Source organism: Lemur catta, chromosome 4, assembly GCF_020740605.2.
Source record: "Lemur catta isolate mLemCat1 chromosome 4, mLemCat1.pri, whole genome shotgun sequence".
NCBI lineage: Eukaryota > Metazoa > Chordata > Mammalia > Primates > Lemuridae > Lemur > Lemur catta.
Window position 1 is genome coordinate 69,668,279 of NC_059131.1, and position 72,089 is coordinate 69,740,367.

The window sequence follows — 72,089 nt, forward strand, 5'->3', positions numbered from 1 at the left end:
ATGGCACAACAAAAATATTCCTAAATTCCAGAAAAACAGCAGGCTTTGCACTCTCCTGCAAAAAACATGAAAAAACAAAACTGCAAGAATAAGAATATCTGGCCAAATGACCAGTATGCTACAACTTTCATAGGGAACTCAGAGTTCTTGGTATTGCCTGATGGAAAAGGCCCTGATAAAAGGTCTGAGATGGGAATATTGAAAGAGCACTCTCTTGCCTAAAATAAATCCAGCGGTACATGATCCCTCCAGGGCAAAGTCTACAACATAGAAATGTGCCTCTGCACTGCCTGGGTTTTCTGTCCTCCTCCAAAATGTGATTTCCTTGTTTGCTCTATAACCATTAGGGCTGTCAGATCATGGCCTGCAGAGCATCAGGTACTAAGTCAAAAAGAAGCTTCAAGAGCACCAACGTTCATTCATGACCTTGCATGTGTCACCCCCCAGAAACCGTGAGTCGGCCAAATGCAATCACAGCAGCACTTACTTGTGGCTTCCCAAGAGGTCACGGAGCATCACATGTCTTCTGCTCTCTCCCAGTACTTCTCATAATTTAAAAATGCTGGAAGCTGTGGAAGGCTGCCCCGCCCTCTGCATCATTCAAAAGAAAACTGGGAAGCAGAGGCTACTCTCGGTTTTGCACACAAACATTCATCAGCAATTTTTAAAAGTTAGATCGATGTACTTTCATTTAATTCCTTGGGGCTTTTCTATTTGAATCTAGCATATTCTTGAAGTCTGAAAGATGGATAGAAAAGATGCAAGCCACTTAAGCCTACAAACAGGGCACAAACCCACCTAATAAACAGCTTTGAAGAGAGGATGATTTCAGATGCTGTGAATTATTGTATCAGAGGAATGCATGCAGAAGAAAACATGCACTGAAATAGGCATTATCAGGGCAATGTAAACCCAAACGCTTTAATGAATAAGACAATATCTCATTCTTCCCCCTTTCCTGACATGCCTAGAAAAGAGCAAGAATTTCATACGTGAACTTGGAACACGTTGCAGAATTTCCGTGTGTATTTGAAATTCAAATGTACACAAGATTCATGCATTTTAATTTCCAGTTGTTCTCAGGACTCCTAAATAAAGCATTTCCCTTGTGTAGGCGATCCCTGGGTCCCATGAAGGGACAGAGTGTGGGTCTCTTTGCCAGGGTCAGGAAGGCTGTCCTTCCAGGAAGGCTGCAGGGACCCTGGGAACCGCACCAGCCCGGCTCACAAGTATGAAGAGAATGTCGGGAGAGGAAGTGGTGGCTGTGAGTCAGCATGAGTCATCTCGTTCCAATGAGAATGAAGGCTGAGGTGTGCGCCTTTTTTTTTTTTTTTCTGTCTTAATCGTGTGGACATCACTGGGAATGGAGGGAAATAAGTGACTGTATGGTCACTGCTTTTTTAAAGTTTCAAACTGACATTCCAGGCCAGCCGTGCCTGGGCCAATGCCCGTCTTCAGAGCTTCACGGCACAGTTCCCGGGAAGGTGGCGCCACCAGCTTCTCCCTGGTGAGTATGTTTCTGTCATTTTTATGATCATTTCTGCAGTTTGCCTCGGAGTCCGGGCTATGGGCAAGGCTGTTGTGCCCTGGAGTGGACACTGCATTTCGTTCAGACTTGGAAAAGCTGTAGTTTTAGAAAAGTGGCTCCCTCTGCCCCCACCCCCATGGTGACTGCATTTGAGCCTGGCTGTCGGAGGAGTTTCTCAGGCGTTAGTTGTGAGAATGCAGATGCTGGTGGTGCACTGTGCTGTCTTGGGAGAGGTAGCGTTGCTGCTAGGCTGGAAAATAGGCTGCTGGAGACTCCTCTCAAGAAGCCAAAGTGAAATTCAGAGATGGAAGTGGGTGCACTTGTGCTGCCCCAGGGGTGCTGAGGTTGGGTCGGCTTCCGCTTCTCAGAGGTGGAGGAAAGGCAGCCCCTGAGCCATTTCTGGCCGCGTGGTCCCAGCTGCCCAGTTTCAGTGCAAGAAATACAATAGAGAGGCAGCATTTTTTGGCTCCCTTCTCTGAAAGCTCATGAATGATTCTGGGAGCTTATTTTATGTCCTTTCCTTTTCCTTAATGCTGAAAGTCACATTCTGCGATAGAATCTGAAAGAAAATAAAACTACTGGGGACTGGGGCTGGGGGGCTGGGGAGGGTTGAGGATGGGGCCACGGAGCCCTTGAGGCCTGACTTTGATCTTGATAGGTATTTCTCGAGCTGTTACTATTCTGATGAATAGTTTTACTGTCAAGTAAAATACAGGAAACATTTTTTTTTAAATGTCGTTCTAGTTACTGTAAATGAAACGGTTAAAATGTCATAAATACCTTATGATAAACATTTTTCAAATTTGCTTAAAAAGCAGCACATCAGTGGGCAGGGCATGACAGGGAGCTTTTTCAGTATAGTCATTTGAGTGTGTGGGCTTCCTGGGTTAATAATGAGTCAGCACCCAATTTCTAAAATTGGAGCCTCTAAGAGAACTTCAGTCTAGCTCCGAGCACAGCACAGTGGCTGACTGGCCCCCTAGAAAGGTTTGGCTGTTTGAACTTTGGTGAAGATCAACTTTGGATGCCTGCCCTGGGTAGGTAACCGACTCCCAGTTTAGGTCCCAACTGCCCCAGGCGGCGGCTAGGAGTCCCCTGTGCTAAGGGTCTGTCTCCACGTCAGGAACAATGCATTTGGCATCCATCCTTTGGCTGATGCTGGTGACTTTTGGGTTCTGCCTTTAGGGAACAGGTTGAGCATGCAGTCTGTTAAATGAAAAATCCAGCGCTCATTAAGGGCCGGAGGGCCGAAGCTGCGTTTAGTGTCCTATGATGTTCTGCTTACACGTCACCCTTGCTGGGGGATTGGGCGGGAGTGTCAGTCGTGGCATGAACTTCAAAGTTGGCATTCTGCGTGTGACGTGTAGCGTGGGAAGATTAAGTGAGCTTAAAATCAGAAAGCAAGATTCCAAGGAAGAGAACCTCCCCGGAACCTTACTCCTCTTATAAATAAAATGTGATACATGCTGAGAAAAGTTTTAATAAATGAAATAGCTCGGGTGCCGCCTGGTGCAGCCCTGATTGCATCCCTCCCCCATTAGCTCTGTGTGGCCTCCCAGGGTTGTTTTCTGTGTTTAGATAACTCTGGGTGGGGTTCACGTTCTCCGGATCACAGGCCCTGACACACCCTGATGCCACAGAGCTTGGATAGCGCGATTAGAGGGGAGGCTTAGCAGCCAGGCTGACTGCCCCAAATCCTGCGGCTCAGCTTCTCGAAGCCTCGGGCTTCCAGATCATGACACCACCTGCCTCAGCGGGCTGCGGCGAGGACCCAGTGCCTGGAACAGGGTCTGATGTAGAAGGGACCCCACCAATACTAGCTCTGTTGGCTTCTAGTATTTATCTGGTCTCTGCAGGCATCGGGGGCTTGCGGCCCTTGAGTTAGCTCCAGGGCTTTTTCAAGAAAGTTCCTATAGCTCCGATGCAGGCTGCGGTTGTTCCAAGGCTAAGAATCACAGCGTCAAGACAGATGCCAGGCATTTCCAAGGTGGGAGACAAGCCTGTTTGTCTCTCTTGGTGAGTAATTTTTGTAAGTGCTCAGAGAAATGCCCCCTTCGTGGACAAGCGCCTGTAACAGGCACACGCCCCTAGACAGTGCATCAGAGGGCTGTGGACGCTAACTCTCTTGTCCCCACTTCGGAGAAGGCGCCGGTCCTGCACGTGAGCTTATCACTGGGCCCCGTGCCTCTCCTTTCAATCCTCCTGTGAGTGCCGTCGGGAAATGGTTTTGGGGGTGCTGATTTCTATCCTAGACGTTGAGTGTGTTCTTCATGCAGGACTCGGGCAGTTGTGTGGATGCTGGGAGTCGAGTCACTTCTTACCCATGAGAAACAAGCCTGTGGTGCACTGATATTATCATTTTTGTAATCAGGAGAAAGAGTCATTTTAAAAGGCCAGAAATCAGGCCATGTACACACCTGGAAATAGAGCATTGATTAACACGTGATTTGCTGCTGTGTCATGTTTTCCCAATCCCAGAAGGGGCTGCTCCTCGATGAGGAAGCAGGCAGGGGGGAAAGAGGGAAGCAATCTATGGTGAAAGGACATCTATTGCAAAAGAAAATGCTGACGGTTTGGTGACATTGGGGAGTTGGCCAGTGTCCTGTTGTCATGGTGCCCTCGGCCTAGGGACCGGGCTGTGGCTTGCTGGCCCTGGCTGCCACTCTGCACCCCTCCTCAGCACCCGGACCTGGGCTCTCACTACCTCCTGCCCAGACGTTTCCACAGTACGTGTCCCGTGTCCCCACCACCGGTTGCCACGTGGTGAGCTCACGCCTGTGTTGGGCAAGTTACTTAACTTCTTGGTGTCCCACCTTCCTCATTGTGAAGTCAGGATAATAATTGCACCAGTCTTGGGAGTTCTTAGGTAGATTTTATGATTAGTACTCAAGTTACGAGGAGACACAGTAACGATTAAGTACACATTCATTTATTCAGAAATACGACCAGACACCTGGATCCCTCTGCCCCGAGGGCATCCATAAAGAGTTGACTCTCATACCCCCGAAGTGAGACCCCTCCTGCATCATCAGTTACACGGCATGTCTGCATTCATAGGAAATTTATTTATTAGGTAAATGGGCGATCCGCCTGGGTTCTCTCCAGGAAATCCTGGGGTTCTAGATGTCATCATCATCATAGGCATCATGATCATTGTCCTCAACATCATCACAATTGGAACAACTCTGGTTTCATCCAGCCTCAACCATATGGTAGTAACTTTGTGTGCATTTCCTGTAACCTCCACCCGCCTCTCCCCCCTCCACATACCCATCCTGGAAGCTTGGAAGGATGACAGGTTGCTCGACTCACTCAAGGGTCCAGGATTCCTTAGCAATCCTGGCACAGTTCCAAAGAATGCATCGATGGCAGGAGAGCCCCTGCGCTCACTCAGGGCAGGAGAATCAGGACAAGCAGGAGATCAAGAGGGTTCTGCGTGTAATCCAACCAGACTGAGGCCACGGGCCAGAAAGCTCAGGACTGCTGGTCTCAGACCTGCCCCGATGTGGAAGCAGCTGGATTCTGCACTCACGCTTCCTGTCTCAAGCCAGCTACAGTCAACTTCGAGTCATCGAGATTCCGGTTGTTTGAAAATCATCACAGTATAGGGAGATGACTCATATTGAAAAAAAATTAAATAAGATACACTTAAAACTTAAACCAAGGTGAACATAACATGGCCTTTACTTGCCAATTCTAAAGAAAATTCACGATTGTGCAGTGCCTCAGAAACCAGATCCACACACCATTCTGCTAGGTCCAAGAAAAGTACCACTGTGTCCTTTTGATCACTCTGCCTTCTCAGGGATTGACCCGTCAAAGTGAAGCATCAGATACTTTATATGTCTCCGTTGTGAGCGTTTGTTTAAGCTTTGGATGCTGAGAATTGTCTGCACTATGTTTGTCAATTGCAGATGGTGCTAGTTTGTGAGGAGTTGTCCTGCAACTGCCCCTGGTGCCATAATCCAGAGGACTCCTCTGGCCACAGTGCTGTGTGCTGCGCAGTGCTGTGCTTGGCCCCGGGCTGCGGGGCAGGGACTGGGCTCTCTGCAGATTCTGGAAGGTTCTGTTTAAATCACAGAGCTCAAGTGAGGAAAAGCCAACAACAGATCAGAAGGAAGTTGGGCCCCCAGGAAGGAGGAGTGGGAAGGATGGTTGGCTGGTCTCAAAAGATTCCTTCTGATTAAAAAAAATAGATGTTATTGCATTTTGTGTAATATAACCCTCAGAAAAGCTAAGGGTGATGGCAGATCTTATCCATCGTGGTTTTCCTGCTCATCTCTTGCTTTCAGGAGTGATGCCCTGCAAGTGAGGGCTTCTGCTACGGGGGCTTTTAGCCTTTCTCTCCATCCTGTCGTTTTTCAAATTTAAAAATCTTGGAAATTTTGATGATGGCAGAAAATGTATTAACTTAGCTGTTCTCACTGGATAAATCATGTACAGGGTGTAAGACGGATGTATGAGTTTCTATCAATTCAGCTATTAATAGATAAAAGGAAATAGCAGTGGTTCCAAAAAGAGTAGGCTTACTTTCTCTCATCCAGAAAAGGAATTCTCTTCCCTTATCCGTCCTGTTCTCAGACAGGAAGCAGGTTGTCCAGGGCAAGGGTCAATAAGCAGCCGGTTTATTCATCTGCCTGCTCTGCCTTCCTTAGCACTGGCTTCCTTCCTCCAAGTTGTTTTTATGGTTTTAAGAAGGATGCTGGAGCTCCAGCCATCACCTCTGCATTCCAGACAGGAGGAAGGAGGAAAGTGGGAGGAGGAACAAAAAGTTAAACTCTTTTGCAGACCTTTCCTAGAATCCCCAGCTGACCCTTTCAGCCAACATCTTTCACTGGCCACCCTGTCTATAAAGTTGCTAGAGGAGGAAGATGGAGGAGTGAGGCAAGTCCCTGATATGATGCAGAGCAAGGAAAAGCACAGGAGGGGACTTAGGTCCAAGGCAGAATAGCAGCAACACCCTCCCCCTAAAACCCATCACCCCTTCATGAGTCCTTTTGGCCTTGATTGTGCCAGGAGATAGCAGGGGAATGTGACAGTTTCAGTTTCTCTGGCTTTTGATCAGATTGAATTATGTGAATAGACTCCATGTCCTTGGAGCTGAACCTTTTCTAAATATTCTAAGCAAAGAGTCATTTTGCTCTTTGCTGGAAGGTAGCCTAGATTTTGAAGTCAGGTCTGGGCAGTTTCCTCACTGCACCGTTGGGACTGGAAGGGTATGGTCCTGACTCTGGAAAAACTGGCAGAGGGGCAAGGGGTGAGTCATGAACCCAGACATAGCTGAGATTCCTGGTGTGTCCTCCCCGGTGGGGGAAGGGCACTTATGATGGAGTGGGGGAACTTATGACAGCCTTATGTAATTGGGCGTATATCTGTTTCACCAGAAAGACAAAATTAGGAGGGAGCTTGTCTGCCAGTTCACCCCCACATCCTTGGGGCCAAAGAGCCAGCTTGTTGGTTCAAAGCTTGGCTCCTCTGTTTGCCAGCAGTGTGACCTTGGACACTGTCCTTAATTCCTCTGTGTTCCAAGTGCTTCCTTTGAGCAAAATGGATGATGATGGTAGAATCTGCCACATGTGGTTCTGCAAGGAATGAGTGAGGTCACATGTGCAAAGGATTCTGAACAGTGCCTGGCCCCAAGTAAACACTCAATTAACAGAACAGTGTTTGGATTGTCCCTATTATTTTATTGGGTAAGTGAGAAATAGTCGCTAAATGCTTGAATGAAAAAAGAATCTCATTTGATTATAATACAAAAATCAAACAAGCGATTTCTGCCCTTTGGAATATCCTCCTCCAAATTGTTCAAAGTCCTTGAAGCCACAATCTCTTTGGTACCCTTCCTGATGCTTCTGGTGAGAGCCCTGTGGTTATTTCACAAAAGAGACCCTGGTCACAGAGGAGCTAAGTGGTTTGTCCCTGGGTCCACTCACAGGACAGAGAATGCTGTAAAATATGAATCGAGTTGTCTTCAGTACTCTGTGGTAGAGACCGCTAGTTATCCATTCTCTTCTGCTTCCTGTGTTGTCAACAACAAACCCTGTATTGTCAGGGACAGCAATATGCCCCATTAAAAAAATGGTATTTCCTTGGCTCCTTTACAGATAGGTTGGCCAATGAAAGCTGAAGGGGTTAGTTGGGGATTGTAGGAAAACTCTTTATAGGAGCCTAAAATCTAACAGGCTTAACCTTATACCCCCCCACCCCATTTCCCTCCTTCTTCCTGTCTGGAATGCAGAGGTGATGACTGGAGCTCTAGCAGCCTTCTTGAAGCCATAAGACAACTTAGAGGAAGGAAGAAAATGGTAGGATGGTAGAACAGGCAGACAGTCACAGGCCTTTAGTAATCAGGTAATTTTCCTGACTATTTTGGGAGTGGGTTTACCCTGTGTGATGCAGAAGGGAGGTGGGAAAGATATCACTGCTAAAATTCAATCTGTAGGTCAACTAGGAGTGTATGTCAGGGCATCAGGGTCCCCTCTGTGTGGAGCTGCCATTCAGGTCTCTGGTATAGAGGACAAAAGCTCATGACCTTGTGTTGACTCCCAGGGACCCCAGATGCTTTGATCTTCATGGACAGCTTTCTCATGAAAAAGACATAGTATCATTGCCTTGGCAGAAAGATAAATGTCACCCAGGCTGGACTCATTATGATGTATTCATTTTCATTTTTTCATGGTTTTCCTCTAATTTTAAAATAAATCAAAATTAACACATTTTCATGGGCCCCTGAAAGTGTCATGGGCCCCTGAAAGTGTCATGGGCCCCATGCTGTGTGCCCTCTGTGCCCAGGACAGAAGTAGGCCCGGGAAGGCAGAGAGCAGAAGGGCCTTGCCAAGGGGGATGTGGCTGGTCTCTCAGGAGTGGCTTCTGGACTGTGGACCCTCCACAGCCGCACACAGGGAACGTGACCCTAACGCTGGCCTCTGAGGGGGCGGGCGGGTTCGGCTTGCGAGTGTTGCTGCTGAGCTACGACATCCTCAGCACCCGCTGTAGCTGTGGGCCTGACGGGGTGGGTTTCAGAGCAGGCTCGTCTGCCCTGTCTCCATTCGTATGTGATCATCCCGCGTTCCCCTGCGATAATTTGCCATCCTCGCTCAATTTATTTGTTTGGTGGGTGTGGATTGCAGTCTACAATGTTAAGGTATCAAAAATGTGACATTCCTTTATTCTCTAATTCTCTAAATTATATTAATTCTGCTCCAATCTCACCTTGCCCTTACCGCACCCTCTCCACCTGGCTCTTGGAAAATTCAGATTCTGTCATTACTGGGCATCCTTGCTTGCCCCAAGGCTCTGGGTGTCATCAAACAGTCTTGGGCTTAGGTGGTACCAGGAAACCGGGGCTAGGTGCTCACCGTCTGAGGTGGCCGCTACCATTGCCACTTCGGCACCTGGAGACTCAATGTAGGGGGAGCCCCGGGAGCTGCTCCCAGCCTGCTCCAGCCAGGTGGGGACGGGACCTCCCGTGGTCTGTCCTCTGACCATAGGCCCTGCTGGAAATGAGTCCTTGCTCTCTCAGCCACGGCGTGAGCATGTAGCCCAGCAATGTCTGATGGCGTCACCCTCCACACGCCTTGTCCTGCCGGCTGCCGGCCGGACTTCCCCCAGCCTGGGCCAAGAAACAGCAGTGACAGAGAGAAGGCAGAAGCAGAAAACTCTCAGGGGACCTGAGGGGGTGTGGATCACACGGTGTCTCCCCGTGGCTTCCCAAATCCTGTAGGATAGCGCTGTCTAACAGAACCTTTGCAAGGATGGAATGTTCTAGATCTGTGCTGTCCAATGCAAGGGGCACACGCCACACATGGCTGCTGAGTAGGTAAAGTGTGTGGCTGCCATGACTAGGAACTGAATTGAGAATTTCACTTAATTTCTATTAATTTGAACTTCAATGTCCATAGCACACGTGGTGAGTAGCTACCAGGGTGCACAGCACAGATGTGAGCATGGATTCCTGATCTGGGTGGCTCTGAAAGACAGGCCGTCACCCTGGCAAGGTGCAAGGCCGGAATCAAGCCCCTGGGGTTCTGTGGGGCAGGTGGTGGCCCTCGGTGGGTCCTCAGAGGGGTCGGTGACCTCTCCGCAGTGGCGGCCCCTGGGTCCGGAGCCTTGGCCAGTCAGGTGGGCGTCCCTGGCCTCTGGCAGGAGTGGCCACTAGTGGAAACCTCAGTGTCCCCAACTCTGGGGGATAAAACCTCCAGTGGGCTCTCGGGGGCTTGCAAGCCCCGTGGAGGGGCCTGCCCAGGGGGTGCCCCGGCACCAAGGGCACCTCTGCCGGCTGTGCTGAGGGCTCCCCGGGGCCAGGGCCGCAGGCGAGGGTTGCACGCAGCCAGACCGTCCAGCCTGTGGCATTTGTGCGTGAATTTGCCTGCACGGGGATCCACCTCCTTGGTCTTGTTTGTGTAAAGTCACTCCAGGGACTTACTAGATTGGCACAAAGAAGCCTCAGGCTTGGTTCCTGTCCGGGTCCTGCAAATCCCCCAAGCTTGTCTTTTGACTCTTTTTGGTGGAGAAGCGTTAAGCCACGTTCAGGCGCAGCCGACGAGACACACACAGGCTGGGGGAGACGAGCAGATGGGGGCTCCAGGCCTGAGCCCCAGTGCTCATCCCTACCTGCCTCCTCCGTTTGCCTCTCCTCAGTGCACACTGCGTTCTTCTACCTGTGCGGGACTGTGGGCCCAGACTCGGGGCCGTCCCTCCCCAGGAACCACCCTCGAGTTCTGAGATTTTGCACCTGTCTCCCTGCCAGGCACAGCGCTGTTTGCTCTGGTTTGGTGAACCCTCTGTCCTCGGGAAGGCCGTGAGGCACAGTGACGAAGCCACCACCTGGGCTGAGCCTCAGCTCTGCCAGAGACCCACTGCACACCTACTGGCCTCAGTTTCCTAATCTGTAAAATAGGAGTACGGGAACAATTACCACAGAGGGTCATTCTGAGGATGAAAAGAGTCATTGCATGAAAAATTCTTAGGAAAGTGCCACATATAGTAGGATAGTAGGTATTCACTAGCATCAGCTATTCTTGCTGGAATTAGTGCCTTTTTGCTGTTTATTTCCGACCACAGGAGCCTTTTTCTGGGCCCCAGATCTGCATCCCGGCAATGATCTAGCTACTACAACTGTGGCACCCAAGGAATTCCATGATGAGGCTCTGAGTTTCATTTGCTTTTGCCCAGGGATGTCATTAGCTGTACAGTACTGGACATCTAGAGGAAACAGATACAATGTCCATGTGTTTAGCTCTTCATTCATCCATCCATTCAACAAATGTTTACTGGGACCTGCGGGGACAGGTGATGGGCAGATGTGGCTGTGAGAAGGGCTGTTAGCAGAGGGGCCTCCCACGTGTGGGTGGTCTGACGGCCACTCTGCTGGGAACACATCTGAGCAGAGAGAGAGAGGAGTGAGGTGTGTATATCTGTGTGTTCGTTTGTTTTCCCATGTGGATATGGCACCCAGTGTGGGGACATGAAGAGGGAACCAGCGAGGCTCTGGGGAAGTCAATAGCTGGCATGACATCCGTCCGGGCGGCAGAGTCCCCGGGCCGACCCCTAGCTTCCTCTTGCCAGCTGTGTGGCCGTGAGGGAGTCTCGGGTCCTATTCCACCTTCTGTAAGGCCTGGGTGAGGTGACCCACAATGGCCGATGCTCAGCAATCCAGCTTGGAGTCCTTGTCATCACTTACACACTCCTCACTTTGAATCAGGGATTCTGAGCGTGAAGGGCACGTCCCACCATGGAAGCTCCCCGCTAGGAGCCCCCACAGGGGCTGTCTGATCCCCACATAAGCCTTTCCCTCCCTCCAGAGACAGCCCAGCCTGTTGCTGCAAGTGCCCTTGGAAAAGACGGTCCATAACCCATCCCAAGCCTGGGTTCTCACATGTCCACATTTTGGACCTACCTCTGCCCCCTGAAGCCACTTAATCACAGCCACGATCAGCATGATGGTCATAACTCACACGTCCCCCAACACTCGTCCAGCACTTACTCTGTCTCAGAAACTGTTGAGTTAAGAGGCCTGTGGCACTGCACTAGAGACTGTCTTCAAGGCTGTCCGTGTTCCAACACTCTTGGGCACCCCACCGAATACGAATAGCTCCCCTTGCTGCACAAGTTTCACCGACGGGGGTGAAAGGGACTGTGCAACACATCACACAATCGAATGTGTGATAATGATCCCAGGGACAAAGGGAGCCGGTAGGGATGGCTTGACATCTGTGGGCCTTGTTCTGAAGGGCGCTTGTCCTCCTCCGCTGTTCTCTGTTCCCTCCATCCTCAAGCACAGGGAGCTTCTCGCAAGGCCAGCTAACTCTAGGGCAGCCGTTAACGAGACACTAGCGGCAGGTTACCTTCCACATCCAGAGCGTTTGAGTGCCTGGTTGTCAGGATTGTTGTTTCAGTTGTTTATACCTAGTCACATCCTCAGTTTGTGGGGTGGATGCATTTGGTTCCGTTCAGACAAGCCCTTCAAGCTGGCGCTGCTGAGCCAGGCCTGACATGCACATGGCTCATCTCACCCCCAAGCGCGGTGGCTTTGAAGTCCCCAGAAGCCTGCTCAGAGCCCTGCAGGCGGAGGGGAGAGGGGAGGCAGAGAGTGAGTGCAGACTGCCACCCAGCAGCAGCGGAGGCGACTGCACACCAGAGGTTTCCGGTAGGGAGATGACTCGTCCACAGCGACTGTCTCACCTGTCCAACATGTGCGTCATCTGCTGTGTTCACCGACTGGGTTCGTCATAGGGGACTCGGACAGAACAGGAGCAGCCACTGGAAGGGGGGACAAATGCTGCCCCCCAGTCTGCGCACGGCCTTTCCCGTAACGCAGCCCCTCTCATCTCAGCGCATCCTCTCCTCCGTAGTTTGTAATGTTTTTGCCAAAGCTGCTAGAATCTTCTAACTCTGCTTCCTACCATTCTCTGTGAAAATTAAAAGTCATTGGCAGGCAGTGGACATCTTACTGAAATAGAAATTGTTCTTCATATTTCAGAAAATAGAGAGTCTCAGAGTGACCTGAGAAAACTGATTCAAAAGGTCATTCCAATTTCTCAGTCCTCTACTGGTGGAAAAGTGGAACCTTTTATTCTCATGTTTGAGGTTTTAACATAGATCTCACCCAGAACTTAGGAGAGATCAGCCTCACTGCTTAGCCTGTATGTAGTGAATTAACTCAATTTTGAAAGGGCTTCCTGGCAGCAGCGAAAGGGGATGGAGGAGCTATATTTATGGGGCGCCTTCAATGGGCCAGGTGTATGTGTCTATTAGCTTGTTTAAACTCCATGTCCATTCCATGGGGGTTTGGCACTATTGACCCACGTTGCAGATGAGCAAATTGAGGCTCTTGAGGGTTTGAGGGTCCACAGCCTGAGGTAGAGCTGGAATTCCCAGCTCCACCCAAGGCAGCACAAATCTCCATTGGACTGCACACATGCAGCTCTGCTGGATCCTGTTTGCCAAGACCACATGCAGATCAGGATCCTGCAGCTAAGTTATTTCCAGGGGAAGACACCTTCCTTTGTAATCCCTGCCCAAGCAGTTCTCCCATGGCCTCAAGGAGTCCCCCCAGAAGCTCTGCAACGAGCCCTGCGGAGCACCCTCCTGCCAGGGCAGACACTGCCACCTACTCACCTGGCAAGGGGCTCTCCCGGCAGGTGCTGCCGACCTCCTTCAGCTGAAGCTTCTGAGCATCTCTTGAGATGAGCATCCAGAACGTCTCTTTTAACCTGCAAATGCGGTGAATGAGGGAAGGAAATATCCAGCTTTCATTTTTCTGAATAGGGTTCACAAATGAAGCTCTATAATGAGTTGTCCACTGAGAAGCACACGCCCACTCCAGTCTTCCATCCAGTTCCCCCATCACCCTTTTCTTGGCTTCTTATATATCCCTGCAGAGTTTCTTTGTGCAAATACAATGCAAGCAAAGAGGACCGGGTGTTTTTCTTTTATCCCTTATTTTTCACAAAAGCTATCATGATGATTTTTTAATATTAAACTTTTTTTTAATTTTAAACTTTTGTAATATTTTTAATGGGTGGATGGAGGGGGCAGGCCCTTGCACATGGGGGAGGCACCGTGTGTGGTCTCCTCTCCCCAGCGAAGCTCCAGGCTCAGCAGCGGTTCCTAGATGAGCTCCCGGGGAGCCGGGACTCTGTTCCCCAGGGTGACAGTCTGGCAGCCAGAAATGAGAGCAGGGACTTGGACACTGTGGGCTTCATAAGGGTAACCTTGACACCAAATTCTATTTACAAAACAGAGGGATGAAGAAACAGAGATTGGGTCTTCGAAAGAATTAATCTCAGAATTTTTTAATTTAATTTTTTTCAGTTTATATTTTTTCCAAAGACTCTTTAAAGTCAAGAATTTTTTAAAAGAAACCTAGTGAAAGCAAGTGCTCTCTCTGTGGCACCACAAGTAGTCGAGGCTGACTTTTTACAAAGACCCTCCTCTGGGCCAGGTTTTGTGTTAAGTATTTCACACACTCTAACTCCCTTAATAACCCTAAGTGATTATCCCCATTTCTTAGACGGGAAGCAGAACCTGAGGCCACCCAGCTGACAAGTGGGGGAGCCAGAGTTCCAGCCAAGGCAGTCACTAGGCCACCTGCTGCCTGCCCCAGCAGGGACAGAGCAGGCAGCACCCCCCCCCCAGGAGTGCATGGACAGCTGCCCCCACAGGAGCCGCCCTGGGGCCCAAGGGACTTCCTGGAGTTTACCCGCAGAGCACCGTGGGGTTAGTCTGAAAGCGCAGAGCCAGGAGGCCCAGGGTGGCTGGACATCTTTGGGAGGTGAGCTTCCTAGGGAGTGAGCTTCCTGGGGAGTGCCGTTTCGGCAGCAGGAGGATCTCGAGCTCCCGGCTTTCAGCAACCTTTAATTTGACTCTTTCTGAGCATAGCCATGGATGCTGGTGGAAAGAAAGCAAAGGCCTGCGCTTAGTGGGAAGACAGCTCGCTTTCAGAGGAACGCATTTGGGGGCAGAGGACTGGTAGAGGAAACGACAAAGAAAGTGAGTGGGAGTCCAGACGTGTGTGAATCATCCTCTAGGGCCCCTGGGTGTGTTATGGGTTAACTTGTGTCTCTCCAAATTCACATGTTGAGTCCTGGCCCCCAGCAGCTTAGAATGTGACCTTATTTGGAAATAGGGTCATTGCAGATGTAATTAGTTCAGATGAGGTCATACTAGAGTAGGGTGGGTCCCTAATCCAATATGACTGGCGTCCTTATAAAAAGGGGAAATTTAGTGACAGACACACACGCAGGGAGTGTGCCATGTGAAGCTTGGAGTTAAGCAGCCACAAGCCAAGGACCTACCAGAAGCTGGGAGAGAGGCTTGGAACAGATCCTTCCCTGAGGAGGGAACGTGGCCCTGCTGACACTTTGATCCCAGAACTGTAGCCTGCAGAACCGTGAGCCGATATATTCCTGTTGTTGAAGCCACATTATCTGTGCTGCTTTATCACGGCGGCCCTGGGAGACTAACACAGCGTGCATCCTTGCAGATGTCGAAGGAGGCTCCTTGGAGCAGGGCCCCGAGTCCCAGGTCAGCTCAGTGTGGATTAGCTACTCAAGAGACATCTGCTGGTAATGGATGATCGACCAACCTGTAAGCAGAAAATCATTTTTTATTTAAGCGAAGACAGTGTTCTCACTTTGTTTTAACTTTTCCTGAGTTGCAGAAAATTGGAGATTAAAAAACAAAATCTAGTCTTTACATTTGCTCAAAAAAAAAAAAAAGAAGAAGAAGAAAGGCTTGTTTCATCTTTCTATGTGATGTGATCCATGCTCTGGTGGGCTACAGAGTGTTCCTGTGCAGGGACTGTCTGGGACTCCCACGCCCAGGGCCGGTGGTTGAGCCATGGCCCCCGCGTGAGCAGGACAGCACAGTCTAACCTCACTCTGAGAACCTCGCCCGACAGGAGGACCTTTCACCCACATTGCCATTTTCCTGCTTCTTTTCTTCCCTCTGAAGTTCACACGCATCACTCCAAATTGCAATTTGCAGAGCCAGGACAGGGAAGCTCCCAAGTGGCTGCAAAGTCACATTTTTCTGCAGGAACTATTTGCTTTGCTTCCTAGTTATTGAATAAGGGTAACTGTGAACCTAGCAGAAGCATGGGTTCAACAAGCAGTTCAGAAAAACAGGAACCATCAATTCATGAGAAATTCAAGAAAAAAATAGTTTAAAGAACTGAGAAGTTGCCACATTATAGTGAAAGATGTCAGGTTTTGGAAATGACAAAAACGAGCAATTTTCACCTCGAAAACCCAGTGGAGTCAGTTACACAAGACATAACCGCACACAAACACGGCATTTCTTATAATATAGTAGCATTTACAGTCAAGAAGCTTCTTTCAGAGTATTTCATGGAAAGTTATTTTAGGAGCAAGGGTAGCCTTAAGCAATGAGTATTTGTCAAGAGAGTGAAACTTTGACTTCAAAGTCAGAGGCGGAGGAGAGAGGACTCAGATCTGGAGGCGACCTGCAGGGTGGGTGCCCACACACAGCGCCCCAGCTGCGTGCGTCCCGGGCCGCGCTGGGCGGGCCACGGGGGAGGTCCACGCCTCCCTGCCCATCTCAGAAACGTGACCACGCAGCTCGGACTCCGGCCAGGACACCCTGTGGCCGGACAGGGGATGCATCCACCACAGGGCCCCCAGGTCACCGCAGTTTGCTCTAAGTGGCAGCTTTTAAATTTTTAAACAATCCTCTAATTGTAAAATTGAGGGCATCATTTGAAGCAACCAGAAACCATGTAAAAAATACTTTGGAAATGACAAAAACGAGCAATTTTCACCTGCAGGATGTGAATGCCCTGTTACTTTAAGGGAACATCTGAAGAAAATATTCAGGCACCAGGCGAAAGACGGCTTGAGGACAGAGTTGCCCGCGAGCGTTGACAGCACTAGGACGGAGAAGCGGCTCTGCTGGCATCCGGGTGGCAGCGCCTGTCATGACGCCAGGTGCAGGGATTTGGAAGGAAAGACAAGGAAAATACTACCCACATTCCCATCGCTAGAGCTGCCTGCTGCTCCCCGTCAGGCAGGTTTCCTTGCAGGCCTCGCGCTCCCTGAACGTGTGATAACTGCATAAGTAATCTCGCACCTAATTAATCTCCTTTAACATTTAGAACAACATATTTGTTAGGATAACACAATAAGCATACAGAGTTACTCAGCATAATACTATGTAGGATGATTTCTGTAGCCACCTTACTTTGTAGTTGTGCCCTGCTGGTCTCTTTTCAGAAAAACTCTGCCTTTAAGGGGTGTCCCTAAAATGTGCGCTCTCTGCTGAAGAGTTTTATGTCAAAGACCCCATAAAATTTAAGCTATGCACTGTAAGAAAAAAGTAAGGGTTTAAACTCAGCATCCAGAAATAATAATCTGGAAAAATACATACATACACACATATATATCTGAGCTCGCAGATTGTTCTGGGGAGATTTGGTTTAAACGAAAAGGCCTACAGCCTACCAACTGCTCTTTTGCAAATTGCTGCTCAGATTCTTTGCCCACTTTTTCCCTCCTTCCTTCCCTCCCATTCTCCCTTCCTCCCTTCCTTTTCTCTTATTCTTCTGTAGGGGCTCTTCTACTATCCTGGACTCCAAACTTTGATATATATGATGCCATTATTTTCTCCTAGCCTGTCTTTTTACTTTCTTCACTGTGTCTTTTATATAACAGAAATATTTAATTTTTAAGCAATTCTGATTTTCCTTTTGATACCCAGGTTTTTATCTTGCTTAGAAAGTCTCTTCTTATCCTTAGAGTACAAAAATACCCTCACTTTTTTTCCTTCTGACACATTATTGTTTTATTTTTGAAGTTTAAAATATCAAATCCATTAGAATTTATTTTTGTTTATCATTTGAAATAAAGACGGGGGTCTAAATTTTCTCTAAATGGACAGCAAATTTTTTTTTTTTTTTTTTTTTTTTTGAGACAGAGTCTCGCTCTGTTGCCCGGGCTAGAGTGAGTGCCATGTCGTCAGCCTAGCTCACAGCAACCTCAGACTCCTGGGCTTAAGCGATCCTACTGCCTCAGTCTCCCGAGTAGCTGGGACTACAGGCATGCGCCACCATGCCCAGCTACTTTTTTTTTTCTATATATATTTTTAGTTGTCCAGATAATTTTTATTTCTATTTTTAGTAGAGACGGGGTCTTGCTCAGGCTGGTCTCAAACTCCTGACCTCGAGCGATCCACCCGCCTCGGCCTCCCAGAGTGCTAGGATTACAGGTGTGAGCCACCGTGCCTGGCCTGGACAGCAAATTTTTCCAGAGTATTTACTAAGTAGAGCACCTTTTCCTGCTGAAGTTATGATATTTTAAGGTTACAAGTTGTATGCGTTGGGGGAGGGGTGAAGTGGGCACGTTTCAGCTGGAATATGAGATGGAGTGGAGCTTCCACAGGACACCTCTGCCTTTCGGACTCCCTTGTGACCAAAAGGGTGGAAGGATGGACCCCATAGCTTTTAGACAATATGGAATAGAAACAGGAAGGGGTTGGGTGGATAGTGGGGCAAAGAGACAGTGAACACAGTGGAGGACATTGGAGCCAGAGCAGAGGAGGGAAGGTTTCAGGCACGAGCTCAGGAGAGTCTCAGCGTAAAAGGATCCAGGTGGCCGTCAGCTCAGGAAAGGCTGACGCCCAGTGCTGGACGCAGGCCAGGCCTGGCAGGGCCCCTGGGAGAAAATTTGACCTCAAGTGTGAAATGTGGACAAGCAACCCAAGTAGAAAATAGGCCTGATTTTCCTGGGGCCAAAAATAAACAGTCAATGAAAATAACCTCATCAGTAGGAATGGACATCACTGGTAAGCAGGAGACCGACCCCTCCCAGTGGGGAGATAAAGTCAAACCCAACAGTTAGAGGCCGTCAAATCTGCTGGACGCCGAGAGGATGGGAATCCGGGCAGGGCACTGGAAGGCCAGGCTTAGAGCCCCTCTCCAGGGAAGTCTTTCCAGGATGCTGTACTTCTGTCTTGCCACCTTGAGGACCTCAGAGCAAGACCATGAAGTCCCCAGCACTCTCCCTGTGGGCCCATGGCGGACACTGGCTGTGCCAGCCTCATGGGCCCATGCTCTATGCAGTGCCATAGGGTGCTCCCCACCCCGCAGAAGGGCCTGGCTTGGTTTAATGCTCTTCTGTCACCATCTTGAAATTCTTAATCGTTTTTGAGCAAGGGGCTACACATATCCATCTTGCACTAGGTCTCACGTGGATCTCAGTATTGGTGGGTCTTATCACCTTTCCTGCTGAGCCCAGAGGATGCTCCGGTCCTCCAGGGGAAGAATCCACATGGGAAGGCGGGGCCAGCACCAGATGACATGCAGTTGCCTTTCATAACTTGGACTCCCCACCACTGCTTTATATAACAGCAGATGCTGAAATGTGGCTTTAAAGCAATTTACAGAAATGAAGAGGCAGGGCTGGAATTTGCAATGAGATTATGCTCCCATGGAAGAGCCTCCAGCCCCAGGGCATGCTGTGCTGGGCTGTGTTTGAAGTGCTGGAAGCAACCACAGAGAAACTGGGCTGCCAGCAGGAGGTCTGGGTGCTCCACTGGACTGATGGCTCAGGCCTGAAATATGCACTCATCCCACCTGATTCCCAGAACTAAGAATCCAGGGGCCCTGAAGGACTAGCTATAGGAGAACTCTCTGTCCCAGGCTAGGACATGCTCCACAAGGTGGGCTTTGGGGCAACCTTTCCAATTTGCCTACCCACTGCTGGGATCCCTTAGGATTGAGAAATCAAGTTTTCTGTCCAGGATTCTTCTCTCACCACCCATGTCCTGCCACTTTAGGGTCCTCCCTGTATAGAGCCTGATCTCAGCATTTATAGACTGAGTGAGCACCTATTGGAGGTGTATTTCTGTTACCATGGGGACATTAGGCTCAGGCAGGCGATGCAAATGAGCACCCACTTAAGGGGGAAACTTGCTGTCCAGTTATAAAGAAAGCACCAGGGGGCCATGACGCCCACCCACATTCCCACCCAAACTTTCCTCAACCCACGGCTCCCAGATGAGTTCTGGATTGCATGGATCCAGCTCCAGCCAAGGTAAGCTCACTAAGGTCAGAGGTTGCAGAATCTGGTAGCTCAACCAACATGGTGGCTTATGAAATGGAACATGCAGCACACCCAGCTGTAGTTGCCCCATAGGAAGCAGAGACTTTGAGGAGACTTTGTTACAAATTCCTTTCTGCTGTGTTTATGTTTGTTCGACCTGTGGCTCCGTTGTTCATAACGTGGTGATGCAAGCAAAGACAGCACTGGGGAAGGTGAGGGGTGCCAGTGTGTGGCCGTAATACATGCTATGCCCCAAACGGTCTGCAGTCAAGTATAGAATGTGAAAACCCAGGATGATCTAAGAGAAACATTTTTTTGAATTGTAGACTTCTCAGAGCCTTGGGCCATGCATTGTAAATATCCAAATATGTGCTTTGAAGTATGCAAAATGGCATAGAATTTGCAGTATATGGCAAATGTAGATGATGGTGAAACCCTCCACTTTTTTTCCTTGGAGAATTTCACAGGACCACAGTTGTGTCCTAAAGAACACAATTTAGGACAAAACCAGAATCTGATAGAAGATTAGAAGGAATAAATTAATATGGGGAAAACATAAATGACATCTGGATTGAAATTTTTAAAAGTGGGAAAAGGATTCCCTCTAGGAGGAGTGGCATGGTCGGAGGCAGAGTGCAGTGGGCCTGGCACATCCAGGGCCCTCTAGCTCAGCAGGTGGCGGTGGAGGAGGAGTCGGGCGCCTCTGTGGACTGGCAGCCCCAACTACGAGGTCACCATGTGGGTCTTTCACCTGCAGGCAGTGTGTGTGTGTGTGTGTGTGTGTGTGTGTGTGTGTTGCTTAAAGGTTTTTGAGCAGGGGCCAGAATGATGAATGCACAGCTTTAGAATAATGGCTTTGTGGGAAGAACTGCAGTGAAGCCCCACTGAAGGCCTGTAGCCCTCTTAGAAGTCACCCTCAGCACAGGAACTCAGCCTGGCCTGGAAGCAATGGGACGGACATGTGAGAGCCACGATCAAGACGGACGTGGCAGGATGGAACTGGCTGAATTGTGAAACTCCAGGCCTCCCATGTCACACTGATATTTTGAGAACTCAGAACAGATGGCAACACCTGGGCCCCCGGCTGTGCAGATGGGCCAGGAGAACGTGACATGTGTGAGGGTGGGCACGGCGTGGAAGTAGTTTCTCTCGCCCAAGCATTGACTATAACAGAACTGGTGAAGCACCTTTAGAAGACTCCGCCTCCTTCCCCCAAGTGTAGTTGGCTGAGCAGCCACCAATGACATATGCAGACACCTGCATGCCAGGAGGGCTCTTGCGGACTGCTGCAGCACAGCCAGCTCCTCTGCCGGGCCGTCCACACGTAGACCGTGCAGGTGACTAGGGCCTGCAGCTCTGGCAGCCATGGGGACATGGGAGGCAATGCAGGCTCTTTCACTGTGATGGACAACTTGCCATTGCTGGTCAGTAGCTACAATCCCAGGTAGTATCAGATAATGTACAATTAATAAAGAATATTCCAACTGAATCTGCCTCTTTTAAAACAAGGAATTTGCTTGCTATTTAGAACCAGAGAAATCCATTGCTCCCTGGCATGTATGTCCTGGAATCTCACAGATTTGCACATTGAAGCTGTTAATAAAGAAATAAGTAGATAATTCAAACAAGCCCTGTGGTTTGGAAGTCACAGGTTTTGCTGCTTCATGTTCATGCACGAGACACAAAGCCTCTGAGGAAGATCACTTCATAGACCAGGGCTGTGTGCCTGGTCATCTCCCAAGGACAGTCAGGTAGTGTCTGCTCATCATATGGCCTCATTGCCTGCACACATTTATGTATGTTCACGTTTACACGTGGACATGCTCTCATGTGCCCTCGTGTGCAGATGTTTTGTGTGGGAAACTTCAACCCCTCTTCCATGAAGGCGTAGAACCTGAACAGACAAATGGAGCGTTCTTAGTACTTGGAAGGGCAGACATGATAGTCATTGTACATTATAAAGAACGCAAGACGAAGTGTACTTTGGAATATACTACTAGAAATATTTCTGCATTGTGATTGGAAAGTAATAAGATTCAGATGAAGTGAAAAAAAATCACAGAGCTGTAATTCAACACCGTAGGATAGGTACTGATGGGGATACCATGGTAAACCAGGAAGACATCCCAGGGGAAAGGACGTAGAGTCTGGGAGATGTGAGTCCGAAGCAGTGGGGCTATAAAGGAGGAAGGGAAAGTGCTGAAGAGAGCCCAGGTGGAGGGACCTGGAGTTCAGGGGTGGGACGGGGACTCGCCCTGGATTTGCCATGGGTGCAGGTGAAGGAGGTGGTGTTTGGACAAGACCTTGAGAGGCAGGTGGATTGGGATGTGCAATGGTGGTCCAGTGGGTGGGTGGGTGGGTGTCAGTGCACGCAAAGGCTGAATTCCTTTGAGGGGATTACCCTGAGAGCCTGGTCAGAAGCCACGGAGAAAAGAGCCCTCCCTGCTTCACCTTTGACCCAGCCAGGCCCCCACCTGGCTCATTCCACCTGACAGTCTCTAAATCTAAAATCTCTCACATGGAATTTGTCACTGTACTAAGCACCCATAGAATGCACTGTGGGCCCTATTCCAAGAGAAGAGCCTGAAAATCGAACATTAAGCAGAAAGACTGTGACTTCCAAACCACAGGGTTTGTTTGAATTATCGACTTAGTCCTTCATTAGCAACTTTGACGTGTAAATGTGTGAGATTCCAGACAGGCAGTTCAATGAGCAGTGGATTTTGCTGGTTCCAAAGGGCAAGAAAATTCCCTTGTTTTAAAGAGCCAGATCCATTTGGAATATTCTTTCTTTGCTGCATATTACAGCCTTAATATGATTAAGAAGTACCTGCCTGGGGTCTTTCTTTTTGTGACAGCGGCTGCTTTTTCTCACAGCATGGGCTTGTCACAGTGCTCAGCATGGATTCGGGCTCTTCTCCCCATCACTGCCCCTAGCTGGCTCGGTGCTGTGTGTACGCATCTGTGTGCTCCTGTGTCGTTGGTGTCCAAGCCTTGGCACTGTACCATTTTCCTTATCATTCAGGATTCCACTGGGAGGACAGCATTTTGTGAACTCAAACTTCACGTGTTGACTGGGATCATGTGGGCTGAGTGTCCTCTGAGCACTTGCAGACTAGGGGAGATATAAAACCTGGACACTTTGCAACAGTTTGCAACCAAGTGGAAAAACTAAAGTAGTTTTGATTTGTGCATTAGTCTGCCTGGACTGCCATGACAAGATGCCGCAGACTGGGTGGCTGAAATAACAGAAATTTATTTTCTTACAGTTCTGGATGCTGGAAGTCCAAGATGAAGGTGAACAGAAAGGGGCCACCCCCTCCCACCCTACAGGGCTCTGTTAGCATACCTGGGAGCCCTTTGCTCAGCTGGTGGCCATGTGACATCTCTGCTAATAATGGAATCCCATAATATTTTTCCCCCTTTAATTTCTGCTACAAAAGACAAATCTCTTGTATTTTAAACTTATGGAGACGGTTTTTTGGTACCCAAGAGTACATAACTTAATGATTCCTTTATTAAACTGTATCTTGGAATATTTAAGCCATCATCATATCCCATCAAAGTCTTCTAGTGTTCTGTTTATGAATCAATGAATTCACAATCCCACCAGGGGTTGGGCTATTGATAGGCCTGATAAACATGCCATCTGTATCATGTTTGCGGACAGGACAGGGTGGAGGATGGAGGCATGGAGCGTGGCCGAGGAGAACAGCCCTCTAGGTGGCGCCAGTCAGAACTCCTGAGTCAGGAAACCAACTACGACATCACTAACCCAGTTCCTGAGCACAGATCTCCATCTTGGCTTCCAGGATTTCCTTGTTGGCGTCTTGCTGAAGTCTAGATAGGTTGCTTGCTGTATTGTCAATTTTGAGACCTTGTCACAAGAAAATGAGATTAGCTGGATGTGACCTGTCCGACTAACCCAACTGGCTCCTGGAACTCGCCACTTCCTTTTCTAAGGTCTTCTAAAGCATTGTTTTTGGCAATCCATTTTAGAATCTTGTCAAGGGTAAATATAAGGTTCAGGGTTTATGGAGTCACATTCTGGCCCTTTTTGGCCACCAGAATTGCACATGTCTTATGAGCACCTGAGAAGCTCTCTGCAATGACTCTAAGAGCCCGGCTCCCAGCTGCTGAGCTGCAGGACACTGGGGCAGAAATTTCTCGTCATCTGGGTGTCCTTTCACACTCCCCACCCCATCCTGGGCTTCAGCTGCTGCACACGATGTTTGTGTCTTTGTGAGGGTTAATTTTATGTGGCAACTTTGCTAGGCCACAATATCCAGATATTTGGTCAAACATGACCCTAGATGTTTCTGTGAATGCATTTTTCAGATGAGATTAGCATTTAAAGCAGTAGGCTTTGAGTAAAGCAGATTAATTACCTTCCATAATGTGGGTGGGCCTTGTCCAGTCCGTTGAAGGCCTCAATAGAAAAAGGCTGATCTTGCCTAAAGAAGAGGGATTCTGCCAGCAGGCTTCAGCTGCAACACGGACTCTCCCTTGGGTCTCTAGCCCGCCAGCCTACCCTGCAGATCTTGGACTTGCCAGCCCTCACAACTGTGTGTGCCAGTTCCTTGAAACAAATCTCTCTCTCTCTTACCCTATTGGTTCTGTTTCTCTGGAGAACCCTGACTAATACAATCCTCTTCCCACTATTAACATTATTTTCTTTGACAGAAAAGTTAGATAAAATATAAGTAGAGAAGTTCTATTTTCTCTCACTACCAAGTTCTTCTATTCTCTTTTAGTCCAATTAGATTTGTGCCTTCCTGAGAGTATTCTACTAGGGCTTTGTTAAGTTCCACTTAAAAACATGTGTTGAGCACTGACTATCTGCTGGGTGCTGGCTCCCAGCAGGCAGGTGGGCACCTTCTCCCTTAGGCACCATCTTTCCATATTTCACTCAAGCCTTTTCCATTAAAGCTCTACCATGTGGCTCCATCAATTTCTTTAAACATCTCTTTCTTCTTCCTAACTGTCCTGGCTGATGCACTCTCTGATCTCTAATGTCTGAAGTCATGGAGCCAATAGAATCATTTTGTCCAATTTTGTCCTTTCCCCACCCTTAAAATCTACCAACAGTCACCCTCAACATCTTCAGAATCCACCCTCCTTTGAAGAGATGAGGAGGGGGATTTTACTTAACTCAATTTAATTTTTATGTCCTAAACCAGCAGTCCCCAACCTTTTTGGCACCAGGGGCTGGTTTCATGGAAGATAATTTTTCCATGGACTGGGGGTAGGGGGAAGGTTTCAGGATTATTCAAGCAGGCATTACATTTACTGTGCAGTCAAACCTCACTGCTAATGATAATCTGTATTTGCAGCCGCTCCCCAGCACTAGCATCACTGCCTCAGCTCCACCTCAGATCGCCAGGCATTACATTCTCATAAGGAGCACGTAATCTAGATCCCTCACACACGCAGTTTACAGTAAGGTTTGCACTTCTATGACAATCTAATGCCACAGCTGATCTGACAGGAGGTGGAGCTTAGGCGGTGATGTGAGTGATGGGGAGAGGCTGTAAACACAGATAAAGTTTTGCTTGCTTGTTGCAGCTCATCTCCTGCTGTGCAGCCTGGTTCCTAACAGGCCACAGACTGGTACTGGTCAGCAGCCTGGGGATTGGGGACTGCAGTCCTAAATGATTAAATTTTTTTCTGGGAGTGATTGGCATTGGATTCTTTCGGATGGGGCTCCATCTTTCTCTGTCGTGGTAATAGCAACGCTATCCAAAAGAATCAGTCCTTTCCTACTATCCACCTCTGCTCCAGACTGCCCTACCCACATGGGTCAATGTGAGTCCTTGGAAGAGTGTTTCCCACCTTGAGAGTGGCATGCTGGCTAGGTGTGGGGGTGAGCTGTGTGCCCGGATCTTAGACACACTTAGTCACAGAAGACAGGTTCCAGGGAAGGTCCCCGGGGTATGCAGTGAAAGCTGCATCACCCTCCCTGGGGGGCTCTGAGAAGAGTAGAACTGATGGTCCCATAACGCGGAGCGCAGTATGCAGATTTCACATGAGTTCACAGGCGGGCTCAGCGATGTTCCCACCATGGATGCAGGGACCTTCTCCCTTCTCCACATCAGCCCACAGCTCAGAACAGCAATCGCAAAGCTCCTCAGAGGACGAGGAAGGAAAGGGAGAGGACAACAGTGCCCTGAAGAGTGGGAGGGACATGCACACTCTCAGATTTCTGTCTAGGGGTAAGTGAGGGCAAGGGTTTCTTTGCAGGCCAGAACACTACAGAGCGTCCTGAACCAAAAAATATTGTTTTTTCCTCCCAGATATCAACTATTTTTATTGACAGAGCTGTTGGAGAACATGGCTTGGTGTGTGAGAACAGTGAGATCTCTAACTCAGAACTGGCCAGGTGCGTCCACACGGACCAGGCAGGGCTGGGCACCCACAAGCCTGCCTGTACATGGCAGGGAAAGGAAAGCCGTTCCTGGTGTTTGGGAGGTGGGTAAAATGTACATCTGGTAGTTTTGTTCTAGAGACGTAATAGTGCATGTAGGTCAAAAGCAAATGCCTTGAGTTCTAGCTTTTTCATCGGGCCAGTTACTTAACATCTTTAGCACCTTGGAGTTATCATCTATATAGACGGAGACAGAGCCTGTCTCGTGGTTCTGCACATGTGGCAGTGATGGTGCTCAGGCAGGTGCCTGGCAGGTGATTAGCAGGCAGCCCAGGTGTCCTCTAGCTGTGCAGGTTTTTCAACCTGGCCTTAGCCCGTGACCTTTCACAGATGTGGAAACAGCCTCGAAGTTTGCTCAGAATCCCCTGCAAGGAAGTTTGTTCTTGTTCTTGACTTACATTTGGGTTGATTCTACAGGGAAGGTTGGGGACCGTCACTCTTAATGAGGGCCAGTTTTAAGTTGAGTGACAAGTCACTAGGGCATCACTTCTTACTATTCAGGGCTTTCCGAGAGGGGTCAGTGTCTCTGTAGCTTTAGTCTTAAAAAGGTTTCCCAGCCACAGTTTAGTTTACGATTATTTTAAGGACTTTTTATAAACGAACTAGACTGTCTTTGCGCTCAGGGTATTTTACAGAGTTGTCAGTCTTTTCGTTGCAGCTGTGAGCTTTACACGAACCCTGCAAATGCGCCTTGAAAACGAAACTGAGCATAAATGGGGACAGGGAAGAATGATTTTGAAGGAAATAGAAATTACTATCCTTTTGAAAATGGTTCCTCCTGTGTGTCTGGTGATAGAAACCCTTGACATCTTTTAGAAAAAACTGCAAAAATATCATTCACCAAGATCATCTGAATCTCATAAATGAAATAATGATTACAGCTGAGTAGAATTATTCTGGTCTAAATTCACATAAACCTACCCCTAAGTAATTTATTTACCATGACAGCAAAGCAAAGCATGCCTTTGCCTTCTCCCCCACCCCAAATTTTACTGACTCTGTTTCTGGGTTGGGAATTTTTTGTCTGAGTGGATGTTAGCTCAAATCACTTGAGTTAAAGTGCAAATGAATCACACATAATGCAGAAAAAATGACTGCATGCCCCAATTTCTAGAACATGACTTGAATTTGAACTAGACATTAGTTTTCCTAAACCCCTTGAGACCTGAGGATTCTAGACGCATGCAGCATGGGTTGCAAGGCCTGAGGCCGCCTGTCGGCTCTCCGTGGGCCTGTCTCCCCTTGGACCAAGCGCGTGGGTCGAAACACACCCCCAGTTATCTTTTTCCTTCAGTTTGTGTAATTCCTGGCATGTGCCTTTCAACGCTCCATTTATGTTAGAAGTTTGGTGTTAGCCTCGGGGCTTTACTCTTGACATTGCTACTAATTCTCTACTTTATATTCATGATTGCCCTTCTGAAAGGAGAATCTTGTTTCAAAATTGCACCTGGGCATTTTAAAGTAAATAGGATGCAAATCCTTAGTTAGCCTAGTGTGTATGTTAACTCCAGAGTGAAGAATGAGTCTGTGAGGCTGTGGGCGGGGGCGGGGTGGGCAAGGAAAATAATTTGCATAGTGGTGTTTGCCGCCTAGTGAAACTGAAACCCAAGCTGTGTGGGTGGGGCCTTGTTTCCTAACGTCAGCGCCACTGCCCACGAATGCCCCCACCAAGGCCTGGTGCCCGCAGGAGCAGGGGGCTGGCCAGGCGGAGGGGCTTGGGGGCACCGAGTGTGAAACCACATGAAGCACCTGGAGCCAGGCCGGCTGCAGGCTGCCTGCTTGCACCCTGTGAAGAAACACACACGGTCCTTTTTTTTTTCTTGATGCATATTGGAACCTATCGGTGGGATCTCATCAAGTGTGACACGGCAAGTTTCAAGCAGTGGGGGTAAATCATTTCTGAAGAGCTTCTTATTTCCGCCCCCCACCCCAGAGTCACTTTCTGAGTCAGTGAGAGTGTTCCTGAGCCTGGTACCGAGGGTCAGTGCAGGCATGGCCCACTGTCCCTAGAGGACGCGTCAGCCCTCGTGTGTCATAAAGGGAGCTCCACAGACCAGCTGGACCACTGCCTTTTCTTCTACTTGATCTTCACCCCCAGAGTGCAGTGCTGCAAGGCATTTTTGGTTAGCAGCAATCTGAATACTGTGTGATCTTATATCTTCTGCCCTGTTTGGCTAGCTAATGTCTCTAAGTAGCAGTGTGATTTTTTTTGGGGGGTGGGGTGGGGTGGTGGCTATGTCAGGATGCTTCTGCTATAGGACTGATTTGCTCCAAGGACCAGATTTTCTACTGTAAAATATATAGTCCCTATAGGGTTGGAAGATAGAAGCCCTTTGTAGCCATGTTTCTTTTGACTCTGTCTTCAACCAGCAGCTGCCCGTATCTTTGCTGGTAGACAGAAGGCAATGTTCTCCTTGAGGAGTGATTTCCACCCGGGAGGCCTTGGATCTGCAACATTTCCAGGGACCCTGAAATCCACCTGCCTGTCAGCCATAGTAAATAACAACTATGGCTCTGGCATTTATGAATTCTATGATGTAGGGGCTTTTTTGATGTAAATTATATGAATTCTTTTGCATGCATAATTAAATCTACATTATGTTTTTTTAAAATTACCAAATCATAAAAATACAGCCACTACCAGGGTGTAGGGGGTGGTGACTTAGGCTCAGAAGGTGAGCATCACAGCCCGGAGGTTGGCTTTGGTGTTGCAAGGAGAGCCTCAAAGAGGGGGCAGTATGCTGCCAGCGAAGGTCTCCAGGAATTTTCTGTTATAAATTGTGGTCACTGCTCATTTGGCCCCAAGATGAATATCATGGTCTTTGCATTCTTCCATAATGAGCACACTTTTCACCGTCAACTTTGTATTTGGAAATATTTATTTTTATAGGAATGTCAAAAAGAAGCTGATTTGCATATGTGCAACTCTATTCTGCATTTGTGGAGTGTTCGTGCTGAAACCATATGGATGAAGCCAAAAGACAGGAGTAGGGGGGCTTTATTTAGTTAACCCAGGATTTTTAATTGCTCTGTGCTACTTTTCTTGCTGTATTCTTTTTTTTTTTTTTTTAGACAGATTCTCACTCTGTTGCCCAGGCTAGAGTGCCGTGGTGTCAGCCTAGCTCACAGCAACCTCAAACTCCTGGGCTCAAGTGATCCTCCTGCCTCAGCCTCCCGAGTAGCTGGGACTACAGGCGTGAGCCACCATGCCCGGATAATTTTTTCTGTATATATTTTTAGTTGTCCATATAATTTCTTTCTATTTTTAGTAGAGACGGGGTCTCGCTCTTGCTCAGGCTGGTCTCGAACTCCTGAGCTCAAACGATCCACCCGCCTCGGCCTCCCAGAGTGCTAGGATTACAGGCATGAGCCACTGCTCCCGACCTCTTGCTGTATTTTTTAAAGCTCTAAGTGAGCAAGTTATATTTTAAAATAAAGAGGAAAACCCAGTTTTAAAACTAAAATTGAGCTATTATACGTGTTTATGTCCACAAACATTAGCTGGGTGCTCACTATGTCCCAGGCACCATGCTGTCCTAAGGAATAGTGCCTTCATCCTTGAGAAGTTCATAGTGTGGAAGGGCAGACAGTTGTGAAAGATCACGTGATATCCACACTCTTGTTTCCTGAGGGCCCAAAAATGTGCCAGGCTCTGGGTTTTGTTAATTGTGTGAATTATCTCATTTCATCCTCACATAATCCATGAGACAGATACTATTGTTGTCCCTATTTTACAGATAAGGAAAATGAGACACAGAGAGGTTATGTAACTTGTCCAAGGTCACACAGCAGATAGGTGACAAGGCCCAGATTTGAACTTGGACAGTTGGATCCCAAAGTGCACACTCTTAATTACCATGCCACTAAACCACACTATGAACAAAGCACTCTGGGAGCACACAGAACTCTGAGAGTTCTGTCTGTGGGAGCCTAGGGCATATTAAAAGAAGAGCTGATATTTCTCTCAGCCGGGAAGGGTCGGGGCACCAGTGTTGGATACACAGATAAGGAGGCATTTGCTGCCAATGACAATAGAAAAAAAGTATAAAACAGGGTCATTTGTTTACACCTCAGATACATTAAATTTTAAAGGACCCTGGCTATTTTTCATCTTCTTCGATCTCGCTCCAGTGCTACGTGGTTAATGTCAACGCAGATAGCATCCCTGTCTCACATGGTAAGGCGTCACTTCTCATACATGTAATTCTGAGCAGAAAAGGAGTAAAAATGTAAGACTGAAGGGACTATTTCATCAAGATACGCAGACTGGAGATTTCACTTATTGATACTCGAAAGCCTTTGCATTTCGGAACACGCTGAAATAGTTTAGCACTTGCCTGAAAGATGCTGAGGCAGGTGATGGAGAAGCCAGTCGCCCCCAGCTGCCCTCTGGTGGCTTTTACCATTCAGAAAGCAGAAGAGGAGGAAGGTGTTTATCCCGGGAGAAGGAAGCGCTGCCTTGGGGCCTACCGTGCCCAGCCTTGCACTAGATGCTCCGGGCACTTGTTCCCTTAGAATGTCACAGGTGACTCAGGATGGCGTGGGGAGGAGAAGTTTAGCTCAGTGGGAGCCCGGCAGGGACTCAAGGAGGACAAGGCAGTCAGGGCTCCGTGGAAAGAAAAGTCGAGGCTGAGCCTTGAAAGACAGACCAGATGAGGCGAGGAGACTGAGTCCTGGGGGAGGGAGGAGAAAGTCCTGCCATCCTCCTATAGGAGGAGAGGATTTATCTTCCTGAGAGCAGTGGCCATGTTTCATCCATCTCTGTCCCCTTCCCCATCCCTGCCTCTCTTTCCTTCCCCATCCCACGGCATCATGTTGGTGCTTGTTGTGGCCTGAGTTGCGTCCCACCCCAAATTCGCATGGGGAAGCCCTAATTTCCAGTACCTTGGGCTGTGACTGTATTTGGAGAAAGGATCTTTGAAGAGGTAATTAAGTAAAATGAGGCCATACAGTGGACCCTAATTCAGAATGCCTGGTGTCCTTATAAGAGGCAATTAGGACAGAGACGTGCATAGAAGGAAGACCATGTGAGTGTGGCAAGTAGGCAGCCAGGTAAGCCAAGGGGAGAGGCCTCAGAAGAAACCAACCCTGCCCACAAGCTGATCTCAGACTCCCAGCCCTCAGAACTGTGAGGAAATCAACTTCTGTTGTCAGTCTGTGACACCTTGTTACAGCAGCCCAGCTAATCCAGTGCTCAATGTATTTTTGTTGAATAAAAGCTTGAATAGGTGGGTGGGAGGAAGAAAATGTTGCTTAGCTAGGGTAGGAGCAAACCATAGAGGTCTTTCTTGGCCTGGGCAGAGAATTGAGATTCCGTGTTGGAGAGCCGTAGGTCCTTGAGCAGGGGAATTCCATGGCCAAAGCAATGTTCTAGGAGGACTGGTGTGTTAAGGCTCTGCCTCTCTGAGCAAGCGTGAGGAACCACGGCTGGGATCCTTGAGAAAACTTGTCCAGGGGCTCATGATAGCTGATGGGCATTGGCACACTGGCAAAATTGTTGGCGGGGTCGGGGGTGGGGAGGCTTTCTTTCCTTCCCTTTATGTCAGGATTCTCCCCTGGAGGGGAAGATGAAGACCTCTAATGGACCAGGAAATCGAAATTCTACATGGGAGATAAGCCCATGGAGTCCTGATCTGATTGGACAGAGATCAGTTCCCCTCACCTGTGAAATAAGAGTGAACAAGCTGGTCTCAGGGCTTCCGAATCCACAGCCATGGAGCTTCACAGGGCAGGTGGGATTTTAGGGGAACCAGGTATGTCCCCAGTGCCAGACGGGGACTTTCACCAAGGGACTGCAGTACCCCAGATATCTCTTGGCAGAATGGAGAGAGGCTGAATTGCGGCCTCCACAATCAGAAGCCTTCATAGACCAAAGAGGCCTGGATGGATGAGGTCCATGGGTATAGCTGGGGGCTCAGTGGGCTCCCTGGCCTGACTTGGACACGGGATTTCTTACTTGCTTCAGCCACTGCCCACGAGAGGCTAGTTGACATTGCTTCCCTGGTCCTTAGCTTGCATGGATCATGGTTTCACATTAAATTTTAAGCTCAGTGACATGGTTCTTTTTATTTGTATTTGGGAATGCACAATGATGAATGAATGAATGAAAGATCAAGGCAGGTGAAAAGTCAGACCTCAGCAGATGCTCTTAGAGTTGTTTCTGTGAAGCAAATCGAAGCTTATAGTACCAAGAACATTTTTTAAAATTGCATCTTGATCACAGTTGAATTTGTACTTTTGGTTATTTCTGTGCTCTGTGTGAACATTTTAAAAGCCCTTATTATGCTGAGCTATTTGGAACCTCAGTGAGAAACCAATAATGCCAAGAAACCTACTAACATTATTTGTTTATACTATAAAAGCAAGATCTCTTTGAGCATTATTCTATCCTAGTTGGTCAGATATCACAGCAAAGAACACAGCCCAAAAGAAAATGAGGCCTTTGAGGGTAGAGGGAATTTGTGTTTTATAAAATGGCTGAATGAGAAATAATGTTGAAAATGGAAGAAGGCCTAACAATTATTTCATGTAGTCTCTTGTCATTACTTAGTCCTCTGTGTTTCAACAAACCATTTAATCTGGTTTTCTATATTTTTCCTGGATGTTTTAATTTTAACTTCCTTTGTAATTGGGAGTCAGAGGGACCCGCTTTGGCATCCTAGGGTGATATCTCTGGGAGGAGGATCTCTCGCCATGCTAAGGGGCAGAGGCACCAAGAGAACAGCTCTCCGCTCCATTGTATTGGCTCTTTCGGTATACATTTCTGTGTCTTTAGTTAAATGGCAGGGACTGTGGGGTAACACCAAGCACTTTATGAAGAAAGAGGAATCTACACTTGTAGACCCTCTCTTTTAGGGTAGATAAGTAGATAATTGCAGAGGCATTTCTGATTTAATTGAGAGTCTTTTGGTTAAAAGTGACAGAAAACCGAACTCAAAGTGGTTTAAGCACAACCCAGAATTTACCATCTCATGATCTAGGAATAGGGCTGGCATATATACAGCTCAAATGAAATCAAGGTGTTTCATCTCTCTCTTCTCCTCCTGGCTCAGTTTCTAATGTGTTGTCCCTGTTCTCAAACTCAACTCTCATCATGGTCTTAAAGGGGCTGCCATTGGTTCTTTCAGGTCCAAAGACAGCAGGAAAGAACTTTTATCCCAGCCTTCCTTTAACAGAGATTCACCCTGTTTGGACCAGCTGAGGTCATGTGCCTGTCCTTGAGTCAATCACAGTGGGTGGGGACCTGTGATGTACTGATTAATTTACCTGCCGTATCTCCACCCCTCTCCTGAAGGTGGAGTTATGAAGATTGCTAATGGGACACTAGGGAAGCAAGCTGCAGATATCCAGGAGCTTTTACTCAATGACATATGTGACCCACTAAATTTAAGCTTATTGGTGTGCAAAGGAGCCATGACTTGACTTGCAAGTCATCACCTATCATTTATCTGTCACATTAGCTATCCCTTTTGTAGGCTGGCTGGAAGAGGGATTTCAGTAGCTTTCAAGGTAGCCTCTTACCCAATCGAGCACCCATTATTCCTAAACCCAGTGTGGGATGGTGGCAGGACAGTTCCTACTCAGAGATGGCCTGCCCTTGTGCCTTGGTCTGCCATAGCCACCCAGCTCCTGGTTCCTAACATCCAGCTCCTTCCTTACTAGCACAGATAGTTGTCTTTTGTGTTTGAGGAAGACTTTATTATATTGTGCATCCACATTTTCTTTCTGTGAAGCAAACACGGGAGCTTTGTCTTTCTGACTTCTCATATGCGTCGTATAGCTAGAGTCAATGAGTTGCTTCACAAATACTGATGCTGATGAACGTACTCTTAAGCTCAAGGAGCAATTCTTTCCTTAGCAGAAGTTAGTACTTCAAGGTTCACCTATGTTTGACAATCAAGAATGCCACAGGGCCAACATAAGTGTCCATAAAAACATGAATGAGTAAAGAGAATATGGTATGTATATACACACAATGGAATACTACTCAGCTTTTAAAAAGAAGGAAATACTGTCATTTGCAACAACATGGATGAACCGGATGACATTATGTTAAGTGAAATAAGCCAGACACAGAAAGACAAATACCACATGATCTCACTGATAGGTAGAATATAAAAAAGTTGAACTTACAGAAGCAGAGAGTAGAATGGTGGTTACCAGGGGCTGGTGAGGGGGTTGTTGGGAAGATGTTGATCAAAGGATACAAAAAGTTCAGTTAAAACGGGAGGAATAAATTCAAGAGGTCTATTGTACAACATGGGGACTATAGTTAATAGCAAGGTATTGTATTTTGAAAATTGCTAAGAGAGTAAATTTTAAGTGTTCTCACCACCAAAAATAAGTACGTGAGGTGATGCATATGTTAATTAGTTCAACTGAGCCATTCCATAATATGTATTGTTGTACACGATAAATATAATTTTTGTCAATTAAAAAAATGACGAAAAAATAAAAAAGAATGCTACAGTGATATTCTCTCTAGTAAGGGTCCCCTCCCTACCTAGATCTGACTACTGACAGTGTTGATCAAGGTCACTGGGCAGAAGGAAAACCACCCCAGGTTTCTTTGTCCGCCACGTTCCAGGTGCATGTGTTGAGCACTCAGTGATTACTCCTAGCGAGCAATTGATGGCTGCTGTGTCATTTGGTGACCTTCGTTGTTTATTGTGATTGTTCAGTTCACTTTGAGCTCCTCACAGCCCTTTCAACCACTTAGAAAGACACTATTTGTTCTGCTAGAGCATTCGCAATCTGTTTCTGATTAAACTGGTCTTGACCAGTGCGAAGTTCACATTTCAGCTTTGATTTATGCCTTCCGTATCTGCAGATATGTTTCTTGTTAGCCCGTATAATAGGAGGCCTCTTCGTATGGATTCCTTCTCATTTTCCATGTGAACGGGGTAATCGGCATCAGGAATAATTAGGCAAGGCCGTACATGCTGATGTCATGAGAGACCGAGATGTGGAGGGTACATCATAGCAAGGCTCCTGATGACTGGGGCCTAGAAAACAATCTTAGGTAATTCCCCGAATTGATAATCCCACATTTCTATATGTCCTTCTTGAGGAGGGAAAACAGGATGTTAGAACTACTCAAAATAAATGAGACTCAGTGGTGTTTATAACCGGAGACATAAAAGAGCAAGGGTCCCGTGGAACTGTTCCAAGGCCCAGGCCTTTCATGAACACGCATCCACAAAGATAGACTGCACATTCCAGGCTGTTTTCAAGGGAAGACGTGGCCGTCAAGGCCAACAGTTTAAGTCCTGTGGCCGTTGATTCTGTACTCAACCTCATTGCCCTGAGCCTCGTGCAGACAGTGAGCAGGGAAGGAGCCCGAAGGACAGCATGGCCGGCAGGTGAAGGGAGAAAGGCAGAGTTCACAGAAGTCACTGACAATTCTATAATGACCTCATGACTTAGCTGGAAGGACCCCAGCAGAGACCCTGTTTCTTCGAGGAGAAATACAGGTGTCATCAGCCCTTTGTCCACCCTTGACCTGGGAACCTCAACAGACGCCCTTCACCTCGACCACACACCCTCTCCCTTCTTTTACACAACCAAGCTCCCCAACAAACACTGGGGGGGGGGTGGCGCTTGCATTTTCTTTGTGTTCATGGGCATGTCTGGCAAAATACACAATCTTACTGATAAAACGTGCACTTGTCCAGTGTAGAAATGAGTACTGTCATATAGCTGTGCAGAAAACACGCCCACTTGTTTTTTTAAATGTTTTAATATTATATAATTCTTATAAAATAATGAATTTCATTTATTTCTTCTTAACCTCTGTCATCGGAGACATTTGAAGGCCTGAGGTGGGTTCAGTGAAAAAACATCACGCAACAGCACTTGAAGAGGTGCTGTGCATGTGCCTTGTGAATAGCACTTTACGGCACATTCGTTTTCTTTTCCCCCATTTATACAGACTTTTGTTCTGCTCTTAGATAAAATACTAATAAACAGGAAGTTGAAAAAAATGTGGTGCAATTGTTCTGAATGTTGTTTTCCTTGTAAGGCTGCATGAGCCGCGCGGCACCAGCCTATTCAGAGCAGTCCTGTAGGTGGTGGTGTTAATAAAGAAATGAGGCTGCCCACGGTCTGCCTGAGCCTGCTCTGCAGCTGCCTCGCTCCTGCCGAGGGCTCAGCCTTCACAACGGTTTCCTCTTATTTGTGCTGAACCAAGCTGTAGAATTTTAAGGACGTGGAGTAAGACAATTTCTATGGAAAACGTATTTTTTTTCTTTATTTCTCATGCTGAGTGCACAAGAATATATTATTTCCCCTGAATGGTCAGTGTGTGTGTGTGTGTGTGTGTAAAAGAATCAGCAGCAAACAATTTAATAGGAATGTGCAGTCCTTTGTTTATCTTTAGGACACTTCATTAGCTACAACCCTGGACCATTGCCATTGGAACAATGTGTTAAGAAAATCTGAAATGGTATTCTCTTTTTAAAAAGGATGACTTTAATAACCATAGCAACACTTAGTAATTACATGATCCACTGTGGGCAAGATCCACTTGTGGGCAAGAACAGATGCTCCTGGAAGTAACCCTCACCTCTCCAGCACCCCTGCCCTCAGCAAGTCCCGGCCTGTGTGCACTGAAGGGTTTGGAAGCTCTGACCTCTGGGAGCACTTAGGAGCTGAAAGGGGAGGCCTGAGACATACTGTATTAATTCTTGGGGAGCAGCTGTCGGTGGCAGTGTAGTGCCACCCCAGTTGTTCAAAACAGTACACTGAGGTTTCATCTCCTCTGGAGCCTCCCGCCTCTGTGTCACGGCTTGCAGAAGTAGGCGTGGAGGTTTGGAACCCTCCAGCCTTTGCCTTTCCCCCCAACTATGGAGCTGCCATCTTGGGTTCCCCACAGCAGGGGATGCCGGGAAACAGGAGCACAGGTTGCAGGAAGGGAGAGCAGAGGAAATAGGGGCTGCTAAGGAGGTACCCGGGCCAGGCTCTGTCCCCAGCACTACCAGCGTTCCTGACAGGGAGGTGAGGGCCAAGAGAAAGCCTCACCTCCACTCCCCCTCCCCACCAGAGGCACACAAAACTCTCTGTCCAGGCTTTTAATTCACACCAACCCAGGCCTCACTGGAACCCCCCAGTCTTCAGCTGATGCCGGCACAATCCCAGATGGTTGTCTGTCCTAGGCCAGTTCTATGTCTGCCCTTCTGTCCTTTTTATTTTTATGTTGATCACTAAGTGAAACACAGTGTTACAACTAGAAGAAAAAGATAGAGATGCTATCAGGGGAGTGTGAGGCTGGGTAGGTGTAAAAGGGACCCTGCTCCAGGGATCCTTGAGCTTCCAGGCCATTAAGCAGTTGTTAACATCAAAAAAATGGGAGAGAGTAAACAAACCTCTCCTCTGTTATTCTGCGCCTGGAGGAAAACAATAGGCTCTCACCAGTTGCACATCCCAGGAAGGCCTCCGGAAGAATGGGGCTAGGTGTGTGAGTGTTCACCCAGGTTCTGGGGAAAGAGTCCAGAGTGGAAAAGTCCCGTGTTGAGTGTGTTTAAGGCAACTTTTATGGCATAGCTGAAAAGAAGCCCGAATTTCACAGGATTAGCCACGTTTCCTTTGGGAGTCAGTGCAGTGGTCACTGTTCTTGGAGACAGTGAGCAGCGTGTTTCATGAACACACTGCACATTCTAGAGTTGACTACGTAGCTATTCAGCACTCTCGTTACTATTTTTAACATTTTATTTTCTGTTCAGGGTCAAGAACTTCACCCACCTAAGTCAGTCTCTGTCACTAAATGGAATGTTCCAGCCATGAAACGTAAACTTAAGATATGTGGATTAAAACTCCAAAGTCAAGTTAGGTTTAAATATTCTGCAAGAAGCAGTGGGCTACTTTTGTATGTTTGGGCACGGTTTTCACAAATTATTAAGGCTTTTCTTAGATGACTGAGCTCCGTGGTTAGAGAGCAGATAAGTTATTTTTCCCTTTAATGCTGAGCATTTTCACTGATTTCATTCTTACTCATTAGAAAATACTGTGCTCACCCGCAGATGCCAGGGGTTCTAGAACACAGCCACTCTGCCTTCTCCTGTAGACATTTTAGACCATCCCCGTCCTCCACCGGGGCTTTCACAGTCAAATTCGAGTTGACTAGCAATAATTTGTGGGCGGTATTTTTAGAACTTGCCCCCACCCCTATACACCCCAGAGTCCTGTGAAGGTCACATACTCATGGGTTCTCCCATGGGGACGTGAAAGCTTGGACATTATTACCAAAAAATGCAACATGACTAAGCACCAATTTGAAATAGCTTTTTTTATCGTCTTGTGAATTTGTAGGGATTTCCACGACAGATGGCATTTTAGTCATTTTAAAACTTCAGCACACGGAGCCTAATAAGCATATTTTGATTTTTCACATTTTATATTTTAGAAAGGATCAAAAACTAAATTGATCTGTTTCATTTTGGAACTTCCTTCAAGGTCATTTTACCAGCTGTTTAGACCAACGTTGATAATGCTTTCATTTTAAACACGGCTATTTTCTCTCTGTTAAGTGGTCTCTCCTTGCTTGGTGTGTGGTCTGGTGACTTGTTGATTTCAAAATCCTTTGGTGCAGGAGGGCTTGGTGTGGCCATCACTCCGGCTGCCTTTGCCTTTTGCCTCAAAGGCAAGGCCAGCTCTGCTTCAATGTTTGCTTTTGTCCAAAAGAAGGAAACATTAGAGGATTTCAGTGGTGTTACTTTAGGGCTTCATTGTTGGGTCGTCTGCTCAAAAGATCCATTCTCTTCTATAAATATATGTGCACTAATACCTCCTCCAACCTCTCCCTCTTCACAATTAAGAGAGCCTACAATTAACTGTGCCAAATCAAGAATTTGCTCTTTTACATGATTTTCTCCCCTTTTCCTAGGAAATCTATTAATAAATCTTGTCTATTGTAATATTTTATGTTTTATATATATTTGTATATTCTATATTTTCTATAGTACCTATGTGTACATGTGCAAACTATTTGAAGCTTTTAAAAAAAATAGTATTAGTTGTTAACTTCAATTTCTTTTCAATATCAAAGGTGTAATAACTCTAATAGGAGAGGTATCAAAAATTAAAACAAGTTAACATTTTCCCACTTCTGAATTAAAAGGCAGCATTTGGCTTTTATATTGTTTTGTCTGTCAAGCCTTAGTTTTTCTACAATATCAGGGCTTTTCAGATCTAAGGTAAATATGATTTAGAATTATGTTTTAAATTAGAGCTGTCATATGCCCACACACATTTTGTTTATTAGGATATAGTAAATAATGCTCTTTAATCAATAAATCATGTTCTGGGTCAGTGATTTTTATCTCCATAGTCACCCATATTGCAAGGCATCAATATTTCATATTGGCTTACCTATTAAATTAATATTTCATAGAAGCTGACCTATGAAATTCATATTTCATATTTGCTTGCCTATGAAATTAATTTTTGTGATGTGGAAGCTCATTCTGTAGCATACAAGTAGAGAAGATTAGTAAGCTGCATGTAGTTTCTTATGGTACAAAACAAATGACATATGCTGTCTTTATCAAGAATTTTTTGTATTCACTGAGGAATTTTAAAAAATAAAACTTACCTTTTCTATGATAGACAAGGGAAACTTTTTCTTTTTCTCCAACCCCCTTCCTTTTTTGCTGATTCTTTTTTATTTTTAAACACTAAACAAATAATCAACTTCAGTCATCTCATCTTTAGGGGAATTACTCAGTGTATTTTCTGCTTACAGTCACCAGGGGCTAATGTTAGGATCCACGAGCAACTTCCTGTTGTTTCGCACAGCTTTTTTCAGTGGTGAGAGATCATGTACAGAGTATGCACAAGTGGCTATGAGATAGTAGCCTGGTTTATTTTACTTCTGAAATGACTTTTAAAATATCAGTTTTGAAAGTGTGTCTTTTACCAAACCAAAATGGCATATCCCTGACGCCTCTCGCTGGATGCTGTCACCGCACGAATGCTTTCTATACAATTTGATGTTTGGGCTCAACTTCCATTTTTTAAATCTGTGAAAGCACTGTTCATGCTAATGGCCCTAGAGAAAGCCACTCTGTTTCAGTATAATTTACTCATAGCTGGACAGAAAAAAAGATAGTGTATCAAATACACTGTAATCTTGTTTTTGAACATAAAAAAGTATCATATGATTTCACTCATATGAGATACCTAAAGTAGTCAAAGTCATAGAGAAAGAAAGTAAAATGGTGGTTACCAGGGGCTGCGGGGAGGGAGGATGGGAAGCTTTAGTTTAACGGGGACAGTTTCTGTTTGGGAGGATGAAAAAGTTCTAGAGATGGATGGTGGTGATGGCTGTACAACAGTGAATGTGCTTAATGCCACTGAATAGTATGCTTAAAAATGGTAAATTTTATGTTATGTCTTTTTTAACACAGTAAAAAAACACACATGAATGGAATCAGGGCTTTTGAATCACTTTGTGTGATAAAGTTAGAAGCTAGATGAGATTCCCAAGGAATTATAGAAATTATGGGGGGAAATCTCAAAAGCCACCACCAAGTCCAGACCTCTCCTTTTACAGACACAGGAGTCGAGCCCCCAAGAGCCGGTGCTTTGGGAATGACAAGAGCTCAGTTGCAGGAGCCCGTCCAGGGCTCTTTGCTGACCCTTTGCTCCCTCCCCCCATGGCCATTCCTTACTCTAAGTAAACGTGCCACTGATTAGATTATCCTCAAGATAAAGACCTGCAGCAAAGATGTTTTTAATCCTTTAATCTAGACGGTTCACGAGTTCCACTGGTGTGTCTCTGGGGAAGGCTCCCAGACCAGAGGCTGGTTCCACCGTGCCCTGTGACCTCGGAGTGCCATTAGACTCTGAGGCCTGTATTTCACGGGAGAATTGTGTTTGAAGCACAGTGGCTCTCTGGCAGTCAGCAGCACACGGGCTGTTCAAGCGGACAGCACAAAGCTTCTAGCTATTTGAACTTGGTAGGGTATACTTGTGTTTTTACGACCTTAGTTCAGATTTCATTTACATTTGAAAGTGCATCATTTTACTAAGGGAAGTATATATGTGAGAATTATCCATATGATTTTTGTTAGTGGTTAATATTAGCTTAGGAGCTAAAACCTCATGAAACAAATGTCAATAACCACTCGGTGGCCTTGGAGTATCATTCCCATGCCTTTTCTATGGTATGCCTTTATTTTTGATGCTCATATATATCCCTTACCAACAAACAAGTTCATGAGCCATATCTAATATCTTTTTAAAAAACTCAACATTGCATGTACCCTATAAAGATATACAACTACTGTGTACCCATAATAACTAAAAATAAAAAATCAGAAAAAACATAGAAAAAACTCTGCCTCAGTGGAATTAACACTAATTATACTTAATTCCACACAAGCTGTTGTCCTAGTGGTCGCAATTTCCTGACTTCCTGACAGCAAACACTATACTGGTGCAAGTTTTATGGTATCACATTTGTGCCCATTACCTGCATTAATAATTCTTCGTGGAGGCGGCGTGAAATGAAGACATTGCCTGAGCATGGGACCGCAAATGCCTTAATGTGTGAGACAGGCATCTCAGTGAAACAAAAGCCTGACATACTTTTTCTTTCCAAATGAGGCAGCACCACAACTAAAAAACCAATTCGCCTTTCGCTTTCTAAAATGCTTCTTGCTGGAGAAAGCGGTTGTTGAATCCCATCCATTGCCCGTGTCGATGCCATGCAGGAAACCGTAGCATGCATGACCGTGCTTCTGGTGGATTTATAACTGGGGATTGCACGCCGTCCCAAGGTGCAGCCTGAAATATCACATTCAACGTCAGGGTTGTTCCAGGCTATTTCTGTGGTTAGGTTTATAATTCAACTAGCTGGGTATTTTAGGCTAACGTATATTTGTCCTAATCTGATAAGTGTTTTCCCGATTCTCAGCTCCTTCTGAAATAGACCACACACATTCAGTTGGGAACACCTAGACGGGGGAAAGGGAAAGAGGAGAACCCAAAGTCGCTGAGAACAGTTTAGTGGTGGGAAGGCTCTCAAGAATTCAGTATGCTGAGTTGCTCGAACGGAGCTGGGGCAGGAAAAAGACCATCATTCTCACATATGTGAAGGTTACTGGTACCCAGGAGGTAAAAGAGGCATTTAACACGCTATAAAGAAGGGTAACCAGAGTAATGGGGTGAAACCAAGGGAGGACGTCCTGGAATGTAAGATTAGAAATAAATTTCCAGACAAGAGAGTCCATCAGAGTGTGAAATAGGCTTGTCAGAAACAAGCTGGCATGCTGGTTCCATTGACATTGCAAAGAAGGTTAGAATGAAAAGCTAACGAACAGGAAGAAGACAGAGGCAAATGGGGTGTGTGTTGAGAGAGGTGGGAAGTGGAAGGTGGTACCTTTGGCCAGGCTAGGACTGCTGGCCCAAGAGACAGTGGTGGATTTTTTACAAAGCATTCTTCAAACAGCAAGGGCAGTCAGGAAAGCTGAGTTTGACGCCTGCAAACCTGCTCTGAATCAGAAGCTGCCTTTTCCTATATCAGTTCCTAAAGTTAGGCTTTTTGTCACCATAAAACCATGCCTTCCTAAGCCTGGCAGTCAGTGTTCCAGCAAAAGCCTCTTTAATACTGTGAATTAGTGTTTATGGAGTGACAACTAAGAATTATATAGAAAATATAATGGGTGTACCTTTATTTTTTTAAACCATCTTTTGACTCTCTGAATAAATTGCAGAATTAGCACCAATGTTGAAACATTTTCCATTAAAACTCTAATTTATTAAAAGTGCCAGGAAGGATGCCTCCCGCCGCCTCCCTGAGTCACCCCTTTGGATTTGTTCTTTCCCTAGAGGCAAAGAGATTTATTTCCATAGCAGAGGTTTCCCGTGTCATGTTTACAGTCTTGAGATGAGTCTTACTGGCTTCGTGTCCTAGCCTGCTTTTAAAACAGTCCTGCACAATGCTCGGTAGGGAAAGTGATACTCTTATAACCAGGGAAGAGCGATTTTCCCCAGCGGTAAAGGATGGTGCTCCATAGAACAGTGAGCAAGCACCTGGGACCCAAGCACCTTTTCCCTTTAATTTCTCCATCTGCTTCTTAAACATTCCATGAAACAAGCATCTGAGTCAAAAAGGAGGCTATGGCTTTCTTCAAGTTCTGTCCGAATGGGGTCAGTATCTATGTCAATTTCTCCTTCCTTTTTTCTTTCCTCCCAAACTTTCTCTCCTCTCTTCCTCCTCTTTTTCCTCCTCCTCTTCCTTCTGGGTCTTTATCTTCCCTTTTTTCTATATTAAAAAATATATATATACACACAGGTGGCTTTAAAAAAAAAGATTGAAAAGAGGATTTTTATATTTTTTTCTTAAAAAAAAAGACATGAAATTAAACAGTGAAACTACCATTAAAATATTAGTCTACAGGAGGAAAAGAAGATCAAGGCAAGAAGCAAATAAAAGAAGTACAACTTTCATTTTTCCAATTTTGGAGTGACACGAAGAGGATTCCACTCCTACCAACTGGGCGACAAGCATCCTGCTCACTGCTGTGCAAAGGAATAGAAAAGCCACAATGACCCAGTGCTCTGAGAAGGGTGCCGCATGGAGCCCAAATCCCGGCCTTCTCCAGGACCACAGCGCCCCGCTCCCCCAAAGTGGGACCTCAGGAGAACTCAGGCGAGGAAGAACAGTCTAGACCAACAGAGAGCGACCCCTCCGCCCCCCCCCCCCCCCCGCGCCCCCCAGGGAGAAATCTTGTAGGCCACCTGCTGATGAGATAGCTCTGTCCGGAAACATCACCTCCCTTCATCTCCTGCAATTTGGCCAGAAATGAGACCTGAAATCTCACTATTAGAATTTCACACACACACTGGAGCCTCCTCTGGGAGTTCTGTTAACCACTGGTCTGGGCTGCAGACCTCAGTGACCCAATGCCACAGATGGTCTCCCCAGCCTCCCCAGGAGAGGGGGTGGGGGCGGTCCTGGAGGTGGAGCTGCCATGGGGTGGGAGGGGCCCTGGAGTGCTCTCCGCCCCGCCCTGTGGGAGCTGGAGGGACCGGAAAGTCTAAAGTAGGCTGACCCAGGAAAGGGAAAGGATGCTCTGCCTGTCCTTTTTTTCTTTCCTTCTTCTCCTGCCACACACAGTCTTGTGCTCTCGAAGCCCAGAGTCTGCCACTAGTGCTGTGATGCTGTCGGGGAGTGGGCCCAGGAACCTGGTGTACAGGGGTGTGTGTTAAATAAACCACCGAACAAAGGAATAAATGAATCTGCCCCTCCTGATTCCTTGGGCAGTTTTGAAATTTAGATGAAACCATATCTATAAAGGCTCCTGTGAATTGAGAGATATTAATCCTTTGCAAACCCAAAGGGGTTAATAATAACAATGATAGTAATAATATTCTGATATGCTTCTAATTTCTATGAAAGACACATGGTATTCCTTCCTTGGCATGAAAGATCCTGCTTCCTCCAACACATCCCAACTCGCTAGGGCACAGGGTTACGGCACCTTAGACCAGACCCAGTGTGACAGAGAGGTGGTTCCTTCTGACTTACCAAAGGCCACCTTCCAGCAAGGTGCCCTCCTGTTTTCCTTGACCTGTGCCCATAAGAATGTTCAGCAGAACATTGGATTAGGTGTGCCAGACATGCCCTAGCCTTGATCATGAAGATTATACACACACAAACCACCGGAGATAAATGTTATTTAATTTGATAAACAACCTTTGTGTAGCTTTGCTTTTCTGTTTTATTTCGAGGTACTGCAGACATGGCTAACAGGGCAATTTGTGAAAAGATTTTTATTTAAATCCTCATCAATGTGAAAAGCTTCATTCTGGCATGTACTAACCACTTGGACAGACAATGGAATAGGTAAATGTTAGTAAATTAATACGCAGGGTAATGCCGAAAGGCAGCCCCCCCGCCCCCCCCAGGATAATTACACTGAATGCGATGAACCTTCTTTAGGTCCACTAACTTCGGGCTCTTAGCAGAGACCCAAACACCCACTACTGAAGACAGTTTCCTCTTCGCTTTAGAAGTCCTAGTGTGCAGGAGATGAAAAACCATGTCTTATAAACAGAGTCCTGTAAATATGTGTCAAGGTCCATGGTGCTCTAGGCAAGGTGCTTGGTGTTGGAGAGACAGGATCATCTAAGCTGGTCACAGCGTCTGTCCTGGAGCAGTCACAGTCCAACCAGGAAGGCAGGGATAGGGACCAGACCCACAGCCTCAGGGGAAGGGGCCCTGTGGGCTGTGGGGTGGTAGCCACTGACTCTAATGGCAGTGAAGGCTTCCTGGTAAGAAGGCAAGAATGTGGGCTGGGCCAGCAGATACCTGCAGTCCTCCAACACTTGACTTACTGTCATCTGCAACAGGTTACCCACTCCTCTGTTGGCTTCCTTCTCTCTAACGAGGATAATAAGAGTATTTGCCTCAGAGGGTTGAGCAACTTTGCTAAGTTACACTGTGTGCCTGGGATAGCACAGTCATCCCTTGGTATCCCTGGAGGAGTATTTCCAGGACCTCCATGGATACCAAACTCCAAGGATGTCCGAGTCCCTGATAAAGAATGGCATAATACTTGCATATAACCTATACACATACTCCCCTATGATTTAAATTACCCTTAGATTATTTATAATACCTAATCCAAGTGCTATGTAAACAGTTGTTCTAATGTATTGTTTCTTATTTGCATTATTTGTATTGCTGTATTGTTATTTTTATTTTTTTTTTTGTTTGTTTAAATATTTTTGATCTGCAGTTGGTTGAATCCAGGAATTTGGAACCTGTGCATACTGAGGGCTGACTGTGCCTTAAGGAATAGCAGTTGTCAGCATTGCTCACCTCCTTGTACAATCTCTGTCAATCCTGGAACTGTACTAGACTCCCAAGCTAGGAAGTCGGCTCATGCTGTCCCTCCCACCATTGTGAACCCACCCAACAGATACTCATGCCACCTCTGAACCAAACACTGTGCTGGGCAGGGGATACCGTGGGGACTGCAGACTCTGGCCCTGCCCTCCCCACCCGAGGGCCTAATGGAGCCAGTCTCCACACTTGCGACCTGACTATCCGAAGGAAGCTTGAGCATGAGGTCTGTGTTGCCCAGTGACAAGGTCCATCCTCCCCACAAGAGGGAAAAGGAGGTACCCTTTTCCACGAAGTAACATTTGGACTTTTACTTAGCATGGGGTGGTACCGCCTGGAGAGAGAACTGCTTGCTCTGTCTCTACCAGCTTCCTCGTCACTGCAACCAGCAATGGCCAGACTCCAGCCACCCCCATGAAAGGCACATAAAAGGGTTGGGGCCCCCCACATCCTGAGAATGGAGGTGAGTCAGGGTTAGAGGACAAAGGTTTTCCTTCACTTATCATGTCAAGAAGCAAATATGGATAACTGGCACAAAAATGATTTTATACCTCTAGTGGAATACTAATGAAGGATGGCAATGGTTTACCCAGTTACTTCTTGGAAATAAATTGTGGGTAAATAACATCTGCTTAAAGCCTGGAAACCCAGTTTCCTTTGGTTTGTGTTTTTAAATGCTTTGACGATGTGGTTTGCTTTTTTCTCCAAGAAAAAAAAAGTAAATAGAAGGCTGACAACTGAGCGAGATCCACAGCCAAGCTATTCTAAGAGCCGGCAGTCACCCTGGGCACCCAGGTTGGTGACAAAGGAGAGAAATTCAATATGGAAATAAGGTCCACTTCAAACACACCATAACCAACATCATGATAGTGAAAATATATATTTCATTATGGAGCATACGTTGTCATCCTTCTGAGGGAAAATGTCAATGAGCATGTTTTTAAGGATTATTTGTACTTTATCACCAAACTGAGACATTTGTGCTCGCCGTTTGCCAAATGAAGATTGCTGCTGCTGTTGTTCTCTCGCAGTGATTAGGGTTCATTCCCTAGCAACAGGCGGCGGCAGAAAGCAAGCTTTGCAGGCAGTGTCACCTCATAAATGCAGTAGGAACAGTATCAACAACAAAGGCAGCGACAGAGGGAGGGCCACCTGGAGCAGCACACATCTCCCCACGGGCTTCTCTCTGTGCCTGTGGCAGGGGCAGGTGGGAAGCAGACCCTGACAACGCAGGAAGTCCCTTGGATTTGCTGAAATGGAGGACCTCACATTTTGTTGTGCAGGCAGGCATTGCCATTCTGGGCTAGTTCCATCAGAAGTGCTTCAGTGCAGTATTGTAACTCTATTTGTCCTTCTCAAAACCAATCCTAAAGCAAATTTCTGACCGGCTATCTCAGGGACTTGTGTGCACTGGTTCAGAATCTTAGCCTGGTGTTCAAAGGCGCTGGCAGAGCAGGGTCCCGCAGCGTGGAGAACCCAGGAGCAGAGGGTCGAGTAAAACCCCTTTACTCCATCCCTCCTTGCAGACCAGTTTTCCTGGTATTCATGCACTGGGTTTTCTTCTAACTTTTCAAACGAACACCACAGCTCAGGCAAGTGGAAAAGAGGTTTTTAATAAATGAAACCGGGGTGCTTTGAGCTTATAAAATAAATCAAAGTTGCTATTTCCTGCTAAGAAGACAGGTGCAGAGCTGGTAATAAGTCACAGTCATTACTGTCCCTTGCTTGTTCTCTGCCTACCCCCCCGGCCTGCTTCCTTTTCCAATTGCTGTCAGAACCCTGGCTGGGGACTTCCTCTGGCCCGGCTCTCCTGGGCTTGAATGGCAACCTATATGGATAGGTTTCATGCCACAATTTGTTTCAAACAAGATGATTAACAAGGAAAGAGTTGAGTTTGGGGAGAAAGCCTTTATAAAACAAAGTATGGAAAATAATTGATGAGTAGGGCAGTTTTATAAAAAAATTTTTCCCCATAACCCTTTAAAAAGTATGTTGCTAACTGAACATAAACACTGCATTCGCATCCTGGGGCTGGTACCCCTTGTCTTCTGCAACGTGAATTAAGGTGGGAGGGTCATGAGGAGCAGAGCTGCTAACCGAACGAACATTTCTGTCCTGTAACATTAGCAACCATTTCCCTTTCTGTGTGTGGCCCCTGCAGGAGGTTCTGTGGCTCAGCTCTGCTGTCGGCCACACAGTGGTGACTTCGCTTGGGTCTGCTCTGAATTGTCTCTTAGAGCTCAATTTTCATTCCCAACAAATTAGGTAAGATGGAAAGTGACATTTAGAAAACAGTGAATGGATGTTTAAACGTGCATCAAGCAGCATTCTTACAACAGTTAGAAGGTAGTAATTCATTTGTTCATCTCTTGATAAGCTATAAAGCATTCATTTTTACTTGCTAAATAAACTGAAAAAGCTACTGAACCCTGTTTCTGGTTGACGCTACTTGAAGGCAGATGCTTATCCGGGATCTTTTACTGTTCCTATGTGTGACTTCTACCGAGGCAGCTTTCATCGAGGCAAAATGTTTGATGTCTCTCTGGGTTTTCCTTGACGTTGACAGTTTTTTAGTGTTAACTGAAGGAAATCCCGTCTTGTCAGAATGTTCTTTTCAAGACACGTCGCAGTAGAGTAATGGGCTAGAGAGCTGTGGACCCTTCTGGGTTTTAGGGAACGTACGCTTATTAATAACTCTCTTTGCCGGTGCTCGGTTCACTGTGGTTTGTTTGCCCGTCACCAACCTCAGGACTAGGTGTGAGAGTGGGCTTATATTCCAAATGGCTCCCATGGCTCTACTTTCTCTTTGATAAATCTTAGGTAAAGATGTGAGAGGACATAGAAAAGATTAGTGTGAAGTAAATAAGAGTTAATATGTTCAGATTTCTAGGCTGGAAGTCAACAACAGAAGATCTGCTGGCCAGAGATCTCAACTGAGTATAGACTGGAGATAAATCTGACAACCTCTGACATCTTTAAATGTCAAACCCACCGCACATCACAGATGACATCGTACCTAATGATCAAACTCCCTTTAAAATATACTTCATGTAAATACATTTTTGTGAAACCACAAGCTGTTTCTCTCAGTTTTGTTTTCAGCTGGCTTTGATAAAGAGATTGGTTGGCATCCTACAGCTAATCAAACAGCTTTCAAGCCAACATCAATGAAAGGTTTAAGGTGACTCTCAGAAATATACTCCACTCTTCAGGGTCCAAGGGTATCCACAATGCCTCCTAGTTGTGCTAATAGACCTTGTTAGAGGAGAATTATTTGGCTCTAATCTGAGTTTACAACCAAAATTATCCTTTTTTTGGTTGGATAGATCTGCCTTGTCAACTCACAACAGCACCAGCACAGAGGATTGCATTCATGTATAAGAAATGCAATTCACCTTTTTGTGTGCACTTAGATATATTGGCATTTAATATATTGCAAATTTCTTATGCTTGCTACATATTTAATTTTATAATTAGAAAATGATTTTATTTTGTCTTTGTGGAAAATAGAAAATGAAATTCAAGAGATCCTCAGTTCCAGGGCAAGAATTATGGGTTTTCTTGGCTTCTGTCATTTTTGTCTGTCTGGTTTTATTTGGTATTGTGTTGTTTTTTTTTTTCCCCCTTAATTGTAATTGTTTCTAGATTCTGGAAAATTATTCTTTGCTTTTAAAAAAAAGCTTAATTTTCTAATCCTACAGTTGAGGCAGTCTTAACCTCTAAAGCCAGCTTGCTTTAACAAAATTGTCATCATTTCATACATGGTAGATTGGCTTCAAGTAGAAAGGTAATTTAGAGGAAAACCATATTTTACTTACCCTTAGGAATGCCTCTAAACATAACAAAGTTTTAAAAAATCATGGTGTTAACAATTGTATATTGTGAAAAGGAGGAAGAAAAAATTAGCTAGGTTGCCTGGGAGGTAATTGTGCTAAAAAAACCATTCATTTTTAATATATGAGAGTTCACATTTTGATTTATTTACTTGCAAAAAAAGTGGGGAATTTTTTTAAATGCTTTTACTATTCATTCAATGAGAGTTTTTGTGCTGTGCCATTCTGCTCTTAAGAAATTCCAGCGTTACAAATACAATTGAGGGTGAACTTGAATTTGTTCCGTGGGCACGGCCTTTTCTGTTGTGGTAAAACAAAGTTAAAATGACAACGGTTCTGAAGAAAGTGCTTCAAGACCATGTCCTGTTTCACTCTTTCCAGATGACTAAAATCACCCTCATTTCCCAAGTCTTAATCGGGGGAAGAAGATATGTGTGGTTTTAAAGAGTGGCAAGTACTAGTTAAGGTCAGGCTTGTTCTGAATGTGAACATTCAATTATGCTGCATGAGGATGGGGCAGGTATTTTAGATTAAAATTCTCATACAGAAAATGTCTGAAAGTAGCAAATTAGGTGACTGCTATAGTCTTCTTATTCACTGTCATCTTTAATTGTAGTGCTTTTTCAAGGTGGTTTTGTCTGTTTGTTTTCAAATGCTGTTGTCTTACATAAGCCAGGCTGCTTTGCTTTAAAGTATCAGAATTGTCCCATAATATTGAAAGAATTGGAACATAAAAAATGAAGTGTAATTTCTGAGTCACATGTTTTAGGTATAGTGTTAAACAACACAGCACACTGTGTTGAATGGAAGATGTTATTCCACTGATGTTGTCATCGGTTCAACTTTACCAGAAGCCGACCTTTCACTGAAAGTCTTTTAAGCTGAGCTTAAAAGGAATTCAAAATTCCTCATGCTGAAGTTTCTGTCCATCAATATACATTTTTCAGTGTTCTTCCTGAGTTTTGTCATTTGCTTTAAGTCCTTCCCACTGTTTATTTGCTGGTTTATGTTTTAGGAAGAAATCCACTTTGAGAAGAAATGCTGACTACTTATTCTCTGTGATATTTCCTTTCTTTATTACTTTCAGAATTTTCAAGTATGAATAGATTATGAGGATACATATTTGTGCAAGGAATGTGGGGGGAAGAGTTAACTAATTTTTAAATTGAAATGAGAGAAATACTGTGCTGACTCTACTGGTGTTTTTCAAAGTGTTCCTCAATTTAATTAGGCAAAAGACTGAGTAGTATTTCTTTCTAATGGAGAGGTTACAAATGATTTAGCTTTTCTAAATGTAAATAGCCAGGACCAATGCTCAAAGTATTGTCTGAAAAATCTAGAAATATCTGCAGGTTGTTGTGAACAATTCTGTCTCTTTATGGAGAGTTGTTTGGGCTTTTTAGAAACTCATTAATTTGATTGTAAGCGCCTCAGTGTTATCAGGAAAAGAAGCTTTAGAAAATGGTTTCAGAATGTGTCATTTTCTCCTTGGTTTAATCTGAGACAGTGTGTGGGCATGCTGGTATTTTAAAAGGCTAAAAATGTACATATTGCTGTGCCTTCAAATATGAGGGAAGATTACAAACAGAGAAGACTTTTCTTCAGTCTTCTGTCTGAAATTCTGCTTTTCTCCTGAGTAGTAGTTCTTGAATTTTTAGGAAGGCATCTTTCATTCTTTGTTCATTTTCAATTTGTTGTTGTAATTAAGCAAAACAAAATTTTAAAAAGCCAAGTCAGCCTTCCACCATTTAAATCTTAATATTTAATGCTTTTATAAAATAAAACCCTGGGTTTTCATTTTAACACGGTTTCATTTTTTTTTATGAAATGATTTGCGGTATAAGACTGCCATTTGGTTTCAATATTAATATGTAACATGAACTACGTGGGTGTCATTTATTTTCAGTAGTAAATAACTGCTTAACCGATTATTTTACGTTAGCATTGTTCAATTGACTCCTTGAGAGTCTTGCTCTGCATCTTGAAACAATATTTGGTTTTACAAAAACACATTTGGTAAAATAACACTTACATGTTGTGTCATTAAAAGCGTTTCATGGCGTCATGGTGGTCGGAATCAGGGAATGTCATGTAGTAGGTTTCAAAATTCATCAGTAGGTTAATCATTAATTATTCTTTTTCCAGGAAAGACTGATTAGGTTGTTTCAGAATTTGAATTTACTAGAATTCTCTTTTCTAATTATTATTATTGTTTCTTTGCATTTTAACCTTAAATGGGGTTAATTTGGTAAGAAGAGGTACTTTTTCTGTTTGTATTGTGGCTTGTTCATTTTCTCGTAAACTGTATTTGGTAGCTAAAATGTTGAAAGCAGTTTGGGAACAAAATGTCTGCTTAAACCATGAAAAAATTGGCCACAATTTGCCGATTGGGCTGATAACAAAAGGCAGCAACACAAAATAGGTAGAAAAACAGTCTGTTCGGTGATGTGAGACCACTGAAGTTCTGTTTTTGCATTTTTTTTTTTATTCTGGTGTTTATGTTGTGATGGAAATACATGAAGAAAAGTTTCTGCTCACCCATAGTTTTTGATTAACCATTTCATCTTTGGATTTCTTTTAAAACTTCAGAAAAGAAACTGCTCACCTGGCACCTGAGACACATTTGAATTAAAAGCCAGGTCTGCACCTAAATCCCATGTTCCATCCAGGCTCTATCTGGTTATAAATGTCTCAAAGCCAATATTTTGATTTTTTAAAAGAGTATTTAAATTCCATTTTTTCCAAGTCTTCAACATGGAATTGCATGACTGTTATTACACTTTTGCAAATGTAAAACAAAACTTATAGTTTGCAGTTTAAAAGAAAAGTTCTCTACCTGGGCATACAGTTGACAAAAATTTCAACAACCCCAAGTACACGTTGACTGTCATTTTATCTTCACAGACTGTAAACAAATATTAATGTTTCACATGAGACAATATATTTTTTTCAAATGTTAGAACGAGATAACAGCATCCTCTCCCTCGTCTCTCTTGTTTTGACTTTTCATGGCTTGTGTGTGTGTGTTTGTGTGTGTGCCTGCGGTGGTCTTATTTTTTTGTCTTAAAAATCAGATACTCCAGGACAATAATTAGTATGAGGTTTATGTTTCTACTTATCTAATCTTTGTTTTCACAAACAAATACAAATAACTCAAACTGAAACTTGATGGCTTTGGTGATAATATAATAGCAGCCACGGGGAAATTTTCTTCATTTTAATGTTCTTTCACAGCCCACATTTAGTTTCGGTAGGAAAATTTAATTAACCTTTTCAGTAGCGTGTTAAAATATGGGTTCACAATAGACTCCTGAGTATGATTTGCAGGTTTTGGTTCTATTTTGAGATTTTGGTATACAGAGTTTCTTTCTTTTTTCTTTCTTTCTCTCTCTCTCTCTTTCTTTCTTTCTTTCATTTCATTTCTTTGACAGCATTTGAAGTGACTTTAAATCCTTTAGTTGCTATCTTTTCAAAGTGTGCACACTGTATAGTGTTTGCATTTATTTTTTATTATGGGGAGGGAGGATTCCTATTTCCTATTCTGTTGCATGGTTCTGTGAAAGAGGAAATGTCCTTTAGTCTCAGTATTTTTCTCCATTCTAATCCTCATATGGAGGTTGTGAGTCCCCCACCCCCATTTTAAAAAATCCAGTTGAACCACATTTCACAGAGAGCAGATGGGTCTGGTGAGGCTTTAGACCTGACTGCTGTCTGCCCCGGGTGGCCCCGTGTTAGTGTCCATCAGACCAATCAGTGCAAGTCTGCCTGTCGAGCTTGGTGCAGCCTTAGGCTCTGAGGGAAGGCCCGGGAGGGTGGTGTCTTCCCAGATGCCTGCTGCTGGGGCTGCAAGTCTGGATGGGCTGCGGGGAGGAAGGTGGTCGTGACCTTGTAACTCTTGCTCCTTCACTGAAACACACACCCGGGCAGGACCTGGGGCAGGAGAAGCCAGTGAGTGGGAGGATTTCAGGCAGCAGTTTCTGTTTTAGACGTCCCCTTCTCCATGTCCGGCTGGGACAGCCACACCTGCAGGGACATGGACCTGAATGGGGACATAGTCCTGCCCTGTGCCTGGCAAGCCTGTGCCCAGTGTACTCAGTCACTTCTTTGCTTTACCCCCATCACCACCCCCCCACCGCCCCCCAGTGCCCTATCCTGCCTGTTCCCACCATCCCTGCAAAGTCAAATGTCGAAACAGGGGGACACTCATTTTATCTGTAACGAGTGTGGGCACTTCCAGTATCGTAGCCTGGGTGTTTTGTTTTGTTTTTTTTTCTTCTTCTTCTTTTTCTTCTTCTTCTTCTCCTCCTCATACTTCCTGTATGAGGTTAGTTTTTTTAAATGATAAACAAACTATTTTTTTCAACTTTTATTTTTGGCCTGGTCGTCTATTGCCTCCTACCTGTCCCATCACGAGCCTTTTGCTGGTACTCTCCACCTATGCACAGAGGTGGGTGTGAGCACAGCCCGAAAGCGGGAGTGGGGGCTTTGCCCCTACCCCTCCTCCCCAGGGTGGCAGTAAGGAGGGTTGAGCTGGTGAAAACATTTCTATTCTCCTATCTGAGAGAAATGCTGGCAGACACATGCCTCAAGTGTTCTCTGCAGGCAAAGTATGGCAGCCCAGTGAGCTGAGGACAGGAAGGCAAAGTGAGGTGGGGAGGCTTGGCTAGAGGAGAAACGTGGCCACTGGGAGAGACCACAGTGCAGGCTGAATACCCCACAGTGCTTAGCCCCACGTGCAGAGGACCAACACCCGGAACAGGAGATGAAGGGATGGATCCTGCCTACCCTTCTCCCCAGGTCACCTTGAGAACTTGTTGACAACCCTGAACTGATTCTGGGCTGATCTCTCTTTCCTCCCGTGGTGGGGATCTGAGGAGTGAGTCGTCCGGGAATGGCCTGGGTACAGATGACTAATGTGAACAGCAGTAGACGGCCAACCCACCATCGCCCACGGCCCCACATCCAAGAGTGTCACCGGGAGCAGATATCACTTGCCACCAGTGGTTCTTGCGTGCATCTGAATCACCTGTGGCTGTGAAAACACACATCCCTGGGCCCCAGCCTCATAGTTTCCTATTTAGAATATCTGGGACAGGCCTGAGAATTTGCATTTCTAACAGATTCTCAGGTGATGTGACGCTGCTGTTGCAGACAGCCTGGCTGAGAGCCGCTGCCTGGGGCGGGGTGGTGGGAATGCCTGAAGACCATGTCCCATGGAGCCTGATCCTTGTCTCCACTTTTCCCTAAGGTCCCTTTGTGTGTCCTGCCATAAGCTTAGAGGTCAAGCCCGCCTTTCAGAAGGTGCTTTGCATTTCCCAGTAACTGCCCAGCAAGGTTACCTGTCATCCTGGCTTTTCACACTGTCAACTGGACTATAAAGCTGCCAATATGCTTTTGAGATTTGGTTCTTTGAAAAATGGATTTTATTTTACTTTCTGGTGGCTCATGTGCAGGGTATGATGACTGGACCAGGGAACAATCTAGCGAGGGCCAGCCCTGGGCTCGCTGACCCTTGTCTATTTTCACCTCTGGCATGAACCAAGGGAGCTGTCGTGGGTGCCTCTCTGTACCTGAAGGCAGGCAAACCTGCAAGATCCTCCAGGGCTCAGGTGTTTGAATTACCTGTGAGCCCCTGAGCCTCCCGGAAGGCAGCAGAGCACCAGGACCAGGACGCTGGGTTGGAAGCTGGTGCCACCATTTATCTGCCAGGTGTGGCCCTCCCCCGATGGGTCCTCCCTGGCTGATAGGGATGGTCCCAATTGCTCCAACCCAAGAGGGCTCAGGTGAGGCTTAATGAAGCACACAAGGGCAGCAGCTGCTGGCACATGGAATGTTCTCAGTAGATGGTGGCCAAGAGCACCCAGGTGTGTTCCAGAGCAGCCCCGGGACTGACACACTATGCTGACAGGGCCATTAAAAGTCCCTGCTCAAGGACTCAGAGTCTTCCTGAACCACATGTAGGTATTTTGCAGAAGCCTCTAAGGGGCGGTGCCTTGGAAAGCCTCTAAGTCTGCTCTGGGAGACGTGGCCGGAGCTCTAGACACGGCGTGCCCACCAGAGACAAGTGTGGGGTCTCCAGTCCTGGTGCCTCACTCCCCTCCCTGACATCTCCAGCAGCACAAAAGCATGATTTACACAAAGAACCTACCTCACTTATCCCTGAAATCAACTTGTGACAAGCAATAAGCATTTCCTGAGTGTGCCCTCTAGGTTTTAATATTCTGACAAATAAAAGCAGTGCTCAACACCTTGGTGTTGGTGAGCAGGCCCCATCCTCCTTGGCAACTCTTTTGATATCTCAGAAAGCTGGCATCCAGCGCTGTCAGAATCTGACATGAGTGGATAGGGACAGGCTGTGAGTTCCCCACTGGTCCTTTTCCTGTGCCTTGACTGAGTCCTCCGTGCTGCCAAGGGGGCGGAACAAGCTGAGGTGTGTCTTTGCACGTGGGTGGCTGGAGGTGCTGGTGTGGCCTCTCGGCAGTGAGGTATTGGCGGTGCCTGGGATGTTACAGCAAGCCCAACTCGGTGGTCTCCACTTCCCCAGGCCTTGGTTCTTACTGCCCAGGAAGTAGAGGCTTGGATTGATTGACTCAGGGACAAAGCAGCCTTCCTGGAGAGCCACCCAGTTCAGGGGTGGGATTGGAGGTGGGTGTCTGACCCACTGTTTCTCCCCCTTTCTCAGTTTCCCATGGCAGGAGCTTGTCTTTGGATTGCTGTCAGGCACAGAAAGAGCATGATTTGGGAGCCAGCTCGAGGAGTGTCCAGAAGATGGCCTGGGCTGCATTTTGGGGCGCTAATGAGGGCTTGCATTCAGTGTTATGTGTGTGACGCCGAGGCTGTCCCTCAGATCTGGGGGAAAGCAAAGTTATGTTCCCCACAGTGGGGAGACCTAACAGGCCCCCTGAATGTTAGAGACCTACAGGGACAGCATAGCTCAGCCAAGCCAGGAGTAGGAATGGCCCCACATGTGACCAGATGCTCCTTTGGGACCATCCCAACACTGGTGGGCTCCACCCACTCCCAGTGTATGTGTGATCGGCTCTGAATTAGGGGCAAGTCTTTTATAGTTCCTGGAGGAACTGTCTTGGGTTCCTTCAGCGATAGCTAGACAGCCAGACAAACGGGGAGTCACCAGAAATTTGATCCATCCATGCAAATGCCCCCAGACAAGCTGTCTCAAGCCTTGCAGTGAAGAGCTGGAATTCAAAATCTTCTCAGCTTTGGCCACTGACCCCCAGGGACCAGGTGGGAGACCCAGGTTCCAGTCCCAGCCATGTGCCTTCCAGGATGACCTTGGGGAGGTTACTGACTCCCTTTCTCCACCTGTGCAATGAAGGGTTGGTCGGATGAGCCTTAAGGCCCTGCCACCTGTCCCTGTGATTTTGGTCCAGGTTTGCAGTTGGGTGTTCCGTACCGTAGCCCACCTGGGCTAGCACATTTTGTTTCTTCGTCCCATTCTGCAACGAGGGGACTGGTGAGCACGCAGTTTGGTAAGCCACCTCTCTATTTCAGTGGTGAGCTGAAGGAACCAGGTTTCCCCTTCTGCCCATGCTGGCCACTGATGCGTTACTTAGTTCCTGTTTCTCTTTGCCCACCCAGGAAGGCGCTACATTATGAAATCCCGGCCCAGATGTCGGATTTTAAGCCTCGTTAGGAAATGCTGGCTCATAGAACACAAAACGGGAAGCTGGCTTTCCCCACAGATTCATCTAGGCAGTGTTCCTCCCAGATTGTGTGGGTACCACGGAGCCAGGTTTGTCAGCTCTCGGGAAGCGCCGTGTTCCACTGCCACTGGCAGACGAGGCCTTTAAGAGAAATAAATAAATAAAAGCTGCAGGAGTTTGTGTGAATCATCTAAATCATAAGTGCAAGACACTGGGGAAAGACACCGGGAAGAAACAATACAGAGTTTCAGAAAGTAAATGGCCTGTCACAATTGCCACATGTCCTGATGGCAAGGGCTGTGAGCCCAAGAGAAGCTTTGCTCTGTGGCCTGCAGGCCTGCGGTGTCCTGAGGAGGAGGAGAGCTTCACCAGGCCTCGCAGGCTGGGCACTCTGCCCTCGGCAGGCAGCGTTTCCCAGCACCATGCGACAGCCCTGCTGGCACAGGCCAGTGTGCAAAAAGTGGTTCTGCCCCAAATATGTTTGGGAAGCACATGGTCATTCCAACAGCTTTCTTTATCTCCTCGCTTCTCTGGGTCTTTTGTATGCTACCGTGCACTGTGAATGAATCACAGGGGGAAGGATGGAGCTATTCCAAAATTACACACCTCTCCCATCTCATTTTACACAAAATTTTGTGCCATTAACCAAAGGAAATGGAGAGGGACAGGGTCAATGGGTTTTCATGGTGAACCCAGGGTGGCATCTTGGACAGGTTGTGTGTGGAGGGGACAGCAGAGTTCCCAAGGAGCTTTGCATGGTCCTGGGTAGAGCCCATTCTTTCTCCAGCCATCAATAGTGCCTGGACAGGGAATATGCTGGAACAGCCAGGTAGCTTGGGTTTGGCCTCCTTCTCATGGGAGTGCTGTCTCCGGCTCTCTCCTGGAAAAACTGCCTCCTCCCAAGTGCGTCTGAGCAGCAGATCTAAGCAAGGAGCTGGTTTTGTGGGGCCGTAGTGTGGACTTTGGGGGGGATGGTGCCATCTGTATTTTTGATTCTCCTGACCCTCTGTGTGTCTTTGGAAGTATCTTTTCACTTGTTTGGGAGAACTGAGAAAGATCTTCCACAAAGTTGCTGCTTGGGAGCCAGACACACTGGTCTCAGCAGCAAAGCAGTCACTGATGGGATCCCAGCTTTCTGGAGCTGTGCTGGCCCCGTGCTGGGCTCAGGGCCTCTGCTTGTTAGGGGCCTCTGCTTCCCGGCTGTCCTTCCCTCCAACTTGGGCCAAGTGTATCTGCTTCTGACTATTCGATGGCCCCGGAGGCCCCCTCTCCTGGGGAGGCTGTCCTCTCCTAAGATGGGAAGAGGTGAGGTACCTGGAGGCCCAGGACCTCACTGGGCTGGAATTCCACGGTGACCTCTCATTGGGTCTCTTTGGTGCCTGTGGGGAGGGGAGCTCAGGACGTCACCTGGGCAGACACCTGGGCCATCCTGTAAGTTCTCGTGTGACTCAGCCAAGTCATCAGGAGCACGTAGGGGAAGAGCCCCAGGGCCCCTCAGGAGTCACACCCTGGCCAAGAAGTCAGAACTGACTTCAACTTTTCAGTAAACACGCAGAGTGGCCCAAACAAAGCAGCAGTCTTCTGGGAACATCTGCCTCTTCAGTCCCTCCTGAATTACTTTCTAGTGGACACCCTACCCGTCATCACCACCTGCAATTTTTGTTGATTGTCACACTTTAAAGAGATGCTGATAAACTTTATTTCCCACCTTACTGTGGCATTTGTGATCTGTCTTTCCCTTTTCAGTTTCCATATTCTAGAGTGACTATCTCTCAATGCGGTTGGCAGTGACCTGTGTTTTTCATGCATGTTTTTGTTTCAGAATAACTGGGAGATGAAACAGGAAGCCCTATGACACACTTGATCGAAAATGACACAGACACGAAAATCAGGACTCAGCCCCCTCCAGCACCTCTACCTGCTGCCCGCTGATCACAGCCGGAATGCTGGGGAAGGCTTTTCACGGGGGCCCGATTCCAACTGCTGGGACTCTAAGGGCCTCTGCACTTGCTGGGGGTGTGTCTGGCCTCCTTTGGTCACGGCCTCGTCTGCTTGGTTTCCCATTTGTCTGGCCAGTCTCTATGTGTCTCAATGCCTTGTCCTTCATTAAAAGTAAAACTAAAGAAAACTGAATTGTTTGTTTCTTAGCTATCTTTAAACACAAATTTAAAAGATATCAAATAGTGTTTGAGATTAATTTCTATAAGGCCACGAGGAAAAGGAACCCTGTCATAACCACACAGATCATCATGACACCTTTAAAAGTGTGTTGAACTTGAATCTCTTATTACTCAGCCACGTTTGCCTTGTTTCTCCTTATACCTCTCTAGATCTCTCTAGAGTTAGTGTTGGCAGATTGACAGTTGGGAGCAATATTGGGATTGATCTGGAGTTTCCTTCCACACCCACCCTGATCATGGCCCATAGACTGTGACCCCAAGATCTCCACCAATCTCTCACTTTCCAGGGGAGACATCTGCCTTATCTGCTGCCTCCCTCCCTCCACACATCTGTTCCCCCATTCACTTAGTCATTCCGGAAAGATTTCTTTGGGAGCTGCTGTGTGCCAGATTCTGGAGACGAAGCAGTGGATGAGGTTCACTCCGCCCTGGTCTTCCCAGCACGTCTGCTCAGGAAGCGTTGGGCGGCGCTGAGCGGTGTATCATGGGTGGACAGCTCCATCTCATTTCACAAAGACGTCCTGATTTCCTAAATCTTCCCTTCCAGCCCGAGACTCTGGAATTGGCACCTGAGCATTCTTTAACATGGTTAAATGTCAAAGCCTTCCTTCTGTGGAGTCCCACTCTCTTGACCAACCTGGAGTAAGACAGCTTGACCCTTCTGAGGACATGAGCAAAGAGGCCATTAGGTGCCTTCCAGAACTTTTCGCCAGTGTTCACTTTAAGCATAGCAGGCATTAAAGGAATACTTTCAAATGGTCATGTCGTACCGTTTCACACTTCTCAGAATTAGTTTACCAATGGACCATCATGGCCATCGCAAGACCCACTATGTGCCTGGCACAGTGCATATTGCAATGCATATCCAGGTCTCAGCAGGGATGCCTCCCTGAGCACCGTGTCCTGGGACGTTCCTCCATCTCCCCACCATTTCTCTCTATCTCATGACACTATTTTATTTTCTTCATAGAACTTACCATTATCAGCATTTATCCTGAATATTCAATTATTAATTATCTGTATCCCTCTCACTCTACTGCTAAAATTTCTGCTCTAGAAAGGCAGATGGCGGTCTGTCTCCTTCCCCAGTCTGTCCCTGCATCTGATGCTCTGTCAAAATTATGTGTCATCTGGGTCCATCCTCTTCTTGCTTCTTCTTGCTCTCAGCAACCCCACCATGCTGAGCGCTGTTCTGACCACTTTTGGTGGACGAGGACACTGAATCCCTCTGAGTGCGGTAAGTGGTGTTGTAGGGTTGGGACCCAGGATTTCCTCCGGGAAACCACCCAGCAGGAAAGGTTGATCGTGAACTCTCTGCTGTCTGGGTAGTCAGATTCTCATCTGAAAGCAAACTTTGCCTTGCTGGTAGATGTCCTCAAGTTAAAGTTTATTTGCTCACATACTGGAAGATTAAATGCCACCCTGTTGTGGAGGGATGTGTCCTCACTGGGGCATCTCTGGATGCTCTTTCCCCAGCGGGACACCATGAAAGACCAGATGAAATGAATCCAAAGATTCCACCCTGCCCTGACCTTCTTCTTCTCATTATTATTATTTTCCTCTCTGCTGGTTTCTCTTTGCCCAGGTTCTAGCAGAGGAGAAGGCAGTGTACAAGGGTAACACAGGCAGCCGGAACAAAGTCCCTGGGGGTGCTAAGGAGCTGGGGCCAATGGTGGATTTGCAGACATGCCCCAGGGCTCCTTCACACACACCTACCTCTGTCCTCCTGGACAAACCCCTGCCCTGGTGCCTTGGGAAGAATGTCTCCTCCCAGGTTGCTCCTCCCTTGTGTTCTTGAGCAGAATTCAACTGCATCCTCTGCCCATTTCCCAGTCATAGGATTATTTATGACATTAAAAAGATAGGAGTCATAGGCTCAGGAAAAACCAGAAATAACCCACGTGGTGTTCTCATCCCCCACAAGGATGATGGGAGGAAGAGCCAAACAGAATTGACTACACAGTTCTAGTCAGTTAAGTTAGTAGTTCTGACTCTATAAGGCATTAGAATTACCCAAGAGTTATGAAAAGTCCAGAAATCCAGGCCCCACATGGACCAACCCCATCAGAATGGGATTGGGGAGGTGCAGATGGCAGTATTTTTACAACATCTCTAGGAAATTTTAATGCACAGCCGAGGATGAGAACATCGATCTAGAGCTGTACTCTCCAATACGGTAGCCATAGCCACATAGGACTATGGGACACTTAAAACATGCTCGTGTACCCAAGGAACTGAATTTTTAAATTCATTTTTATTTTAATTAATTTAAATTTAAATATCCACATGGTGATATGGTTACCAGACTGGACAGTGCAGATAAAGAACATGTCTACGATCACAGAAAGTTCTACAGGACAGTGTGGTCTAGGGGAACCCTGAGTCCTGTAACTGCCGAGTGAAATCATGTTGAATCTGAAGGGAGTTTAAGGTCATTCTCTCTGTCTATTAACTTGACTGAAAAGCCCTCCTGTCTTGTGCCTGCGATATATTTTCCATCCACATTTTAAGCTGGGGTTTGTGAGCAGCAAAGGTGACATGCTTTCAAAGCACTGCACTGTAGCATTGAACAGAATTTACAATACAGCCATGCACCGCGTAAGGAACGGCGCTTTGATCAGTGACAGACTGCACATACAATCGGGTGCCACAGGTTATAATGGAGCTGAAAAATGGAGCTGTCACCTAGTGATGTCGCAGACTTCTATGTGTAGATACATTTAAATACACAAATTCTTACCATTGTGTTACAATTGCCTGTTCAGTATATAGTAACACGCTGTATGAGTGTATAAGCTAGGTTTGTCTAAGTACACTCCATGATGTACGCACAATGAAATCGCCGAGGTACCCATTTCTCAGATGTTCTGAGTGACGCATGACTGTGTCTGTGAAAGTGTGAGGCCCAGATCTGAGTCCCTTGGTGTTCACTCTGATGGTTTACTTGGTTTGCGTCTTTGAAGACCCAGCCCTGGAAAGGGAGCTTTCTGAATCACCATTTAATGGCTGTAATCCAAGAATTTAGGACAGGGCGAGAAGCACTTTTGAAAGGGCAGAGCACCAGAGGTGCTACCTTTCGGAGGAGGTAAGGCTCGGTCAGGTGGTACCATGAGTTCAGCCAGTTTGGGGTAGAGATGGAGAGGTAGCAGCCAAAGCTGAATCATTTTCTGCTTATCACTCATAGACTGTCAGATTTTCTTTTCTTTTTTTTTTTTGCTGGAGGGAAAGCACCTTACAACAAATAATAATACTATTTTGAATTTCGGAGCTTTCCCTTTTTCAAAGCACTTTACCATGTCTGACTTATTTTGCCCTCCCAGCAAGGCCATAAGATAGGCAGGGGAGGGCTTTATAGGGCTTGTCTAGCTCCCCAAGAAAAACCTCAATATTTTGAAAAGAACTTAAAAGAAAGGTTTTGTTTTTTCACTCCTGGCCATACTCAAGTACTCAGTGGTATAATTTAAAGCAAATCGCCATAGATTTTTGTCTTCCTGCAGTGGATGGTGTTTTTAACAGACATGTAGGACTTCACATTTGTTCTTTCTTGTTTCACCCCAGGTTTCTAGCCATTGTGCCTTGATTCTTTGGGGCCATTTCTTCCTCAGAGCTTTGTGTGATCTGCAAATTTGGTAATTATGCCTTCAATGTCTGCTTCCAAGTTATCTTTAAAATGGTGAGTGGGGATGGGTGTGGTGGCTCGTGCCTACAATCCTAGCACTCTGGGAGGCTGAAGTGGGAGGATCACTTGAGCTGAGGAATTCGAGACCAGCCTAAAAAAGAGCGAGACCCCATCTCTATTAAAAATAGAAAAATTAGCCGGGCGTTGTGGCACACACCTATAGTTCCAGCCACTCAGGAGGCTGAGGCAGGAGAATCGCTCAAGCCCAGGAGTTTGAGGTTGCAGTGAGCTGTGATGATGCCACTGCACTCTACCCAGGTGACAGAGTGAGATTCTGTCTCAAAAAAGAAAAAAAATGTTAACAAAATAAAATGGTGAGTGGGACAGAACACAGGACAGAGCCCTGTGACTCTCCATGAAGAATGTTCCTGTGTTCTCCAAATGTCCCTCATGCAGACCCAGCCACAGGCTGATACTCTCACTCCGGGGTCCTCAATGTTCTCCTATGTAGCGCTGCAGAGAGTCATCTTTTTTTTTTTTTTTTTGAGACACAGTGTCACTTTGTTGCCCCAGCTAGAGTGAGTGCCGTGGCGTCAGCCTAGCTCACAGCAACCTCAGACTCCTGGGCTTAAGCGATCCTACTGCCTCAGCCTCCCGAGCAGCTGGGACTACAGGCATGCGCCACCATGCCCGGCTAATTTTTTTCTATATATATTTTAGTTGGCCAGCTAATTTGTTTCTATTTTTAGTAGAGACGGGGTCTCGCTCTTGCTCAGGCTGGTCTCGAACTCCTGAGCTCAAGCAATCCACCCGCCTCGGCCTCCCAGAGTGCTAGGATTACAGGCGTGAGCCACCGCGCCCGGCCCAGAGAGTCATCTTAAACCACACTTGCCATGGGCAGAAAGCACTGAATCACCTGTCCAGCTGAGAACTCAGGGTCTGCCTGTCCGTTCTGGCGTCTCCAGCCACTGCAGAGGGAGCAGAGGTGGGCAGGACTGCCATGGAGGAGTTGGCCTTCTCTGGAGATGGTTGTCCTGCCAGTTGTGAGTCTTTCTGGTCCTATTGTCACCAGGCCCATCTTTTGCATCTTAGATGCATAGGATAGGATGAGAGGTTTTCAAATGCTCTACTGAAAGCAAGACATACTTTCTGGGGCATTCCCCTAATCGACTGTTCTGGTGAAGCTCGTCAAAACAGGAAATGAGGTTAGCATGGAATGACTTTCTCTTAGAGAACTCGTGTTGCCTCCTAGAGACCACCACTTTCTTCCCAAAAGCTTGTGAGCCTTGTTGCATGCCTCTTAGGGGTTTCCCTGGAAATCGGAGGGAGTCTGCTCTTCTGCAGTCTTTGGAAGCCATTCCTTTGGAAAATTGTGGTAACATTTGCTCGTTCCCAGCCTTCCAGATTTTCTCCCTTTCACTCCAGTATCTCTAAGATGTTTGTGGGTTGGTCTGAAGTTAGAGCTGCACGCACTTTAACCACAACACAAATGTGGTTGAGGCAAGGGCTCGGTTCCCATGCCCAGGCTGAAGGGGTCACATGGGGCTCCCTGGCATGGGCTTCGGGTAGCTCCTTCCCATAAGGAGCTGTTAGATCCACATGTTCCCACTTTATCAGGGATGCAGTAGGAGAAAACTAACCCAGCGGAGATGAAAGCTTAGTGGGAACAATGCGCTCTCCTCCCCTGCTCCATATGTGAGCGTTTGGCTCAGACGTGCACTGACTGAAACAGCTGGGCTGGCTTCATTTAAGCGAATTCCCATGTTGGGTTCTTTGACTCTGTTATCAAAAGCAGTGAGGGTTTCACATCTAGGCAAGCTGCATCATGCTTATCTTCACTGAGGCTTTCTGACAAATGGCTGTACTTGAAATTTCCAGATTTAAATGTCATTTTTATTAATACTAAACTACTTTTGAGTCATATTTGCTTTTATGTAGGAGAAGGGAGTCAGTCTGAGGAATGTCTGACCTTGACTCACAGGTGTTTGACGGGGACTGTTGTCTCCAAACACTAGACTTGGGTTACTTCTCCGAGATTCACCGACCCATGCATTATGCCCTCACTTCTGTACTCACAGGTCTGTTTCACTTTTTATGTGACTTAGCAGGCCCTTGAATACCATCCTGAGTTCCCATGGGTGGAATGGGGCAGATTCCAGTTCCTTCTCCTTCAGCCCTGGGTGGACCTGCCTCAGTCTACCCAGGTCTAGAGTACTGTGTTTTCAGTGATGATTGTCTATGTCGATGGATTAACAAATCTGCACCTCTATCATAATCCCAGCTACCATCTAAGGCTCTAGTTTGCTCTAGATACATCTTTTGGTGGTTTACAACATGATTTCTAGTTCTCACAACAGACCCCAGAGGCAGGATTACCACCCCTTTGTTTCAGTTAAGGAACCTGAATTTTATATTTTAGTAGGATAACCAATTTGCTCCATGTCAGAAAACCAGCCGTGTGACAGCGCATCCTGGGCGTCAATCCAGAGTAGTCTGGCTTCACCCCCCCTCTCTATTATGCTGCTTCTTTGTATTACAGTTTGTAAACAGTAAAAGAAAATGCCATTCTTCTCAAAAAGGACTGTGATAAGTGACAGTTGGGAAGAGGGACGGCAGAGCATAAATGAAAACGGGGCTGGTGGAAGTCGATGGTGGGTGCAGAGTCCTCCACGCCCCTCTTGCTGCAGCCCCCACTTGAGTCTCTCCCACCGTGGATGCTGGTGGCCTCACTGGCCCTGCGTCCCGCCGGGATTGTGTGAGGATCCGCACGGGCCGGGGTGTGGGCAGACATCATTCTCTGAAAACTGCGTACTATTCAAAAGTATAACCAATGGGCTAGAAAGGCAGAGGCCCCACCCTGGCCCTGGTACGAGAACCTGCATTTCAGCAAGATCCCAGGGCACAGCCCACGGTTGCTCGCTCTGCACTTCACACCTGCCTTGCCGAGGTGCCAAGTAATGTTTGTAAAGTGAATTCTTCTGAGGCATGAGTCACAGGAGTGGGGACATCAGGTAGGGACTCCTGGGGGCCCAGGCAGGCTTCCACCCATCAGCTAATGGGGTGTTTGAGAATTGACCACTTGAAGAAAAGGAACAGCTGGGAAACCATGAAATGAGTTCCACCTACAGAAGGGGTCGTTGCTGCCATTCGAGGAGGGAAGGCAAAATAAGGAAAATATTCTGTCAAAAACTATTACTGTCCCACCTCCAGCCCGTATCACCAAGTCCTATTCCATTATTTTTATCTCCAAGGCCTTGGTAGGCAGCAGAACATGACCGACTGTAACTGTTGCCCCTGGTCACTATAGGCAGGGTGACCATGTACCCTGGCTAGCTCAGGATGGTCAGGTCCGCATCTGTTAGAAATCAACCTGGAATTCCTTTCAGTTCTGCCTTTCACTCTCAGGTATGGCCTGGTTTGGGCAGCCTTTCTTTAGGTTGTCTTACGTCTGCTTGTATATGTCCCCAAGAAGTTGCTTAACAAGCACTGTCTCCTTAACACAGGGGCCACCTCTCTAGGTAGGAGCAGTGTTGGCAGTTCCCTGACAGTTCTGCCAGCGCTGCCTTAGAATGAGCAGAGGCAGCCATGGGGGAGTGAGAATGAGTGTGTGCACTTGCACGTGTGTGTGAGGGGTGTGTGCACTTGCACGTGTGCAATATGGTCAAGTGGGTACTGTGTACATACACATGGGACACGAGTATGTGGTGCCTAAGAGGTTATGGGGAGGTGTCTGGCACGTGGCACTTGTGTACAGGTGGGGTAGGTATCTGTGGTATGTGCAGGTATGTCTATTGTATGTGTGTACGTGTGTATGTTTTTGCATACGTGCCTGTGTGTTTTTGTGTGTGGTGTGGTATGTTGTGTGGGAGTGCATGGGTAGATATGTATGTGGGTATCTGGTGGGTGTGTACATGTATGTGGGGTGTGCATGTATGTGGGTATAACATGTGCAGTGTGGTATATGTTCCTGTAGCTTATATGTTTGTGTGCAGTATCATGTGTGTGGTATGTGTGCCTTGTATGTGGCTGGGTGTGGGTGTCTGTGGTGCGTGTTCATGTGTGTGCATGTGGATATCTGTGCTGTGTGTGGGGTCAGGTGTCTGTGATGTGTGCATGTGGGTGTTGGTGGTGGGTGTGTGTGGGTGACTGTGGTATGTGTGTGCTGGTGGCTGTGTGGGTGTGTAGTGGGTACATAGAATGGCTGTGGGTGACACATGGTGCCATGTGTGCCTCCTGGGCTTGTGTGGGGTTGTTGACAGACCCACTGCAGACTGGAGCACGGCTCCATGTGGCACCACCTGCAGGGGAAGGCTCTGGCCCTGGGAGCTGGCAGAGAAGGGGGTCTCACCACTGGCTGTGCGAGGGCACCCACTGTGGCCACGGCCACCCTCCTGGAAGCCACTGGCACAGCGGCATTGCTGTGTAGGGCAGGGATGTGACCATGGGCGGCGAGTGCAGACCTGATCCACCTGGCACCAGAGCCGTGGAAGGCAGGCCCTGGCTGTGTCATTCCCATCCAGCTGGCACCTGGTGCACCGTGGGGCTTCAGGAAGGCCGTGTCCAGGGCAGAATCACTGAATGGAAGCCCCTTCCTCCTGCCCTGCTCCGTGACATAAAGGCTCCAGTTTCATGTCCAGTCGCCAGGATGAAGGAGAGAGAAGTCCCTGCCCCATCTGTCTGCTGGTGTACCCAATGTGCCTCCTCCTGCAGACCCTGCACAGGAGGCCAGGCCTAGGTCCCTCTCTGTCACTGCTGGGCCCCCTCTGTGATCTACTTGGCTGCAAGATGCTGATGGGTGGAGGGTGGCCCACCTGCCCCCTGGGGCCCCTGGAAGAGCACGGCTCAGGGCCGTGACTCTCCCTAGCTAAGGGCCACCTGACTCTCCCTGATCTCTCTCTCCTTGAGGCAAGAGTGACCCAGGAATGCAAGTCTGCAGATGGAAGATAAGCGCTGGGCCCCTCTTTCACGGTGGAGGAAATGGAGACGTGCCCAGGTCTGCTTTGCACGGCTTCCTGCTCGTTGTCGATCTCTCTCAGCCTCAGTTTCCAAATCCATAAAATAGGAAGAATAACGCTTACCGCACAGGCACGGGGGTACTTGCAATAGCGTACGAATGCAGTTAGCATAACACCTGGCACAAAGTACAGAGTCAGTGGTGGCTATTATATTATCATTTTAATTCATAAAAACGGAGTGTTTTTTTTTTAAATAAATATATCAGGAAGTAGCAGGACATGTCATCAGAAAATACTCTGAAGGAGTCCTAATGATCTTAGCCGTGAAATATAAACTATCAAGATAAAAAAAAAAGACACGAAAATCTAGAAAGAAGGGATGGCAGTAGTCTCAGAATAAAAATAGTTCGGAGAGTGTGAGAACAGACATGGGGCCGGCCGGCCCGCCAGCCGCTGCTTCCTCTGCCCGTGATGACGGGACAGGGGCCCGGTCCTGAATCTGCAGCGCCAGACGTGGTATAGGAACAGTGATTTGCCCTAATGTAAATATTTTGATGTCTTTCTTTTCCTGAACTTTTAACCTTACTGGTAAACAGAGTACGTACAGTAAATGAATTGTTTTTCTGAGAACTGAATTTTGAGGAAATAGGGGGGGAAAAGGGATTTTTATTAGCTAATCGTCAGTCTGGTGCACGATTGAAAACACACTCTTGTTTCTTAACTCTGCTTCAGGAGACAGTTGACTACCAAAAATAGCTTTCCTTTAATTTACGAAATAAAAACCATGAAAATATATAAAAATGCCAATTCTAAGTTAGCAAAACTTACAAAGGCAAAAGAGGGGAAAGCCATTCCGCAGCAGGTTTCTGAGATAAGCAAAACAACCAATCCAAACTCTGATCTGTTGTTTCTCATTACAAAGTCCTCACACTCCATTTCCATCCATTGTAACTTCTGAGACGTCGCAAGGGCGGTAAAGAGTAAAGCTTAAGATGGGCTTTCAATATCCAAGGAGCGACTTCCATTCTCCAGGCAGGAGGCTGACACCTCACCTTTACTCACAAATGCCGACCACACTCGTGGATTGTGCGGGCTTCTTTTGTGACATAGGAGAACGGTAACAGGAACCACACCTCAGTCCCACCACTAGCTCTTCACTTGAAAGTGTCATAGCATCCCCGCCCTGTCATTTCCTTAGCTGTTAAATGATGATGTGACTTTTTGGCTTCCAAGCCTCAGGGAGGTGCCAGAACAGGAGGTCTGCGAAGTGCTTTGAAATATTTGGAGGATGAAAGAAACCCTCTTGATCCCGAGTTGTGATGTTGTCTCACCAACATTGCCGCAGAAGACGGCGAATCCTCAAGGGTTCACAAGACATGGTGGCAACCCCAGCTCAGAGCCACTCTCTCTCTCCTATGTACACCTCCAGCATTTATGTCTGTTCAGATGAATGCTGACAGCCTCTGTCTTTCAAATAATGCTCCCATTGGAAGGTAACTGAGCACATTCATAATAAATATTTCAAGAGCCATGGTGGTGTTGCTAGGACCTCCAGAGAAGTTTCTCTGCCATCTTAGAAGGAGAGGAGAAGGAAGCAGAAAAGATGAAACAAATTGCCAATTTTTTTTTAAAGATGGTATTGAAATAAGCCACAGTGTATTAAGAGAGGCAGCTCATGGGAAGCCAATACTTAACACTCTCAGGCCCCTTCCTCTCCCCCTCTTTTTCCTTTCAGAATAAATTAAAGTATCAGCCAAAATCCAAGTTATGTGTGTGGTATCTTTATCTGATTGACCTTGTACTCCTAATCATATCTTATCTTTGCTTGTAAATTATTAGCACCCCCTTCCTGTTCTCTGGGCATGCTGCTTCTTTAAATGTTATGAACGAACACACACACACACACACACACACACACACACACACACACACACACACACACACTGTCTGCTCTGAAGACAGACGGAGCTACTGTGAGGTATTCAGTCCTCTGCAATTCATGTGCAGATTTGGTCTGGAAGGCCTGGCTGGCATTTTAGCAAACTGTTCATACACATTCCAGCAGCCCTGCCAATAGCCACTCCCCCCCGAGGCAAACAAGGTGAGACATCAGGTCATTATTGGAGGATGGCAATTTCACCCATTTTCTCACCTGTGTCCTTTCCAGGCATAAGAGAGTATCCACCAGTACAAAATTTGTTGAGACTGGTAAGTTTGAGGATTAATTTGTAATGCTTATTAATAAAATATTTTTGAGAAATTTAGTTGCCTCTGGTTAATGTTTTTTTTTCCCCCTTGATTCATTTCAAACTATTTAGATTGGAAAATTGTGTGCTATTTTAAGATGCACTCATAATCTTGAAAAACTGATTTTGTTGTGATGGTGCTTGTCCTCACTGCTCTTGTCTGTTGGTTGGTCCTTGATCCTCTAAGGCTCCTCCTCTCTGGGGTCATGTAGGTCACGATGCAGCCAACAGTTCCCCAGCCAGACGACTTTTAGGAGTTTTTAAGTCAAAGACTAGGTGGGTAGTGTTAATGAATACAGCTCCTAGGTGTGTGTGCATATGTGAAAGTTCTTTGCAAATGTCTTCAAAGTTCTTGAAAGATCTTTGCAAAATTACGTCAATACTTGTGTGTCAGTTGTGTTGTGCATGTGGGCATGCCTCATTATGAGATAGATTTTAAAGTATTCCTTCCATTGGTAAATACGGCTTCCCTAATAATAAATCATTACAACTGCTGCCACCTTCAAAACTCCTTTTGCTCTTCTCCCTCACCCCAGCCTTGGTAGGAGAAAGGGCTCCCTCTGCTTATTGCCCTACTTGTCACAGTTTGGGGGGCTATTTCTTTGTCTAACTTAAGGTTTCTTGCTTTGAGTTCAAACTGGGAACTTCTCATGATTACAGGGGAAGGAGGGAGTAGTGTCTACTTTAAATCTGTTGCAAAATACTGGCTTAAGTGACAAAACAAACAAACGCACAATACTAGAAATTCTGAGACCCTCCTAGAGAAAAGATTACAACATTATAGTGACCACTTTAGGTGGGACGTTTAGATCTTCTAAAAGTAACACATTGAGGTGTCTTGTAGCTCCCCCATGCCTGCTGAATAGAAAGAGTTTTAGTTTGATACATGCCAGTGTTTTGTGACTTTGGCATAAAATACAGTCTCCCCTGGTTTCTCCCTAAATTGAAGGAGAAATGCATCTTTCCATCAAATTGAGACAGGAACCTAACATTTATTGAACATCTAGAGTGTATATTATGAAAAGCACTTCTACCTACTCATCCATGGCCCAATGAGGCAGGTAGTAGCTTCATCCCATTTATTCAGGGAGAAACGAAGAGTAGGCAAGGAACTCACCCAAAATGACCCAGTTAGGAAATGGCAAAGCCCACACTCAAAGTAGGTTTGTTTAGCCAAACTGCTGAAAATGTCAACCTATTCAGTCTTCAAAACAACTCTATGCGGTTGGTATTATTATCTCCAAGTTATCACCAATACACCAGGGCCAAGGCAAAGTGACACAAGTAAAAGCCAGAGTGACCAGAATTGGAGCCCAGCTCTGTACGGCTCCCATCTCACCTGTGCCAAGGTGAGAAGATGCACTCTCCCGAAGTACTTCCAGCTCATGCACTTGGTTACGTCCTTGTCCAGGTGCAGTATGAATGCCCCTTGTGCTGCATCTTAAAGGAACCCTCTTTGAGAAAGGGCTTCCTACCTGAGTGGCCAGCCCCAGGGCCAGGCTGGTGCATCTGCCTTCACTGTGTGAGACCAGAAGGCAACGCCCGCCTGGACTGACAGAAAGGAGGTAGGGAAACTGAGAAAGCAGGAACCCTCACTTTTCTGAAGTCACCAGCAATCAGCTCCAAAAACTGTAACCAGGGAACACCGGGAAGCAAAACTGTCAACAGGGAATGGGAACGTGGTGGCTTTCGTCAGGAATTCTCTGAGGTCCTGGTGAGGCGGGGCAGTGGT

At 46.6% G+C, this 72,089-nt stretch overlaps 1 long non-coding RNA gene across 1 annotated transcript; it reads left to right on the top strand.

Annotated features, from left to right (window-relative positions):
• The first annotated feature begins 1,141 nt into the window (after positions 1-1,141).
• On the top strand, positions 1,142-59,485 carry LOC123637180. The gene is made up of 2 exons (XR_006734762.1): positions 1,142-1,507; positions 59,180-59,485. It is a non-coding gene; the product is annotated as an uncharacterized LOC123637180 (long non-coding RNA).
• Positions 59,486-72,089: the final 12,604 nt, after the last annotated feature.